This window comes from Delphinus delphis, chromosome 8 (assembly GCF_949987515.2).
Source record: "Delphinus delphis chromosome 8, mDelDel1.2, whole genome shotgun sequence".
Lineage (NCBI taxonomy): Eukaryota > Metazoa > Chordata > Mammalia > Artiodactyla > Delphinidae > Delphinus > Delphinus delphis.
In genome coordinates, this window is record NC_082690.1 from 64641496 (window position 1) to 64713584 (window position 72089).

At 38.9% G+C, this 72089-nt stretch overlaps 1 protein-coding gene and 1 pseudogene across 2 annotated transcripts; one reads left to right on the top strand and one right to left on the bottom strand.

Annotated features, from left to right (window-relative positions):
* Positions 1 to 13727: 13727 nt before the first annotated feature.
* Positions 13728 to 44283, bottom strand: TMEM41B (transmembrane protein 41B). 2 transcript variants are annotated; one of them, XM_060018468.1, is made up of 7 exons: positions 43989 to 44283; positions 30628 to 30745; positions 28337 to 28465; positions 19599 to 19692; positions 18848 to 18952; positions 17576 to 17714; positions 13730 to 16131 (listed from the first exon to the last, which is right to left on the bottom strand). In XM_060018468.1, exons 1-7 carry the CDS (start codon positions 44107 to 44109, stop codon positions 15962 to 15964), a joined length of 876 nt encoding a protein of 291 aa, XP_059874451.1. In that variant the 5' UTR covers positions 44110 to 44283; the 3' UTR covers positions 13730 to 15961. The 2 variants fall into 2 exon arrangements, with proteins under 2 accessions (XP_059874452.1, XP_059874451.1); XM_060018469.1 differs by lacking the exon at positions 18848 to 18952 and having other exon boundaries at positions 13728 to 16131.
* A 10433-nt stretch (positions 44284 to 54716) lies between these two features.
* On the top strand, positions 54717 to 57038 carry LOC132430275 (large ribosomal subunit protein uL23 pseudogene; annotated as a pseudogene).
* Positions 57039 to 72089: the final 15051 nt, after the last annotated feature.

Sequence of the window (72089 nt, forward strand, 5' to 3'; positions counted from 1 at the left end):
CTAAAAATGGTGACATAGAAGAAAGGGGAAAAACAGGGCAACCCATAGTTCCTTTTCCTTTCAGGCCTTTTTCGTTCATCAGTAAGTCCAAGAATGCTGGTAGAATGAGTGCTTATCACGAAGTGAAACAAAAACGGTTGAGTTACTTTTTGCAGTATTTCCAATGTTCGTGTAAGAATAAAGTGAATGTGCATGTATGAGCGTCACAGCAGAACTGTATAATTTCGGTGATTCTATATTCAGTTAAATGTTCTTATATTTGCATTTAAAACTGCCACTGCACAATATAAAGATAAATATAAAATTCAAGCTAATAATTTACAATTTTAATTTTTCTTTGCCTAGACTAACAGTAAACACAAACACCAGGACAAATCAAGAAGACCCTGGAAACAAAGAAAAATGTTTACATTCAGGACTTTTTTTTTTTTTTTGGCTGCACTGGATCTTTGTTGCTGCGCTCAGGCTTTCTCTAGTTGCAACAAGCAGTGGCTACTCTTGGTTGCACTGCACGGGCTTCTCATTGAGGTGGCTTCTCTTGTTGTGGAGCATGGGCTCTAGGCACGTGGGAATCCTCATTGACAGGCGCATTCTTAACCACTGCGCCACCAGGGAAGTCCCACATTTAAGTATTTTTAATGGCACTAATTTTTTTTCTGCTTTTTGAACAAAGGGCTATGCATTTTCGTTGACTGTGTTCCCCATGCTATACATTTCCTCCGGGTGCGTGACTCATTTATTTTGTAACAGGAAGTTTATGTCTCCATTCTTGAAGTAATACCAGTTGGTCGGGACTGCATCAACCTTCCCTCTCATCAGCAGAGGTCCTGTACTCAAAGAGCTCATGGTTAGTTAAGAGCAAATAGATCTAACTACATTGAGAACACTTAGTCCTTTAACAGCTGTACAAAAATTCCTCATGGAGGAGATTGCCTTGTAGTTTACGGCTGAGATTCCAAAAGATTATCTTTTTTTTTTGCGGTATGCGGGCCTCTCACTATTGTGTCCTCTCCCGCTGCGGAGCACAGGCTCCAGACGCGCAGGCTCAGCGGCCATGGCTCACAGACCCAGCCGCTCCGCGGAATGTGGGATCTTCCCAGACCGGGGCACGAACCCATGTCCCCTGCATCGGCGGGCGGACTCAACCACTGCACCACCAGGGAAGTCCCAAAAGATTATCTTTTAAGATGGTAGATCCTATTAACCGGTATGCCATTTATTTGTGTCCGGCAACCGGGCTAACGCCTTGTTTTAGTTTCAATTTGTTTGTTTATTCTGCTGTTTTAAGTAGATGATTGTAGCAATTTCAAATAATGACAGTTATATCTTTTCCCTCCAATGTTTACGCCTAATATTTCTTTGTCTTTCTTTACAGCATTTGGCCAAGACCTTCAGTGTCATGTCAAACTGTAGCAATCACAGTGGGAATCTTTATTTGGTTCCCAAGCTTAAAGAGATTGCATCTAAAATTTTCCATTAAGAATGACATTTGGGGCTTCCCTGGTGGCGCAGTGGTTGAGAGTCCGCCTGCCGACGCAGGGGACGCGGGTTCGTGCCCCGGTCCGGGAAGATCCCACATGCCGCGGAGCAGCTGGGCCCGTGAGCCATGGCCGCTGAGCCTGTGTTCCGCAACGGGAGAGGCCCACAACAGTGAGAGACCCGCGTACTGCAAAAAAAAAAACAAAAAAAACAAAAAATATTTGGGGGACTTCCCTGGTGGTGCAGTGGTTAAGAATCCGCCTGCCGGGCAGGGGACATGGGTTCCAGCCCTGGTCCGGGAAGATCCCACATGCCGCGGAACAACTGGGCCTGTGCAACACAACTACTGAGCCTCCGCTCTAGAGCCCGTGAGCCACAACTACTGAACCTGTGCCACAACTACTGAAGCCCGTGCGCCTAGAGCCCGTGCTCCGCAACAAGAGAAGCCACCATAGTGAGAAGCTTGTGCACCACAACGAAGAGTAGCCCCTGCTCGCCGCAACTAGAGAAAGCCCACGCACAGCAATGAAGACCCAATGCAGCCATAAATAAATAAATAAATTTATATATTAAAAAAAAGAATGACATTTGCTATAGGTTTGGTAAACAATTTATCAGATTAAAGAAATAACCTTTTATTACTGACTTGTAATAATTACAATTTTTACTATATATTATATAGATATTGAACTTTATCAGAAATTTTCCTGCATCTACCAAGATAATGTATTTTTTTCTCCTCTTCATGTGGCAAATTACACTGATAAATTTTTCTTATGTTGAACTATCACTATGGTCTGGGAATAAATTTTACTTATTCTTGATGTATTTTTTAAATGTAAGAGTTGGATTTAGATATACAATATTTAGAATTTTTGCATCAGTGTTCATAAAAGAAATGAGTCTAATTTTTTTTACTGAATTATTCTCACCAGGTTTTGGAATCAAAATTATACCACTATACTTGCACTTTGAACTGGAAGGCTTTCTGTCTTTTTCTACTCTCTGGAAAAGCTTGTATAAGACAGGAATAAACTGTTCCTTGAAAGTTTGTTAGAACTTACCTGAGAAACACCTGGATTTTGAAAGTGATGTGCCTGATTACCTTTGCAATTTCTTTTAATACATTTTGGTCTGTATAAGTTTTCTGTTTTTTCTTCTGCCAATTGTGGCATTGTATTTTTTGTAATGTTTTTCTAAGAATTTATCTATTTCATCTAGATTTTCCAATATATATTTATTTCAGAAATATAAAAAATTTTCTATTGTGCATATAGCCATTTCCTCTTCTTCTGTTTGTATTTTATTTATTTGCACATTTTCCCTTTTTGCCTTGATCAGACTTGTCAAACATGACTGACAATCTTTTCAAAGCACTAACTTTTATTTTGCTAATCTTCTCTATTGGCTTTTTGTTCTTTAGTTCATTAATTTCTACGGTTATCTTATTCTTTCTTGTTTTTTTTTGTTTTGGGGCTTTGATTTTTTGCTCTATTTCCAACACATTTATGTAATTTGTTTCTTCTTCTTCTTCTTTTTTTTTTTTTTTTTTTGGCCACACTGAGCGACTTGTGGGTTCTTAGTTCCCAGAACAGGGACTGAATCCATGCTCTTGGCAGTGAAAGCGTGGAGTCCTAACCACTGGACACCAGGGAAGTCCCATCATTTCATTTGTTTTTAAATTACTCTTTTTATTTTGAGATAATTGTAGATTTATATGTTGCCTTGAGAAATAACATGGAAAGATCTCATTTACTTTTTACCCAATTTCCTCCAAAGGCAATATCTGGGAAAGCTATAGTCCAATACCACAACCAGGATATTGACATTGTTACTGTCAAGATACAGAACACTTCTATTACTACAACGATCCCTAAAGTGGTCCTTTTATAGCCACACCCATTTCTGTCCTACACCCACCCTTTCCTTAGTCTCTGGCAACCTCTAATATCTACTCCATGTCTATAATTTTGTCACTTCTAGAATGTTATAGAAATGAATCATATATAACATATTATGACTGGCTTTTCTCACTTAGTATAATTCTCTGGAGATTCATTCAAGTTGTTGTATGAATAAATAATTCATTCTTTTTTATTGCTGAGCCGTATTCCCTGGTATGAAGGTGCCACAGTTTAATGGTTCACCCATTGAAGGACATCTGTATTGTTTCCAGTTTGGGGCTATTATGAATGAAACTGTTATAAACATTCATATGCAGGTTTCTATGTGAACAGTCTTCATCTCTCTGGGATAAATGCCCAGTAGCGCAATTGCTGGGTCATATGATAGCTGCATGTTTACTTTTTTTAAAGAAACTGCAAAATTGTTTTCCAGATTAGCTATACTATTTAACATTTCCACCAGCAATGTATGAATGAATGGTCTAGTTTCTCCACATCCTTATCAACATTTGGTACTGTCTCTATTTTTTATTTAGCCACTCAGGTGTGTAGGAATATCTTGTTGTTTTAATTTGCAGTTGTCTAATGATTAATGATGTTGAACATCTTTTCATGTGCTTGTTTGTCATCTGTATATTGTTTCTGGTGAAATATTTGTTCATACCTTTCACCCATTTTCTAATTGCATTGTTGGGTTTTTTTACTGTTGAATTTTGAGAGCTCTTCATCCATTCTAGATACCAGGCCTGTATTGAATATGTGGTGTGCAAATATTTTCTCGCATTCCGTAGCTTGTCTTGTCATCCTCTTAACAAGATCTTTTGTAAACATTTTAAAATCTGAAGTACAATTATCAATTTTTCATTTTATGAATCATGCTTCTGATGACAAGTCTAAGAACCCTACCTAGCTCTAGATAACAAAGACTTTCTCTTATATTTCTTTCTAAAAGTTTTAGTTTTATATTTTACATTTGAGTTTTATTATTAATTTTGAGTTAATTGATATATGTTTTGAGGTTTTTGTAGAGGTTAATTTTTTTTTCCCATGAATGTCCAAATTGCTCCAGCACTATTTGTTAAAAAGGCTATATTTTTTCCATTGAACTGATTTTGCACCTTTGTCAAAAATCAATTGGGCATATTTGTGTGGTTCTCTTTCTGTGTTCTCTGTTCTGTTCCATTGATCTATATATCTGTCCCTCTGCCAGTACCACACTGTCTTGATTACTGTAGCTATATAATAAGTCTTGAAATGGGGAAGAGTGGTTCCTCCTACTTTATTCTACTTTTTACCTATTCTAGTGTTATCTATTCTGGTTCCTTTGCCTTTCCATATAAATTTTAAAATAATCTTATCTATATCTATAAAATATCTTGCTGAGATATTGATTAAACCTATAGATCAATTTGGGGAGACCTGACATCTTTACAATGTTGAGTCTCCCAGTCCATGAAGATGGTAGGTCTCTTCTCTCTCTCTTTTTTTTTAAAATAAATTTATTTATTTAATTTATTTATTTTTGGCTGCGTTGGGTCTTCGTTGCTGCACGCGGGCTTTCTCTACTTGCAGTGAGCAAGGGGTACTCTTTGTTGCAGTGCGTGGGGCTACTCTTCGTTGCAGTGCGCAGGTTTCTCATTGTGGTGACTTCTCTTGTTGTGGAGCACAGGCTCTAGGCACGCGGGCTTCAGTAGTTGTGGCACGCAGGCTCAGTAGTTGTGGTGCACGGGCTTAGTTGCTCTGCAGCATGTGGGATCTTCCTGGACCAGGGCTTGAACCCTTGTCCCCCTGCATTGGCAGGCGGATTCTTAACCAATGAGCCACCAGGGAAGTCCAGTATGTCTCTTCTTTCTCATCTAGTTTTAAGCATACAAGTCCTGTATACACTTTGTTAGATTTATACTTAAGTATTTCATTTTGTTTTGAGTGGCTATAAATGGTATTATATTTTTAATTTCAATTTCTATGTGTTCATTGTTGTATATAGAAATTCAACCTTGCTGAACTCACTTATTAGTTCTAGGCATGTTTTTGGTCAATTCCCTGGTATTTTCTATGGAAATTATCATGTCATATGCAAATAGGGACAATTTTATTTCTTCCTTTCTAATCTGTATGCTTCTTTTCATATAAATTTATTTATTTATTTTTGGCTATGTTGGGTCTCTGTTGCTGTGCGCGGGCTTTCTCTAGTTGTGACCAGCGGTGGCTGCTCTTTGCTGCAGTGCACGGGTTTCTCATTGCTGTGGCTTCTCTTGTTGTGGAACACAGACTCTAGGCACACAGGCTTAGTAGTTGTGGTTCATGGGCTTAGTTGCTCCACGGCATGTGGGATCTTCCAGGACCAGGGCCCGAACCTGTGTACCCTGCATTGGCAGGCAGATTCTTAACCACTGTGCCACTAGGTAAGTTCCTATATGCTTTTTATCCCTTTTTCTGCCTCATTTTACTAGCTAAAACTTGCAACACTGTGTTATATAAATTGGTGAGAGTGGATATCCTTGCCTTGTTCCTGATCTAAGGGAAAACATTCAATCTTTCACCATTAAGTGTAATAATAACTATTTCTTCTTTAGTTAGCTGTTGTTTTCTATCAAGTTAAAGAAGTTCCTCTCTATTCCTTTTTCTGAACGTTTTTATCATGAGTGGCTGTTGAATTTTGCCAAATGCTTTTTCTGCATCTATTGAAATGATAAATGAACTTTCTTCTTCAGTGTGTTAATATAGTGGATTACATCGATTGATTTTCAAATTTTAATGTTTTTTGTTTTTTGATGTAATTAAAATATTTAAGTGTGTTTAGTCCATCTCACTTTAACTACTGTGCTAGTTGTATCCCATAAAATTTAACATATAAGATATTCATTATCATTGAATTTCAAATATTTCATAATATCCTTTATGTTTTCCTTTACTACACAAATTGGAATTTTTTTATTATTTATTTTTATTTTTTTGCCTGCATCAGGTCTTAGTTGTGGTATGTGGGATCTTCGTTGAGGCATGCTGGATCTTCCACTGTGGCACGGGCTCTTTGTTGTGGCACACAGGCTTCTCTCTAGTTGTGGCGGGCAGGTTTTCTCTCTCCAGTTGTGGCATGCAGTCTCCAGAGCACGTGGGCTCTGTAGTTTGCAGCACTCAGGATCTAGTTGAGGTGCGCGAGCTCAGTTGCCCACCGCGGTATGTGGGATCTTAGTTATCTGACCAGAGTTCGAACCCGCATCCCCTACTTTGTAAGGCAGATTCTTTACCACTGGAACACCAGGGAAGTCCCACAAATTGGATTTTTAAGCTACCTTTTTGTTATTAATTTCTAACTTCACTGCAGTATAAAGATTGTCTAGGGGCTTCCCTGGTGTGGGAATTCTTAACCACTTCCCTTCGCAGTGGTTAAGAATCCACCTGCCAATGCAGGGGACACAGGTTCGATCCCTGGTCTGGGAAGATCCCATATGCCATGGAGCAGCTAAGTCCATGGGCCACAACTACTGAGCCTGTGCTCTAGAGCCCGTGAGCCACAACTACTGAGCCCACGTGCCACAACTACTAAAGCCCATGCGCCTGGAGCTGTGCTCCACAACAAGAGAAGCCACTGCAATGAGAAGCCCATGCACTGCAACGAAGAGTAGCCTTAGCTTGGCGCAACTAGAGGAAGCCTGAATGCAGCAACGAAGACTCAATGGAGCCACAAATAAATAAATAAAATAAATTTTTTTAAAAAAATTGTCTGATATCAATCTTTTGCAATTTATTGAGGCTTTCTCTGTGATCTGTTTTTGTAAAGATTTTGCATGTGTTCAGAGGAATATGTATTCTTTTTTGGGTACATAATTCTACATATATATCATACATATATATGCTTTAATTAATTTAGTTTTCATATATTCAGTATTTGCTCATTTTTGTCTGCTTCTCAGTTTCTGAGAGGGATGTGTTAAAATCTCCAACTGCAATCAATTTATCCATTTTCCCCACAGTTCTATAGGTTGTTGCTTTTTACGTTTTGAAGCTATGTTTTTAATGCATTTATACTTATAATCATTGTATCTTCCACTCTATACTTTTTTCTCAGTATATGTTTATCACCTATGATATTTTTGTCTTTAAGTCTATTTTGTCAAGTGCTCCAGCTTTCTTTTGATTTAGAATTACCTGGTATACCTTTCAATCCTCTCACTTAAAATTTTTGTTTAAATATTCATCTATTATATTCTTTATTTCAATGATTATACATATCATATTTAATATTTTACCTAGTTCTTTATGATTTCTTGTTCTCATAGCATATTAATATCTTTATTATTTTGAATATATTTATTGTTTAACATTTATCTCATCCAATAATTCTGCTTTAAGTATTATACGTTGTTCAATTTGCTGTCTTTCTTTCATAGTGATTGTTCTTCTTAGGTGTCTAGTTGTCTTGGTTAATGATCGTATGTTCTCCTGGTATTAGTTACTCTTTCTGTTAATATCTATCAAGCAGAGACTGAAGGCCAAGTCTCAGTGTCTCTCCCAGTGAATTTAAAGAGATAGGATGGAGTAAGTTCCAGGGCAGAAAGCCTCAGATACTAGGTTCCTTTGACTGCCACTTTATTAGGCCACTCCTCAGGTCAGGGATTTACCTATAAACTCTTGGAAAGAAACCCCAATGTAGGAGGTAGTCTCTTTAGTTTATGATTCCTAAGTCCTGGATTGGGGTGGGGTCGGGGGCAGGGGTGGAGAGAAGTGAACGTTGAGGGCTGCTAGGCCCCGTGTTCATCAGTTCTTCACCCCAGCAGCACTTTCGCACTATCCTGTTGTTATCCCGGTGATACAGGGAGTCTGGGCTATTATTTAACGCAGGAAGAGAAAAAAATGTAACTTCGAAACATTCAACCCATACTTTCATTTGTCTCCAGTCCTCCCCCATGGCTCTAGCTACTAGCAGTAGTGAGCATACATGTGCAAACACACACAGAGAGTCTCTAAAGCTTTCATTCTCCCCAGAGGTTTCTCATGATGTTTGTGCTTCTCTCTTGCTTCCCTTGTTCCTCTAGGGCTGATTTTGGACACGAAGCCAGCAGGCTATGGTAGTTCACAATCTTGATAGGTAACTTAAGTTTTTAAGAGATCATGTTGGCTGCTGTGTAGAAAATGGAATTTAGAGGAGCAAGCCTGGCAAAAGGCAGACAAATTAGGTTATTGAAGTACTCCAGGTCAAAGGTAAATGGACTTGGACAAACTACAATGCTAGCAATAAAGATGGAAGAAGTAGTTGGATTCAAGAGTTCTGGAAGTACGGCTTCCCTGGTGACGCAGTTGTTAAGAGTCCACCTGCCAATGCAGGGGACACGGGTTTGAGCCCTGGTCCAGGAAGAACCCACATGCCGCAGAGCAACTAAGCCCAGGCTCCACAACTACTGAGCCTGCGCCCTAGGGCCCACAAGCCACAACTACTGAGCCTGCGAGCCACAACTACTGAAGCCTAGAGCCCGTGCTCTGCAACAAGAGAAGCCACTGCAATGAGGAACCAGTGCACCACAACCAAGAGTAGCCCCCGCTCACCGCAACCAGAGAAAGCCCACGCACAGCAATGAAGGCCCAATGCAACCATAAATAAATAAATTTATATTTTTTTAAAGTGCTGGAGGCATAATTAATAAGTTGTGCTGATGAATCGAATTCAGGGTGAAGAATAAAGACTGGCTACTAAGTGTTTGGCATAAAAAACTAGATGTATGAATGGAGCCTTTTTTTTTTTTTTTTTAATGGAGCCATTTTTAGGAGGAAGACTGACAGAAGAGCAAAACTGGGAGCTCTCAATTTTAGACATTTAGCACATTCTTATTGGATAAAACAGCATAAACCCCCAAACTAGGCGAGTTCCCAGGCAGGATCTTCTGCTACTCTCCGCACCCTCAGAATCGGGTTTCTTTTGTCTCTGTCCCATGCCCTGAGAATGTACATCATCAGATGGGCTTCCTGACTACTTCAGTGTCTCATTTCAGGGTCTCTATCACTGTTAAGGGAGAGGATGTGTATGTATGACCTTCAAGCTTTCTGCTCACAGGGATCAATCATTCCAGCTCCTCTCATTTCCCGTTTTCCATTTGTGGCTTTTTGGTTAACTTAAATTCATTTCCCCTTCCTATCAGCATTCCAATTCCTTTAGTCTGGTGGCTGAGTGGAATGGTTACCATTCCAGTGGTAACCCCTGGAATGTGAATGCTGAGCAAATGCCTACAAGATGCAGACAGTTGTACTTTATTCATTTCATTGGCAGTAGCCCGACCTCTATCCTGTTATGAGGCCATTCCAGTGCTTCTGGTTCCTAGCCTCCAAAGGTACCAATGAATATCCTTTTGCTCAAGCCAGAGTTGAGTTTTGTTGTTTGCCATCAATGAACCCTGATTAATAATTAATAACTAATAATCAGGACATGAGTGCAGTCTTCCCCAAATGCCCAGCTTCTACAACAGTAACAAATAGGTTAGTGTTTCAGCCCCACCCACTCTCCTCCTCCACTCCCCGAATCAAGCAGCCCTTTGTTTTCTCAGAACCTCTCCCAAATATTCCAAAACCTGCTAGGCTTGTTTTGTTTGTAACCAAGCCTTTCCACACATTCACAGCTGAAGCAAATTGATGTCTAGGGCTTGCTTTAGGCAGCACTTCGATCAAAAGGTAAGGAATGTATTTCTTTCCATTGCCCAGAACTTTACTCATTGGGCCTCTGAACTCAGTTCCAGCTCGTTTGAACTGATGCCTCTCTTCCCAACAAGGCCGGCTAGAATTGTTATCTAAAGATAACCAGTGTGTCATCCTGCTTCTCCACCCAAATTTGAGACCTAAGAAAGATGATTCAAGAGTCTCTCAGGCCTTAGGTGGAATCTTAGTTTCTACACTTAAACATCACTAAAAATTGCTTCTATAATGTTTGACTCCAGCTAGACCTGATGTTCCAAAATGTATTTGATAGCACCCTTATCGCATGACTTGAGAAATCTCCCAAGTCTTCATATAGGTAGGGATTATTTTATTTTTCCTATTTTTTGTGTAGCCATAAATTCTGACAATTATCCACATTACCAAATACCTTATATAAGGACTCATGCTTACCACTACACTGACATGGACATCTGCACCTTTGAGACCACGTATAATTCTTGATGATGACGTATAATTCTAATTTTTTTGTATCAATCACTATCCCTTCATCATTTCCAGACTTCACCAGGAATTCCAATTTTCCTCTGCAATATCTATCACTATTTCCTTTCAATATTTCTCTAGTTAATAGTAGCCTATGACCTTAGGGCTCTCCAGAGTAAGAGAGTCAATAGGAAACGTTGATATATATATTATATATTTATATAAAGAGATTTCTTATTAAGGTATCAGCTCATGTGATTACAGAGACTGAGAAATCCCACAGTCTACTGGCAAGCTGGAGACCCAGGAGAGTCGGTGGTACAGTTCGAAGGCCTGAGAGCCAATGATGTTGATTCTAGTCCAGGTCAGAAGGCCTGAGAACTAGGACTACCATGGGCAGATCAATGTTCCAGTTCAACCATCAGGCAGAGTGAATTCAACTTTCCTCTACCTTTTTGTTCCATTCAGGCCCTCAACAGATTGGATGATGCCCACCCACATACGGGAGGGCAATCTGCTTTACTCAGACCACCAATTCAAATGCTAATCTCTTCTGGAAACACCCTCAAAGACACACTCAGAAATAATGTTTAACCAGCTATTGGGGCATCTCATGGCCCAGTGAAGTTGACACATTAGATTATCCATCACAAACCTTGACTGGTGTTCTAACATGAATTCCAAAGCAAGCCCCAGTGTGCTGATCTAGTCACCAGGAAACCGTCTCAAAGGTTAAAGTAGGTAGGGGTCTTGACTCAGCACACTATGTCTACCTTGGGCCTGTTAGCTTTCCAGGAAAGAATCCATTTTCTTAAGGAAGTGTAGGTGACGCTGCACAAAAGACCCATCTTCCAGACTATAATTTCAGGATGAAGATTCTTATAGATTCACTCTACAGGGTTAAGACAATGCTAAAATGTGACTAGTTTTTCATTTAAAATACACAGACCTGAACAGCGTAATTCCATCTCTCAGCTTTCATAGTTTTATGATTTCAGAGTGGTTTTCAAAAGTCCCCTTAGACTTTCAAGTGGTACTCCAGAACTATCAGTGGCTAACACTGGGTCAATTTCTACTCCCTATCACTCCTTTTTTTTTTTTGAGCATGCCCACGCAGCATGCAGGATCTTAATTTCCCAACCAGGGATTGAACCTGCACCTCCTGCAGTGGAAGCGTGGAGTCTTAACCACTGGACCGCCACCAGGAAAGTCCTTCCTGGCAGTCTTTATCTAACAGTTCAGTCATCATGACAAGAGTACCCACTTGGCACAGCTCCAGATGTTACATGATAGTAAACATTAGATTAAGGAGCCCAGGCAGGCCCCCAAAATATAATATAGGAGTTAGTGAGTTCCCCCACCTTCTATTCTCAAAGTACCATCCCATATAACTCGAAGTGGTCATCAGACTTGATATTATGACTTCTGTTTTTCATACCAAGTATTTCTAGGATGAAGTCTCTTCAGAAGAGTCCTTTTAGCCCCCTAAACAATTTCCATTTTACCCTACCTCATATTACTAGCAAAGTAACCAAATGGGAATAGCCCTTGTTCTGTTTTCTCAAGTCTTTCATTGCAAATAAAATGGTTAATTTATTTAAATGAGATAGTGTATGTGAAATCTACATCTGGCACTGTAAGCTATAAAACAAGCTAGACAGGACTTTCCTGGTGGCACAGTGGTTAAGAATCTGCCCACCAATGCAGGTGACATGGGTTCGAGCCCTAGTCCAGGAAGATCCCACATGCCGCGGAGCAACTGGGCCCGTGCACCGCAACTACTGAGCCTGCACTCTAGAGCCCGCGAGCCACAACTACTGAGCCTGCGCATCTAGAGCCCGTGCTCCACAAGAGAAGTCACTGCAATGAGAAGCCCGCACACTGCAATGAAGAGTAGCCCCCACTCACCACAACTAGAGAAAGCCCTCACACAGCAACGAAGACCCAACGCAGCCAAAAATAATAAATTTTTAAAACAAAAAAACAAGCTAGACAAAGCAAAGGCTGCTTAATTTAATATTTTTAGTTAGAAGGGTCTATTAATGTATCTCATTAATTTCAGAGAATCCTATCATGTCTGAGCTGTAAGGAACCTGGACCTTAGAGCTCACTTAGTCCAGATGAGAAAAATGAGGCCTAGAGCTTAAACAACATCCTCCGAAGTCACCCAGCTTAGCAAGTTTTCCCCATGTAAGGAAGAAAAAAGGGAAAGAGCAATAATCAGTAGAGTATTGAAACTGCAATAAGATCCACCTTAAAACATCTAAACAGGGCTTCCCTGGTGGTACAGTGGTTGAGAGTCCGCCTGCCGATGCAGGGGACACGGGTTCGTGCCCCGGTCCGGGAAGATCCCACATGCCGCCGAGCGGCTAGGCCCGTGAGCCATGGCCGCTGGGCCTGCGCGTCCGGAGCCTGTGCTCCGCAACGGGAGAGGCCACAGCAGTGAGAGGCCCGCTGTACCGCAAAAAAAAAAAAAAAAAAGTTGCACATGCATGTTGGGGAGAGTCCTAGGACCAGTCAGGTGTGAAAAAAGAAACAAGATAATTGGCTAAATGTAAACAAAGACCCGGAAGGGCTGTCCTATATGTGATTGAAATCACCTCTTTATTGCGCTCCTCATTCAGGAAGCCCACACTCCTTTCCAGGCGTCTATTTCTGCCTGGCTTCTAACTTACTGTGCTCCTCCTCATTAGAGAGGATGCCCATACCCTTTCTCTCTGGGTGTGTATTTCTGCCTTACTTCTGTCTTAAACAAACTGCTTCTCTGTGTGCTGTCCCATACGTTGTGCTGTCTTTAATAATAAACCTTGTACCTGTTTTTACAGTTTTTGCCTCCTTGAACAAGACATTCTTCCTTTCAAACGGGAAAGAGCTAGGGCCACTTTGCTTCTAGCTTCTAGCCCCTGGTGGTCTGGTGGCTACCATTCCTGGTTTTCATCCAGGCTACCTAGGTCCAATTCCTGGGCAGGGAACTAAAATTCTCTCTTCAGGACTGCTCACTGCTCTCTCTGAGATCAATTCCTTTATAGAGAAATTATATATACAGATACTTAAATAAATGTTTACCTGTACTTACTTACCTCTACAATTTAAATTTTAAATGCCTTAAGATTCTCAAAAGCCAACTATAAAAATTAAAGGTTTAAAAAACAATTTCTTTGTTCTTAGAGGTGAAAATGTGCACAGAATTTCAAAAGAATATTTTTATTCAATGAAAGTTTTTTTAAATACAAATACTTCCATGAAATAAATCCCAAGTGCTACACTTAAGTTTTTCAGTACAATTTATTCTTCTTACATTTTAATTTACATTTATTAAGTGTTTTAGAAATATTACACTCAAAGTAATAGAGCTCCAGAGAGAGGCCATTAACTAAGAGGTGAACAGTTTCAGTGTGTCAACTTCCTAGTTAGCCTGCTCGCCTCCCCACTACACATACTTGCCCTCTGGTGGTTATTACTATGTAGCTGTCTTCAAGATGTGGCTGAAGCGTGAATCTACATCTGGCATCAGGCCAAGTCTGTGAATCCATGAATATAGGCCACCAAATGCATTTAGAGTTCAGCCTGCTGAAGGTTCTTTCTTGACAGACAATGATGATGAATGTGGAAAGACTGGCTATTCTCTTGGGAGAAGAAAATATACCTCACCTTAAGTGACAACTACAGTTTTCTAACAGAAAAAATAATCAGCAAAGGGACAGGATCAATGATAAGGATAGGGAAAATACTCTGAGAATAGAGTAAGTACAATATATACATAATGGAATAGTGAGGCTGCTCCTGAGTCCAAACTCTTATTTTTAAAAGTCTGATAAAAATTTACTCAATTACATTTTATACAGTAATATTTAGTGAGCTTTGTCCAAAAAGGCTATGTTTTGTTTGTAAAAATAACAAAAGCTTTATCACTCAGTCTCTGGTCAATAAGAAAGGAAGAAAACCTTGCTAGAAATAACAATAAATAATTTCACACAAAAGTCCAGGTGACATAAGAATAGTATATTAATTAATATATTTTTTTGTATTTACAATAAATCCATTTGTTAATACTGCGATAGAAAAAATAATCAGTCCACATTATGTAGTAGAAACTGGCTTTGAGGCTGATCATACCTCTCACAATAAAAACATACAAGGATTTCTTCCACAGCTAAAGTACTTTTCAACATGACAGTCTTGGGTGAAGGTAAAACTGACAGAGTACTTTACTCTATGTCCTAGAATCAAGCGATCGAGGCTATTACCATTAAGCAAGCAGCAAAAAGCTGTTTAGTTTTTCCAGGACTATTTAAATAGTAGTTACCATATGAGAATTTAATTTTACTTTGATATAAAAAGTAAAAACCCTAAATAGGGAAACTGCATTAATCAAAAGCAGCCCCAAACAAAAAAGCCATCACTAGAAATGAAACAAGGCATTCTTATGTATCATGCATAAAAAAGGATAATTACATAATACATACTTTAATGACCAGACTAATAAATAAATGAGGTAAATTTTACAGTCATTGGAACAAATAAACTATATTCAACTACTTGAGTGCTGTACTGACACTGCTTTTGTTTCAAAATATAAAGTAACATAATTAATCTAACATCTAAAAACTGCATACTTTGAATGTTTGCTTTTTTGATACCCTTTTGAGATAGTAAAGGGGAACTGTGTAACAAAATATTATCTGAATATAAATTATCAACACCAATATGATACAATTATCATGTCATTGCCATTTTGTATATGCACAGTGGAAATATTTTGAAAGCTAGGAAACATGAAAACAGACTGGTCAAAATTTTAAATTTCAGACCAATCCATGATAATCTAGAACAGAAGACAAAAATAAAATTCACTAAACAGATATAACTTGATATCTTTTCCAAATTCAGTAGTCCACTAAGATGCAACTTCAAAACAAGTCTACTACCTCAAAGGTAAAAAGAAAATGTAAATTTCTTTTGAGCTTCAGTTTTCAAGTTTATGCTCTGAAAGAAGGCTGACATTAGTCAAAACAGCAATATTGTATCTTTGCTTTTGAATTTTGTATTTGCTTTTCCTATTTTAGTTATAGTATGGAATAGAGAGAAAAATATTAAATTATTAAGTCAAGGGTAAGTATTTATGGCCAGTTCATGAAATATATTGAGTTAATCTGTTGGGTCAAGAATTTCGTACTATGCTGCTACATTTATTATCTATAGCCTTGGAATAGTAATTTAGGAGATGTTTATCGTAACTACTGACAGCACTTTTCATGGTATACCAATTTCCATTTTTATTTCTTCTCTCCTTTGCCACTTAAATACATTATTTTAACCACCAGATAGGAAATTTTATTTTACAAATTCCTGTTTCATTTACTGAAGAGGTGATTTTAACACATAAACCTGCCAATCCTGAGAGATGATGATGATGATGATAGGAAAACTAAAACCCAGAGGATTATTCACTCAAATTTCTGCTTTAGTTTTTTTTGGAAGATGGCTGGCAGAATAGAAAGAAGAGCCAAAATCATTAGAACAAATACTGAGTTCCAGGAAACAGCTTCCCCTGCTGTTGTAAGCTGGTACAATGTTGTTCCTGCCTTAATTGCTACAAAAGAGGGAGGTGCAACACCTAAAATAGAAAGTAAAAACATATGGTAAAAAACAATCAATTATTTTTAAAAATTAAAATACTGTGTGTATACAATTTCTTCTAAGAATATAGTGATTTACAATTGGAAAATTTTAATTTAATTTAAAGCCCCTCAAGTTTATTTCCATATAAAGAATTCAGTCTTTCATAATCACCGCTTAAGGATAATGAATTTAAAAACCCAAGGAAAGTCTCCAGAAAATAATTTTACAAAATTTATCAACAGCCTTAAAAAATGAATGTGCTATGATCCACCAATTTCAACTTTAGGAAATATTAATGTATATGAACAAAGATCTAGTCTCAAGGATGCTCATCAAAGAATTATAATAATAAAACTCTGGAAAAAATCTAAGTCTTCAAAAATAAGATTGAGTAAACTGTCATTCACCCTTGATAGAGTATAGTTAAAAATGAGTTTAAAAAAAAAAAATGAGTGGTAGGAGATACTCAGAAATGGAAAGATACTCAAAATATATGAGTAAAAAGAGCAGTTTATACAAAAGCATGGTGGAACAGCCACATTTTATTAAAAGCCAGAACAAATTGGAAAAATTACTTTAGCCAAAGCTGAAGTTAACTTTATCTCTAGGTATTTCATCTGTAAAATAAGGAGACAGTACAAAAATTCTCTCTTCTGATTCTATAAGTGTAGTATTATTTTACAAAATCCAAAATTACCCCTGCTAAGATTTTTTTCCCACTTTTATAGAGAACCTGCTAAGATTTTTAAGTTTGTCTATAAATTTTCTAAAAATAGCAATAAAAAATTAAGTATTATCGTAAAGCTTTAACAGACAGTCAATACTTGAGGAATCTGCTCATTTTGTTGGTATCTAAACAATTCACCTTAAATTTGGAAGAAAAGCAGAATACTCTTACTAAAGAACTATCAGAATTCACAAATATATAAATGAATCTTTACACCCACTGATTAATTTCAAAATTAAGTGTTAGCTCCTTGAAAGCAAGAAACTTCTTGTTCATCCTTGCTTTCCCTCAGACTTTCAGTAATGCCCATAATAAGTTCTATGTTAATAAAAAGATAGGATCAATTTTCTATTGAAAATTAAAGTTCAGTATTTCAGTACCTGATTAGAAGACAAAGGAGAAAGTACTCAAAAAAGGCATCTTCAAATTTTTTTTTTCTCTCCACTGAGGGAGAGAATGGAGTTAAAAAGTCCTGCTTAATTCTACATGATTAAAAAAATATCCAGCAGAGAGTGCTCTTGTTTAAAAAAAAAATTTAAATCAACACAATCCTACAAACATTTCCGAGCATCTATTTATATGGGCCAGGCTCTGTGCCCACCAGTTATATATGGTGCTGGCATGCCTGCAAAGAGCACAAAATCTAGCCCAGCTGGACACTGCTAGACATGTACACAATGAGTTCTAACACAGCATGAACCAGAGGGCTTACCTAGAAAAGTGCCAATAAAAAAAACTTTCAATGGCACGTTTATCACAGGAGATGTAATATTAATAAACCAGTTAGGCAGAAATGGTGTTATTCTCAAAAATATAATGTAGTTAATGAGATGTTCTCTATGACGTTCAACCTGTCACAAGAAAGAAACAAGTTAGGATCAAGATAAAGCCAAGCCTGAAAATAAACTGATTATAAAATACCTTATTTCAAATTCTTATCCCTGATAGCTCAGCATTTACCCAACAGAAATGATCAAATGAGCTTGAAAATGACAATGAACTGCTTATCAAATGTTCATTACCAGAGCTAAATAACATCAGATGAAAATTTTTAAGATTGTGCTTATAGTGTAATGTTATACTACTAAAGATGGCTCTACATCAGCCTAGATAATATGGCTCAACAACATTTTAAACCTAAAAAGGCAAAATTAAATTTATAACTATATATAAGATAGATATCAAATGACCAACTTTTTAATGCCTTTAACGTCCTGTAATATAAAGGGCTAGTACAGTACATCAATAAACCTGGCCTCCAATTTAAAATTCAGATAATCTTTATGTTAATGTACTTCACATGAGTGAATTCATTCATCATTGATAAATGAGGTTAAACAAGCATATAGAAACATTTAGCTGACTAAATAAAAGCACTGATTACAGTTTATACTTCCTAGATCTTGCTACACAAATAGTGATTTTGATTTTGGACAAAATGCTTAATTTCTCTTAATTTCCTAACCTGTAAAACAAAGGGGTAACTTTCTAAAATTCCTCTGATTTAATAGTCTGCTTCTTCTGATTCTTTATAAGAATAAGATTCTTAGCAATACTATGCTAGACTTTCCTGGGCAGTAGACCTTCTATTTATCACTGCTAGTCTTTGCAGAGACCCTAACGGAAGATAAGTTCTTCCCACTGATGAAATGCATTAAAACGGTTGGCTGATACAAGTTTTTCAGAGACCCACTGACAGCATCCTGCATCAACACAAAACAGGTGAGGTGTCTAAATATATGGATGCCTTTACATTGACACTTTGACTTTTGTGCTCTGACTGAAGTTATTAGGAATAAAGAATTAAGATTACTGTTACAAAAACATCATACTTGAAATTATTAACATTATTTGCCTACCACTTAATTTTCAAAAGATCATTTTTATCAAAGCTCTGAGTCTGAGTTAATTTATGTAGATATTATACACTGACCCCCCAAGTAGCCAAAGAATTACATCAAATAATTTAAAAATACATGTTTACCTGCTGTGACCATTTTACTGCTTTCTCAGTTAGGTATTTATAGACAACTGGCCTCCCAACTAAATAGGAGAGCATATAGCAGAATGAGGCACCGAGTCCAGAACACTACAAAATAACAAGAACTCATAAGCACTTTGTACTTTTCCATCTTATTCACATGGATATATATTCACCTAAGGCAAACCTCAACTAGTTTCTTTCTTTTGGGGTATGGGGTGGATACTCTGTGTAACATCTCTTGAGCAGAGCAGAAGAATCCATCTGATCTAGTCCTTTCTCTGACCAAATTATAACTAAAATGAGACCAGCTAAAACAAACTGGCACTTGTGATTAAACTTAGTGACAATATCCAAATAGTTAATGTTAGCCATTAGCCTATGAATAAAACTTCAAGAGCAATATTTTTTCAAATCCTATGCTTGAAAACACCACCTCCTGCCATGGGACTTAACTCCTTGGGCCCACCAACATTCTTGGACTATTTGAATTACAAAACAGTATAGAAAGCAAAGGCTAGAACAGAGCCTATAAATGCAATTAAGTCTATGATAACCCTGTTCTAGAAAAAAGCCAAACTATAACATCTCCTTATGGAGGGACTTAACAGATATTACTGTAACATTAACCCCCTTTTAAAACTAATAAGTCTATGCTTCCAGAGACTAGTGGGACTAGGATGCCATCTGCATTCCCATCATTCTATTTAAAGTTATTTCTTTCTAGTCTCCCGATTTCATTTTATATACTTACCAAACAAACAAGAAATAAGGCTAGTGGAAAGGGATAAAGAAACCCTGAGAGTATACTGAGAAATATAGAGCCTGGAATAGCAAATGTTTGCAAGCTGTTAACTTCTAAGTTAAGGATTAAAACATAATTAAATGAATTTTTAAACCACAAATCCAACAATCCAGAAAAAAAGTATCAATACAGAAATTCGATGTTAATAAGATTATATCCATATTTCAGTATTAAAAAAAGTAAAATTATACCCAAAGTTTAAAAAATACATGATTCTACAGCTGCAATACCTTTATAACCATTTACTAACATTATCGTAAATCAATGCTAATTAGAGTGTGTTACTAAGAGAAAACAAAGACAAATACTGAATGTGTACCAGATAGAGAGGAACTGGGCACTTCAGGGGAAGCGGGGGGGACACGGGGCAGAAAAAAAGAAAGAGAACAGAAGTCTTCAGTAATCTTGTAAATGACATGCTTCTCTAATGCACTGGTTTTTTTTTTTTTAAAAAGGGCTCTTTTTTAAAAAAATTTATTTTTGACTGCATTGGGTCTTCATTGCTGGGCGCAGGCTTTCTCTAGTTGTGGGGAGCGGGGGCCACTCTTTGTTGCAGTGTGCGGGCTTCTCATTGCGGTGGCTTCTCTTGTTGTGGAGCACGGGCTCTAGGCGCACGGGCTTCAGTAGTTCTGGCACGTGGGCTCAGTAGTTGTGGCTCGCAGGCTCTATAGTGCAGGCTCAGTAGTTGTGGCGCACGGGCTTAGTTGCTCTGTGGCATAGGGGATCTTCCCAGACCAGGGCTTGAACCCGGGTCCCCTGCATTAGCAGGCGGATTCTTAACCACTGCGCCACCAGGGAAGCCCCTAATGCATTGGATTTTTACTCTCAAATATTTTTAGGAAACATGATTTCTATGGAAATACAGGTACAATATAATGTATAATAATTACTATTTCTAATTTAACTTTTGGACATTTACTTCAACTTACTACTCATTTAAAAAAGAATAAGGGTTACAAAATATAGTAAAAGTCACAAATCTTATTTTTAAAACAGAATTATGTTTTTTTCCTGCGTCTCTCTAGTTCCTAGTTTTGGCCTGGACCTCTGCATCACCCATAACGTGATTTACTTGTAAGTCAGACAGACTGAGTGAATTCCTTCAACATCTCTCCCTTCTACTTTAAAATTTCTATCTTTACCCATCCTTCCTTTTTTCCTCTAGTTCCCACTTTACTCTTGTTTTCATTTCAATCTCCTTCTTCCTGAGTCCTTTTATCTTTAACTTCTTGCTCTTGCACAGATCCTTTCTGTATAAAACCACTCAGATGCCTACACACTAAAGAAAACCTAGGCTTTTCCTTGAGCAAGGTGTCCTATCCAGTTACTGCCTCTCATCTTCACTGCCTCCCTTGCAACCTGGCTTAACCATCCCTCACTCTACTGAAACCCCCTCCTGGACAAAAGTAATGACTTTTTCTCAGTAAGAATTTTCTATTGACCCTTGCATAGGATTAAACATCCTTCAGTGTAAAACTCACCTCCAGTGAACTGTATTTTTCTTCTGTGTTACAGATCATTACTTCTCTAGTTTTTCTCTTCTCCTCACCCTCAAACCTGAGATTTCTCTAACATTCTGTTAGCTAATCTCTCACTTTTCTTTGATAAATTCAGTCATTTCCATGTATATGGATGTACATATGGTGACAGATAGCATATGGTGACAGATAGATAGCTAGATAGATAGATAACTTTGAATTCTCTATCTCTGATTCAACTTTTCTAATCAAATACCAGTCTCAAATTTCCCAGCAGTCTACTGGATGCCTCCATTAAAAATTTAAACTTAGTTATTTCAGGGCTCTTTAGAATCTTTTAATGGAAAGTCTCAAACACATATGAAAGTAGAGAAACTAGTATTATGATGCCCTATATTCCCATATACAGCTTCAACAATTAACATACAACCAATCTGGTTTTCTCTATATCCTTTACCTTTGATTATATTGAAGCAAATCCAAGACATATCATTACATGCACTACTACATTAATACCTTTAAAAGATAAGGATTTCTTTTCTTTTTAACACAACTATAATACCATTGTCAGAGATTAATTAACCAAAATTCCTAACTATCATAAGTAGCTATTGAGTGTGCTCACAATTCCCAAGAGTCTTAATTTTTTTTTTTTTTGGACAGCTGGTTTGTTCAAATCAGGACAAAAAAGGTCCACACATGGTATTTGCTCTCCACAGCACTTAACTACAGGTTTGGTTCTTTTTTTTGGTCTTGTTGAAGAAACTGGGTCATTTGCAGGATTTAACAATTTTTGAACTTTGCCTATTGTATCCCTTAGGGTGGTTTAATATGTTCTTTTGTCATTTTTTTAAAATTAATTTTTATTGGCGTACAGTTGATTCACAATGTTGTGTTAGTTTCTGCTATACAGCAAAGTGAATCAGTTATACTTATACCTGTATCATTCCACTGTCATTTACCTTATAGTGTTAACAAAGCCATTCTCTCTGCATGGGGATATAATTTGACCTTAACTTTCCAGCTTTGTATAGATTTTTATTTCTTTTCTCTAACACTGAAAAATCTTGGTTCTTAATGTCATAAACATAATTAGCTATTTCCTTTACATACTATTAAGTATATATATATACACATATATATATATACACATGTGTGTATATATATATATATATATACTAGATACATTAATATCACATATTTTAAAATTTCAGAACAATATAGCAACTGAAAATAGTTTAAGATTTCTTTCAAATCTTTTGTCCTTAAGATTTATCCCAGAAGGGACACACAGCCAAATTACTTTTTTCAAGGAAACAATTTGAAATAATTCTTCTAGATAGTCAAATCCCCATCAACTCAATATATTGTTAAATTTGTTTCATTTTGCTTTAGATTGTTTAATTTTTTTAAATTTTGTTAAAATATACATAACATAAAATTTACCATCTTAACCATTTTTAAGTGTATGGTTCAATAACATTAAGTACTTTCACACTGTTGTGCAAGCAATCTCCAGAACTCTTCTCATCCTGCAAAACTGAAACTCTATACCCCTTAAATAACATTCCCCCCTCCCCCCTCCCCCAACTCCCTGACAACCATCCTTTTACTCTCAGTCTCTATGAATTGGGCTACTCTAGGTACTTCATGTAAGTGGAATCATATAGCATATCTTTGTGATAGGCTTAGTTTGCTTAGCATAATGTCCTTAAAGTTCATCCATGTTGTAATATGTTTCAAAATTTCCTTCCTTTTTAAGGCTGAATAATATTCCATTGTATGTATATACCACACTTAGTTTCATTCATCCATTAAAGGACACTTGAGTTGTTTCCGCCTTTTGGCTACTGTGAATAATGCTGCTATAAACATGGGTGTGCAAGTATCTCTTGAGACCCTGCTTGCAATTCTTTCAGGTATACACCCAGAAATGGGACTGCTGAATCTTATTTTTAGTTTTTTGAGGAAATGCCATATTGTTTTTCACAGCAGCCAAACCATTTTATGCTCCCATCAACAGTGCACAGGGATTTCAATTTCTTCATATCCTCACCAACACTTGTTACTTTCTGGTTTTTTTTTTCTTTTTGATTAGTAGCCATCCTACTAACGGGTGTGAGGTTACTTTAGATTTTTAACATTTCTGTTTCTTTTTTCAATTTGATTTAATTGGTTTTATAATTACGTGAAATATTTACTTGGTTCTAAAGTCAAATCTATACAATAAAATACACTTAGAGAAGTTTCACTTCCATCCCTGTTTCATCTCTCTCCATAGGTAAACATTTTTATTCGTTTTTAAAAATATCCTTTCTTTTGTCATCCACAGCTCAAAAGTCCTCAACGACTATCCAATACCAAATCAATATTCTATATTCCTTAGCCTGAACTCAAACTTCTCTACAATCTGAGTGCAATGTCTAGCCTACCTTCCTAAACTTATTTCTCAAATCCTCCCCTTCTCACATCCTATACACCAACAAAACTGGACTACTGATCACTTCCTAACCATGCCCTGTGCTTATAAGCTCTGATCTAGACTTGCTTTGTCTAGAATGACTATACCGTATCTCTACCCATAATTCCCATTATTCCAGATGGAAACAGTTGTTTTGGGTTTGAATGCTTAAAACACTAGATTGTACTTAGCATATAATTAGTACTTTCTGGTTAAATGGATGAAAGCTAAAGTTAAAATAAGTAATTATAATGTAAAAAGTAATTAACATACAAGAGTTTGAAATAGGTATTACCAGTGAAAGTACTAGTACTGCACTGCTGAATACAATGGCTACTAGCTACATGTGGCTGTGGGGAAGAGACACTAAAATGTGCCAGGTCTGAACTGAGATGTGCTATGAGTGTGAAATATACACATTTTAAAGAGTTGGTACAAAAAAAAGAATGTGAAATAGTAATAATTTTTATGTGGTTTCATCTTGAAATGATATCTTTGACATTTCAGTTCAAGTAAAATATATTAAAATTAATTAAAATTAATTTATTCTTACTTTCCTTAATGCGCTAACTAGAAAATTTTTAAGCTGCATGTAGCTCACATTATACTTCTATTAATGAGCGCTGTACTTACTATACGCCCAAAGATAAGTCTTCTCTTTTGTTCACTGAGTTTAAAAAGTACCTTTTTAACACTCAGAGCTTAAGATTCCAGAGTGTAAAATAAACAGAAAATTATAAGAAAATATATAGACTTAACAAATTATCCTATAAAAAATCTAAAACAGGGGCTTCCCTGGTAGTGCAGTGGTTAAGAATCCACCTGCCAATGCAGGTGACACAGGTTCGATCCCTAGTCCGGGAAGATCCCACATGCCATGGAGCAACTAAGCCGGTGCGCCACAACTACTGAGCCTGCACTCTAGAGCCCACAAGCCACAACTACTGAGCCCACGTGCCACAATTACTGAAGCCCACATGCCTAAAGCCCAAGCTCCACAACAAGAGAAGCCACAGCAATGAAGAGTAGCCCCCGCTTGCCGCAACTAGAGAAAGACGTGCAAAGCAACAAAGACCCAATGCAGCCAAAAATAAATAATAAATTAATTTTTTAAAAATCTAAAACAATGCAGAATCACTACAATACCTTAATTATTAAGCAAATAGTAACCATATGCAATAAAACCTGCTGAATTGACAATATTAACCAATGATTCATTTAAAATTGAAAAATTTAAACCAAATGTATTTTATAATAATAAACCTATTCCTATCCTTTTTTAAAAAAAAAATTTATTTAATTAATTTATTTGGTTGTGCTGGGTCTTAGTTGTTGCATGCATGTGGGAGCCAGTCCCCCGACCAGGAATCAATCCCGGGCCTCCTGCACTGGGAGCGTGGAGTCTTAACCACTGCACCACCAGGGAAGTCCCTATTCCTATACTTTTAATTCACTTTCTACAAGTGACTTTCTTTTTTTCTACTAATTTACATATGGATATTAAGACAACTAGGCTACAACATTTATTCTGCCATAGATGGTCTAGATTCACTTATGCTAACTGGCTCTCTGGCCCTGTGGATGGGTATCCCCTTTATTCCTCAGCTATGAATCCTTCCAAAGCTAGGGGGCAAAATGGGGCAGAAAAAGATGACTTTCCAAAGTAAATAGAAACTATATGCCTCATTCACAAAATGTTCACAAAAACCTTACAAAAGACAAATGAAAGGGCTGAACCAAATGTTTCTTATTTGGGGAAAATTTTTTTTTTTTATGGTACGCAGGCCTCTCACTGCTGCGACCCCTCCCACTGCGGAGCACAGGCTCCGGACGCACAGGCTCTGGACGCACAGGCTCAGCGGCCATGGCTCACGGGCCCAGCCGCTCTGCGGCATGTGGGATCCTCCCGGACCGGGGCACGAACCCTTGTCCCCTGCATCGGCAGGCGGACTCCCAACCACTGCGCCACCAGGGAAGCCCTGGGGAAAATATTTTTTATGGTTAAAGTTTATAAATGCAAAATAACCTACAAGCCTAACACTTTGGTTTTTACAGATAAGTGATGAAATGGGAAGTAGGAAAAGGCAGCAGGTGGGAATTTCTTAGAACAGTCAGTATATAATTAAATTACTTTACAAATAACTGTTCCAAAGAACTGTGGAAAGACAGGTGCATAATAATCATTCTTCAAATTACCCCCAAATTTGAATTTTTCTAATAAATAGGGAGGATAATGACAAAGTGCCCACACATAGCACACTACCTAAATATAAATGTTATCTTCACCAGTTGGGTAAAGGAGTAATGTTTGTATTAGCAGCAAAAGCTATTATAACCGTACTTGTCACTAAGTTGTTTATGCCAGGAATAACTGGTCCAATGTGTTTTAAGTATACACTCAAAACATCTGCATAAGGAGGTAAATACAGGAATATCTATATGTTAAATACATAATATCTAATCCAATAAAAATCCAAGAAAATAAAATGCTATTGAATTTTATGAGAAAAAAATTTTAGCTGAAAAGTCCAACAAACCAAAAGAAATTCAGGAAATAAGAGAGGAAGCAAGAACAGAAATATTTTGAGAGAATTAACAAAATAATTAATATGCCTTTTAGAAAGCTGATTTGGAAAAGGAAAATGATTACCTTTACAACATCAAGAGTTAATGTCAACATTTCTCCAAAGAAGATATACAGATTGCCAACAAACACATGAAAGGATGTTCAACATCACTAATTATTAGAGAGAGGCAAATCAAAACTACAATGAGGTATAACCTCACACCAGTTAGAATGGCCATCATCAAAAAATCTACAAACAATAAATGCTGGAGAGGGTGTAGAGAAAAGGGAACCCTCTTGCACTGTTGGTGGGAATGTAAATTGATACAACCACTATGGAGAACAGAAGAGAGGTTCCTTAAAAAACTAAAAATAGAACTACCATACGACCCAGCAATCCCACTACTGGGCATATACCCTGAGAAAACCATAATTCAAGAAGAGTCATGTACCACAATGTTCACTGCAGCACTATTTACAATAGTCAGGACATGGAAGCAACCTAAGAGTTCATCAACAGATGAATGGATAAAGAAGATGTGGCACATATATACAATGGAATATTACTCAGCCATAAAAAGAAATGAAATTGAGTTATTTGTAGTGAGGTGGATGGACCTAGAGTTTATCATACAGAGTGAAGTAAGTCAGAAAGAGAAAAACAAATACCGTATGCAAACACATATATATATATGGAATCTTAAAAAAAAGAATGTTCTGATGAACCTAGGGGCAGGACAGAAATAAAGATGCAGATGCAGAGACTTCCCTGGTGGTGCAGTGGTTAAGAATCCGCCTGCCAATGCAGGCGACACTGGTTTAAGCCCTGGTCTGGGAAGATCCCACATGCTGTGGGGCAACTAAGCCCGTGCACCACAACTACTGAGCCTGCGCTCTACAGCCCGCGAGCTACAACTACTGAGCCCACATGCCACAACTACTGAAGCCCGCATACCTAGAGCCCGTGCTCCACAAGAGAAGCCACTGCAATAAGAAACCTGCACACCACAAGGAAAAGCAGCCCCCACTCGCCATAACTAGAAAAAGCCTGTGCATAGCAATGAAGACCCAACACAGCCATAAATAAATTAATTAATTAAATAAATTAAAAAGATGCAGACGTAGAGAATGGACTTGAGGACACAGGGAAGGGGAAGGTTAAGCTGGGACGAAGTGAGAGAGTGGCATTGACATATATACACTACCAAATGTAAAACAGATAGCTAGTGGGAAGCAGCTGCATAGCACAGGGAGATCAGCTCCATGCTTTGTGACCACCTAGAGGGGTGGGATAGGGAGGGTGAGAAGGAGACACAAGAGGGAGGATATGGGGATATCTGTATACATATAGCTGATTCACTTTGTTATACAGCAGAAACTAACACAACATTGTAAAGCAATTATACTCCAATAAAGATGTTTAAAAAAAAAAAGAGTTAATGTCTTTCATTAACCGAGAAGATTTGGAAAATACGTTGGATTAGAATAAAAGATACAAAAATTAGAAATTAACATCCACAAATTGGAAGGCTAATCACCAGTTGCATAGGCAGTTTGAAAATATGTAGAAAGAATAAAGCAATTTTCCTGCCTAGTTAAAATACAACATATATTTCTATATAAAACAAAGAAATACATACTAAGAACTGTAAAAAGAAAAATTCATATCCTTTACATGACTAGTTACTCTCATAGGATTTTTTACCAAGAAAACCATCAAATGAAAGAAAAAAATCATGAGCAAATGATTCATAACACAACATCTAGAAAAGCAAAAATTAAATACAAATTATATCTTCAAACCTAAGGGAATTTTTTAAAATTTATGGTATGGTGATTATTAATTCAAAATTATTATTTAAATTAAGACAATCAATTAACTAATAAAATAATCCTAAATAAAATGATTATCTTGAATAATACAAAGGAAAGAAAAAAAGTTTATAATTGAAATAAGCAGAAAATAGAAAAACTGGTAATAAATATTCAGAAATGACAACTGACTTGAAGAGAAAGGATTAAAGTGAGAATTTTTTCATTCTCATTTTTCAATATTTTATTTAAGGTTATACTGCATTAAAAATTTTTAAAAGGAAAAATAGTTACGTATAACTGAGCAGCAGATCTTTTAAAACCTTTTTCTTAAACAAAACTAGAAAACATTTTTCAGTTAAAAGGATACAAAATATATGTAGCAAAATAAGCTACAAGTACTTGAACATAAAAGGTGTCCTTATATTTGGATAAAACTTTTCCTAGAGCCTTGGCATCATCCATATCTCTGGGAACCTTCATATTCATTCTTTCTTCTCTAAAGAAATAAAGTGAAAAAAAATTTTAAATAGAAATTTGCCAAGATAATTCATATCAAAGTCAAGTTCAAAACATGAAGTTCTATCCAAAATGCTTTGATGCCTTGATCTGTAATATGCTAAGCATAAATTCACAAAATTTAAGTTCAAAGTCTATAAATTATTTGTTTTTTAATGTTTTAATATAATTTCATGAGATATGTAATCCATTTGAAAATTCAGGATGACCCAAACTAAAGGTTAAAAAAGCATTTGCTCAAACACTGGAGTAAATTTTGAATTAAGAAATGAACCACTGATGTTAGCATATTTAAAACATACTGAACATCATTTTGGGTAATCCTCATGATAAACTGAAGTCAATAATCAATTATAACTGAAATTAAGTAAAAACTTCAATGAATTTATAGTTCACATCTTTTCTTGAATATCCCAGCTGAAAGTTCAGATAAAAACTTAAAACAAAAAAAAAAAAACTTAAAACACTTGTCACTTTCTATTAATTTTACTTTATATTTGGTGCCTTGTTTGGAACTGAATGTTCTGTTTATAAAAGCCCCAAATAATCATCTTTGTGTTTAATGTATATTGTACCCATTTATTGTACCCATTTGTTTACATGATGAAATTTAACTAACCTTGCAAATCAATGATAGAATGTTGTTTAAGTGCTATAAAAATAGCAGGTAAACTAAAATGGGTTTTCTCATTTATAAATTTAAAAGCTTAAAAAAGCTCTTTATAGGCGTGTGCATGCATCTCACACACATACACACACCGAAAGAAATAGGCAGAATATAGAAGATTTATAACAGCATATTATTATACGAAAGTGTTATATTTCTTAGAGCAGACTGGGATCCAAAACAACCTTAATCTACACTCTATATTCTTTCCCTCTTTCAGTCAGCTCTTTATTTCCTACTCCTTTGATTAAAAAGAGAAAAGATCTAAAATTCAATGATACTAATATTAACATAACAATATAACATGCTATCCTCCCAAAGGCATTTACATTCACGTAAGAAATCAAAGTATTAAAATAAAGATAAGTTTAACTATAAAATTTCAAGCATAAGAAAGTGTTAATGAAAGAAATTTAGAGGAAACAGGAACTTCCTTATACCCTGAAATCACATTTCACAGTTATCCATCACCACACCAAGCTGGCCCTGGTTGAAAGTCTAACTACATTTTAGTAGTCTCTGATGTAATCTATGATTACCCAAGGGTGTTGTTATTGTGGTTGAATAACCCAGGGATATTTAATCCTCATAAACTATGTTTCAGGTCTATAATCTTTTCCCTAAAATTCAAAAAGCTCTGAAAACCAAAAGTTCTTTGTTATCTGTCAGCAAAAATTGACCCACACTTATATACAGTTTTTCATAGTCTTCTATAATACAGGTTTCACTGTAAAAATATTAATGTATTTGATTATGGGGTGCTACCCCAGATCCTGCTGGAGATACTACATAATATACAGTATTTATTCCATGTTATCTTTCCAAAATAGAAAAGTTCTAAATTCTGAAATACGTTTCACTCCCAAGGTTTTTGTTATGGAATTGTGGCTGTATACTAGATAGACAAGTTTTTCTACAAAGTGCATTTGACAGTGAAAAGTACCTATTCAAACCATGTCATTTCTATAAAACAGGGAAGAGAAAAAGAGCTAGGAGATAGAGATGTGGTGCGGAAGTAAATGGATGAATAGAGGCAGACAAAAAATGGTGACACGGAAAAGTAGGAAGGGAGAAAACAGGGATGGAAAAAGGGATAAAGCAGAGAAAAAGAGCATCAGTATTTCTCAAACTGCAGGTCAATATCTATTATGGACTGCAATATAAATTTACTTGGTCACTACTAACACTAAAAAATAATATGCAATAAATTTATTAATGTGGCTATGTTTTTCAACATAGCCATTAGAAAGATGCCTTAATTAGAGGAGCAGCACTAGGAGAACCTTGCATAGAAAATCAAGAGACATATTTGGAAAGAAGTATTTAAATTACAGTGTCAATATGAACTTGCTACAAGCCATGAGAGCTGACATACAATTATTATGCCAGTTCTGTTCCTTAAATTAGTTGAACTTTCAATGCACGTTCATCTCTATAAATGTCTAGACATTTTCCACTTCTTTCAGTATACTTACTCACTAAGCTGAGGAAAATTTTTATATACCAAAAACATAACAAAAGCTGCAGATAAGAAAATGGACACCAATATAAGAAGCGACATTCTTGCTGACCCAGCTTCTGCACAGGCTTTCTCTGAAAAAAAAAAAAAAATTATAATTAAGATAAATATAGAGGAAGACAGTATTCCAAGCCAGTAAATAATTTCCTGAAAGGTTTTCCTCCCAAGAAACTGTTCACACTTTTGCCCAAAACACTGTAACATTAAATTTTAAATACTACCATATTTGATGTTTATTAACTGGCCATAGTTCTTTGCAGGGATATATGCATTTTAGAAGCACAGAAAAACAGAACACCAGAATTTGTAGCACTGATTTGTTGATAAGCCAAAGGGGAAAAAAGGGCATTGCTCTAAATGCTATCACTGACTTTCAATTTTATAAATCTATATTGGGAGATAACAGCATAGGCAGAATGGCCTCTTAAGAAAAATGAGGTAATCTGGCAATTACTTCAAACTGTCATGAGAAAGAACCCACAGATTCACTAATGCAACTGATGAATGTTACACTTTCTCTTTACACCAAGGGCTTCAGGATATAGTTGAACCTCAAATGTTTTGGGTGGCTCTGTCTGTGACTCCAAGAATGGGAGAATATGTTTGCATTCTCCAACAAGGTAATCTTAGTGTTATCTTAAAAATCATATGCAAGTGGGCGGCGTCAAGATGGTGGAGTAGGAGAACACTGAGTTTGCATCTCCTCACAACTAGGGCACCTACCAGGTGATGGTGGGGGACTTTGGACACCTAAGGGAACAGGAGGAACCTGCGAGCGACTGCGTAGGACATTGGAGGGAGCGAGGGGGGAGGAGAAGTGGAGGCAGGGGGGACTGGCACCCCTGAGGGGCGCCTGGGGGAGAGGAAGGGTTCCCACGCCCGTAGGGGCCCACTCACAGGGAGGGGATCAATGGGGATGGGGAGAGACCGTCAGGGGATCAGAGGATTGGAAAGGAACGTGGCCAGCGTTTCCCCCACCCACTCAGGCCCCAGGGAGCCTGCTGAGGTCCCAGGGCTGATCCTCCACCCTCCGAGGCCCCCTCCATCTGCGAGGCCCCCTCCATCTGCGTGGGTCCTGGGGGTGTGAGAGGGAGGGGGAGAGGAAAAGTAGAGGCGAGATGGGACCAGTGCCCCAAGGGGTGGCTGGGGGAGGGGAGGGGTTCCCACGCTCGGGAGGTGGGCACTGAGGAGGGGCACACAGAGGGCACACTGTGATCCCCTACCCACAGGAAGGGGATCAGTGGGGACAGGGAGGAAACCTCGGAGTATCAGAGGGAACTTGGCCAGTACTGCCCCTGCCCACTTGGGTCCCAGCAAGCCTGCTGGGGCCCCAGGCCTGAGCCTCCACTGTGAGGGCCCCTCCAGCTGTGCTGAGCCTAACCCCTGCCCCCCACCCCCCAGGGCTTTTCCAGTCCTGAGCCTAGGCCCTGCCCCTGCCTAAGTCTGCCCCTCCCCCACAGCCAAGGCCTTTTCCTGCTTTTATTCTTTTTCTTTTTTTCTTTTTGCTATTATGGTTCTGTTTTACTGTGTTGCTATTTCATTTTTATTTGTATTTTATCTAGTATATTTCTTATCTTTCTAACTTTATTTATTTTTTATTCTTTGTTATTGTTCTGCTCCTTTATTCTTTTTTTTTTTTTTTGGCCACACACCAGGTGGCTTGCAGGATCTTGGTTCACAGGCTGGGGGTTGGGCCTGAGCTCTTGTGGTGGGAGCACCGAGTCCAAACCACTGGCCTAACAGAGAACCTCAGACCCCAGGAATGTTAATCAGAGTGAGGTCTCGCAGAGGTCCTCATCCCCGCACCAAGAGCCAGCTCTACCCAGCTGCCTGCAAACTCCAGTGCTGGAAATCTCAGGTCAAACAACCAGTAAGACAGGAACACAGCCCCAACCATCAAAAATAATGAGACGACAAAAAAATATGTTACAAACGAAGGAACAAGGCAAAAACCTACAAGACCAAATAAATGAAGAGGAAACATGAAACCTACCTGAAAAAGAATTCAGAGTAATGATAGTAAAGATGATCCAAAATCTCGGAAATAGAATGGAGGCACGGACCGAGAAAATACAAGAAATGTTTAACAAAGACCTAGAAGAACTAAACAATAAATAAGCAGTGATGAACAACACAGTTACTAAATGAAAAATACACTAGAAAGAATCAATACCAGAATAACTGAGGCAGAAGAACAGATAAGTGACCTGGAAGATAGACTGGTGGAAATAATTGCTGAAGAACAGAATAAAGAAAAAAGAATGAAAAGAATTGAGGACAGTCTCAGAGACCTCTGGGACAACATTAAACGCACAAACACTGGCATTACTGGGGTCCCAGAAGATGAAGAAAAAGAGAAAGGGTATGAGAAAATATTTGAAGAGATCATAGTTGAAAACTTCCCTAACATGGGAAAGGAAATAGCCACCCAAGTCCAGGAAACGCAGAGAGTCCCATACAGGATAAACCCTAGGAGAAACACACCAAGACACATATTAATCAAATTGACAAAAATTAAATTCAAAGAAAAAATATTAAAAGCAGCAAGGGAAAACCAACAAATAACATACAAGGGAATCCCCATAAGGTTATCAGCAGATTTTTCAGCAGAAACTCTGCAGGCCAGAAGGAAGAGGCAGGATATATTTAAAATGTTGAAAGGGGAAAACCTACAACTAAGATTACTGTACCCAGCAAGGATCTCATTCAGATTTAACGGAGAAATCAAAGGCTTCACAGACAAGTAAACGTTAAGAGAATTCAGCACCACCAAACCATCTCTACAACAAATGCTAAAGGAACGTCTCTAGGCGGAAACACAAGGAAAGAAAAAGACCCACAGAAACAAACCCAAAACAGTTACAAAATTGTAACAGGAACATGCATATTGGTAACTACCTTGAATGTAAATGGATTAAATGCTCCAACCAAAAGACACAGACTAGCTGAATGGATACAAAAACAAGGCCCATATATATGCTGTCTACAAGAGACCCACTTCAGACCTAGGGAAACATACAGACTGAAAGTGAGGGAATGGAAAAAGATATTCCATGCAAACTGAAATCAAAAGAAAGCTGGAGTAGCATTACTCATATCAGATAAAATAGATTTTAAAATAAAGACTGTTACAAGGGATAAGAAAGGACACTACATAAGGATCAAGGGATCAATCCAAGAAGAAGATATAACAATTATAAATATTTATGCACCCAACATAGGAGCACCTCAATACACAAGGCAAATGCTAACAGCCATAAAAGGGGGAATCGACAGTAACACAATAATAGTGGGGGACTTTAACACCTCACTTACACCAATGGACAGATCATCCAGACAGAAAATAAGTAAGGAAACACAAGCTTTAAATGACACAACAGACCAGATAGATTTAATTGATATTTATAGGATATTCCACCTGAAGGCAGTTGAAAACACTTTCTTCTCAAGTGCACATGGAACATTCTCCAGGATAGATCACATCTTGGGTCACAAATCAAGCCTCGGAAAATTGAAGAAAATTGAAATCATATCAAACATCTTTTCTGACTACAACGCTATGAGATTAGAAATCAATTACAGGGAAAAAAACTGTAAAAAACACAAATACATGGAGGCTAAACAGTGCGCTGCTAAATAACCAAGAGATCACTGAAGAAAGCAAAGAGGAAATTAAAAAACACACAGAAACGAATGACAACAAAAACATAACAACCCAAACCTATGGGATGCAGCAAAAGCAGTCTAAGAGGGTAGTTTATAGCAATTCAATCTCACCTCAAGAAACAAGAAAAATCTCAAACAATCTAACCTCACACCTAAAGCAACTAGAAAAAGAAGAACAAAGAAAACCCAAAGTTAGTAGAAGGAAAGAAATCATAAAGATCAGAGCAGAAATAAATGAAATAGAAATGAAGAAAACATTAGCAATGATGAATAAAACTAAGTTAGTTCTTTGAGAAGGTGAACAAAATTGATAAACCTTTAGCCAGACTTACCAAGAAAAAAGAGAGGGGACTCAAATCAATAAAATTGAAATGAGGGACTTCCCTGGTGGTGCAGTTGTTAAGAATCTGCCTTCCAATGCAGGGTTCGATCCCTGGTCAAGGAACTAAGATCCCACATGCTGAGGGGCAACTAAGCCCACGTGCTGCAACTACTGAGTCCGCACACCACAACTAGAGACCCCACGTGCTGCGAAAAGAGAGAAGCCCATGTGCCGCACCTAGAGAAGCCCACACGCCACAACAAAGAGCCTGCAGGCTGCAACAAAAGATCCTGCATGCTGCAACAAAGATCCTGTACGCCACAACTAAGACCTGACATAAATAAATAAATAAATTTTTTTTTTTTTTTTTTTTGGTACGCTGGCCTCTCACCGCTGTAGCCTCTCCCGTCGCGGAGCACAGGCTCCGGACACGCCGGCTCAGCGGCCATGGCTCACGGGCCCAGCCGCTCTGCGGCATGTGGGATCTTCCCGGACCGGGGCACGAACCCATGTCCCCTGCATCGCCAGGCCGACTCTCTACCACTGCGCCACCAGGGAAGCCCAATAAATAATTTTTTAAAAAATAAAAATTAAAAAAATTAGAAATGAAAAAGGAGAAATTACAATTGACACCGCAGAAATACAAAGGATCATAAGAGACTACTACAAGCAACTCTATGCCAATAAAATGGACAACCTGGAAGAAATGGACAAATTCTTGGAAAGGTACAACTTTCCAAGACTGAACCAGGAAGAATTAGAAAATATAAACAGACCTATCACAAGTAATGAAATTGAAACTGTAATTACAAATCTTCCAACAAACAAAAGTCCAGGACCACATGACTCCACAGGCGAATTCTATCAAACATTTAGAGAAGAGCTAACACCTATCCTTCTCAAACTCTTCCAAAAAATTGCAGAGGAAGGAACATTCCCAAACTCATTCAACAAGGCCACCATCACCCTGGTACCAAAAGCAGGCAAAGATATCACAAAAAAAGAAAAGTACAGGCCAATATCACTGATGAAAATAGACGCAAAAATGCTCAACAAAATACTAGCAAACAGAATCCAACAACACATTAAAAAGATCATACACCATGATTAAGTGGGATTTATCCCAGGGATGCAAGGATTCTTCAATATATGCAAATCAATGTGATACACCATATTAACAAATTAAAGAATAAAAACCATATGATCATCTCAATAGATGCAGGAAAAACTTCTGACAAAATTCAACACCCATTTATGATAAAAACTCTCCAGAAAGTGGGCATACAGGGAACCTACCTCAACATAATAAAGGCCATATACAACAAACCCACAGCAAACATCATTCTCAATGGTGAAAAACTGAAAGTATTTCCTCTAAGATCAGGAACAAGACAAGGATGTCCACTCTCACCACTACTACTCAACATAGTATTGGAAGTCCTAGCTAGAACAATCAGAGGAGGAAAAAGAAATAAAAGGAATACAAGTTGGAAAAGAAGAAGTAAAACCATCACTGTTTGCAGATGACATGGTACTATACATAGAAAATCCTAAAGATGCCACCAGAAAACTACTAGAACTAATCAATTAATTTGGTAAGGTTGCAGGATACAAAATTAACACACAGAAATCTCTGGCACTCCTATACACTAACAACGAAAGATCAGAATGAGAAATTAAGGAAACAATCCCATTCACCACTGCAACAAAAACAATAAAATACCTAGGAATAAACCTACCTAAGGAAGCAAAAGACCTGTACTCAGAAAACTATAAAACACTGATGAAAAAAATCAAAGATGACACAAACAGATGGAGAGATATACCATGCTCCTGGATTGTTAGAATCAATACTTTGAAAATGAATATACTACCCAAAGCAGGCTATAGGTTCAATGCAATCCCTATCAAAGGCATTTTTCACTGAATTAGAACAAAAAATTTTACAATTTGTATGGAAACACAAAAGACCCCAAATAGCCAACGCAATCTTGAGAAAGAAAAATGGAGCTGGAAGAATCAGGCTCCTCAACTTCAGACTCTACTACAAAGCTTCAGTAATCAAGAAAGTATGGTACTGGCACAAAAAAACAGAAATGTAGATCAATGGAACAGGATAGAAAGCCCAGAGATAAATCCACGCACATATGATCACCTTATCTTTGATAAAGGAGGCAACAATATAAACTGGAGAAAAGGCAGCCTCTTCAATAAGTGGTGCGGGGAAAACTGGACAACTACATGTAAAAGAATGAAATTAGAACACTACCTAACACCATACACAAAAGTAAACTCAAAATGGATGAAAGACCTAAATGTAGGACTGTACATTATAAAACTCTTAGAGGAAAACCACTCTTCGACATAAATCACAGCAAGATCTTCTATGATCCACCTCCTAGAGTAGTGAAAATAAAAGCAAAAATAAGCAAGTGGGACCTAATTAAAGTTAAAAGCGTTTGCACAGCAAAGGAAACCATAAGCAAGATGAAAAGACAACCCTCAGAATAGGAGAAAATATTTGCAAATGAATCAACAAAGGATTAATCCCAAAATATACAAACAGCTCATGCAGCTCAATATCAAAAAAACAAACAACCCAATCCAAAAATGGGCAAAAAACCTAAATAGACATTTCACCAAAGACATACAGATGGCCAAGAGGCAACATGAAAAGGTGCTCAACATCACTAATTATTAGAGAAATGCAAATCAAACTACAATGAGGTTATCGCCTCACACCAGTCAGAATGGCTATCATCAAAAAATCTACAAACAGTAAATGGTGGAGAGGTGTGGAGAAAAGGGAACCCTCCTACACTGTTAGTGGGAATGTAAATTGATACAGCCACTATGGAAAACAGTACGGAGGTTCCTTAAAAAACTAAAAATAGAACTACCATATGACCCAGCAATCCCATTACTGGGCATATACCCTGAGAAAACCATAATTCAAGAAGTTACATGCACCCCAATGTTCACTGCAGCACTATTTACAATAGCCAGGACATGGAAACAACCTAAATGTCCATCAACAGATGAATGGATAAAGAAGATGTGGTACATATATATAATGGAATATTACTCAGCCATAAAAAGAAATGAAATTGGGTCTTTGTAGAGATGTGGATGGACCTAGAGTCTGTCATACAGAGTGAAGTAAGTCAGAAAGAGAAAAACAAATATCGTATATTAACGCATATATGTGGAATCTAGAAAAACGGTACAGATGAACCTATTTGCAGGATGGGAATAGAAATGCAGACATAGAGAACAGACGTGTGGACACAGGCAGGGAAGGGGAGGGTGGGATGAACTGGGAGATTAGGTCTGACATAAATACACTACCATCTGTAAAATAGATAGCTAGTGGGAACCTGCTATAAAGCACAGGGAGCTCAGCGAGGTGCTCTGTGATGACCTAGATGGGTGGGAAGTGGGGGGGTCCAAGAGGGAGGGGATATATGTATACATATAGCTGATTCACTTCATTGTACAGCAGAAACTAACACAACATTGTAAGGCAATAATACTCCAATAAAAAAAAATTTTAAATAAAGACTTCAGTAGGTAACAGTCCTCTTAAATTAAAAATTAAACAAGACATTTTGCATGGCAACTCTAAAATTTAACTACAATATTTTTCTTCCCATCATTAATTCACAAGTCCTAAGTAAGGAGTCCGAGGAGAGAAAGGTGTGGACTTAACTGGACTACAGAACACCACCCTAAGCCTTCCTTGAGTACACATCTCTCTGATTGCTACTTGTTGCCTTACAGTTGGATGATGAAATATATAGACATTTGTTGAACAAAATTAACCTCCAAGTTTAACTCGATACCTATTTTTTTCATTCTCTGAAAGGAAAACTTTTTCAAGCATTGTACTCAGCATAATGTAAACACAAGAAAACAGCTAATAATGCAATAAAACTAAGTGAGTCAATTTTGAAGCTCTCCATTCTTTCACACAAACTTGGAAATAGGGAGTGTTCCCTATTATGATTCCACAATTCTTTTTTAGTATAGTTCTAATAAATCTAGAGGCTAGCACGTAATTCATTTAGTTCTGAACAGAGATAAAAGTTATAAACTTGGGAATTCCCTGGCTGTCCAGTGGTTAGGACTCCACACTTCCATTGCTGGGGGCCCAGGTTCGATCCCTGGTCAGGGAACTAAGATCCCGCAAGTCCAAGGTGCAGCCAAAAAAAAAAGAAAGGTTATAAACCTTGCTTTAATGATTCAACATCTGAATGTGTAACATACACATTTATAATGTGCATCCTCCTTCTGGCTGCATTAGACACAAGTTATTTAGCATTTAGAGCCACCCACAACAGTGCTTTATACATTCATTAACCTCCAAATCTTCCATCATACTAATTCCCATTCTCAATTATCCCACTATCTGTTTTCCAACCTCCTCCCAGGCCAAAGGTACAGCTAGAGAAAGATCATTGTGCTCTCCTGGCTTACAAGTTCATATGCTTCCTGCTTTTCTATCGTCAATTAAGGTTATCACTGGCAAACTATAATCCTTTTACAGTACCTTCCAAAAGGGCTATTTCAAGTCTTCAAGCCTTTAATTCTACTTCCCCCTATTCTCAACCAATGAGGCTGTCTCCATACTTTAGAGAGCTTCCCAATCTCTACCTCAAGATCTGTTTATGAAATTATCTCCACTTCCCTCTTTCCCCTTATCTTTGCATCAAATGCCAACACACTTCCTTGCAGATCTTGCTCTCAGAATTATCTCATCTCCATTCACTGAATATCTCCAATTCTTCCCACTAACAAGCAACTCTTCTCTAACTTCTAATATGCATATATCTACCCTGAAAAATCAAAACTTAACCTTAATGCCCCTGTAGTAGCTCTCTATTTCTTATAACTTTCATATCAATATCTTTTGAAAAGCAAAATCTTTATATCTACAAGATTTTAGGAATCACTCTTACTGGTCATCTAGTCCACTAGTTCTAGACCTACAGAATCCTACCATTCTAATAGGTAGGAGGAAGCAAAAGACCCATCTCCCCTGAGGACACAGTTTACTGGAACTCTAACAAGGATTTCAGAGTTCTTTTTTTTTAAAATTTATTTGGCTGCATGGGGTCTTAGTTGTGGCACACAGGCTCTTTGTTGCAGCACGTGGGATCTTGTGTGGCACGCGAGCTTCTCTAGTTGCAGCAAGTGGGCTTCTCTCTAGTTGTAGCGTGCGGGCTCCAGAGCACATGGGCTCAGTAGTTGCACTGCGCCCGCTCCAGGGTGCCCGGGCTCAGTAGTTGCAGCACACGGGCTTAGTTGCCCCACGGCACGTGGGATCTTATTTCCCTGACCAGGGATTGAACCCACGTCCCTTGCACTGGAAGGCAGATTTTTAACCACTGGACCACCAGGGAATTCCCTCTAACAAGTTTTTTATGGTTACAAGAATCTATTGTAACATTTTTGGAAGTAAATTTTATTTCAAGAGCTTAAAATTTTTTAAATTATGTATTAATAATCAAAAATGGTAGTATCATCAAGTATAAATTTAAACAGTTAAAATAACTTTTTTATAAAATATAAAGAATTAACCATTAAAAAAACACACAGAGAGAAAGCATGTTTGCAGGCAGCAGAAGAAAGAGCACTACCTATCTTGTATAAAAGCTCATTCTCTGATATTTATGCCCTGCATCTCTGCTACCATTCAACCCACACAGCCTCACTATCATCAACCACTTTCAGGCACTTCCCCTATTCAGCGAAGACTAAGCCAAGCTTCAAGCAAACTTTTCATAATCCTAAAAGATACATCTATTTAGATGATTCACCCAGCCTCAAAGTTCTTATACTTTCATTTCTATTCAACTTTAGCCACCCACTTCCAGTGGTACACTAAGTTCTTACACCACCTGAGACTGCTCTATCTTGGATATTTTAAATTCCAACTTGCCATTCCTTGATCATCTTTATTCTTTCATGAGCTTAACACCTCCATTTTCTCCCTCTGTTGGGCTCCTCACTTCTCTTCCTTATATGCCCAGCCTGGACTCCATGGTGTATGCAGCAGCACCTCTGATTAGAATCCTCACTCTTTCCTTATAGCTAATCTAACCCAAAATCAGTGTTTCAAGCTCACTTTCTTCATTCCTATACCAAGATGGTTGAGCACAAGTAGAGAAAAATCATGAGTGACCCATCACAGAAATCCACGTCTATGGGAAAACTGACTTAGCCTCATTTCTACTCCCTTTTTTTAGGTGTTGAACATGAATCAGTCTGAGCCAATTAGGTTATTCTTACCCTCTGACAACAGTGATTGGTTCAGGGATAAGCTTTTGATCTGAGGCAATCTAATCAGAGTTAATATCTAGATTTGTATTGCTAATACTTAGAAAAAGATTCTCAAAATTATCAAGGAAGCATTTAGCTTACCTGGACCTTCAAGAGGAATCAACTTTAAGGTAAAGCTAATATCAGGTAAGCAAAACAAGATATGAAAGAAATCTGATCCTGATGATATCACTGAGCCACTGGTCCCAGACTGAAGCTAGTGAATCCCACTTAATCTCTCAACTTTCTGGTTATATGAACCAATAAACCTCCTTTTAGCAAAGCTTTCGATTGTGTTTTCTACTGATTACAAGCAAAAGAATCCTGATATGTAATATCTGGGTTGAGACTGACATCAACACATCATATTAATACCTTGGTTGATGTCCAAATGCCAATTTTAGTCTTAGTTCCCAGTTATCAGTAATCAGAGCTTTCTTCTTCTTCCTCTAAGCCAGTACCTAGCTTAGAAGAACTCTGCTATTTTCTCTTCCATTTTTTTAAATGGCTCATGATTACCCATCAAATTCATTTCACACCGCTCACAACGGTATGACCTATATATTGGAAAACGTGGTCCTAGGAGTTCTCTTAAATCAAAATGGGGAACTTCTATGATTTGCGAGTAAAAAGATCAGCCAGGGCAAACAACAAAAGAAAATAAAACACCTGGTCCAGGTACCCTTGCACACAGAGTAGGTCAAGAGCCTCTCAAGTAGTAATACCTCTTGTCTCTCACCCTTTCTAATCATGCAAGAATTAGACTTTCAGTGTTATTGCCTTGCTCAAATCATCACAGCGGTCCTCAGTAAGACTCAGACGTCGGACTAGAGTCAAGGCAAGGAATCCACTAAATGTACCAAACGCTGCAATGTGAGGTGTAAAATATTTCAAGCATACACACAATGACAACTATTTGTCAAAATTATGTAGATGTATCAGTTAATAAAAATACAAATTTATTTAAAAATACAAATACATGGAATTTATAGAAACACTCTATTACCATGTATTTCTCAAGAGTTAATAAAAATTTTTTTCTCTAAAACCTTTCCTTTTCTGAATAAATAAAAATTAAAAAAAAAAGAAATCCTCTACTACTGACAAGTTTATCTCTTTATAGACACACACAAAAGGTTCACACTAACTAACCTTCAAGCCTAATGTTTCCCCCACCCAGAATCCTTTTCTGTTCTCTCTACTAACCCAAACCCTACTTCTCTATGAAGGCGTGCCTTCACATCTCTTCCCTCTGTCTTCCTATAGATCTGTAGTCCACAGAAGTCATTTGACAGCATCACAAAAATAACTTTGTTGAATGTGTTGTTCAAATGTTAAAATACAAGAAACAATTGTAAAAGCACTTTGGCAGTTTCAAGGTCTTATTTTCTGAACAGCTTAAGGTTAAAATAATAATAATAATAATAATAAAATAACTGACTGCTATCCCAAACCGAATGACAATCTTTAGGGATGTCCTATCTGGACACCATGGAAAATACTTCCTAAGTATTTTCCTATCTGGAAAATACTTTTTCAGGAAGCCCTTAGATTACTGTCATTCTCAGTTGCAGCATCATCAAAACAAGGTTACTATCATTTAGAGTGGATTTATACTTTGACAACACTTCATTTCTGGTTTTTGAAGTTATTTGGCTCTATTGTCTATAAGGTGTAAAAATATCCAAATATATAAAGCTGAAAGACCCAAATTAGACTGGAGACATTTTAAATTATTTGAAAATAAAATACCATTTTCTGCAAGACGTTTTCTAAATTTTTCATGTTTTAAATTTGATTCAAAAAATTTCAGCTGATGGGAATTCCCTGGCGGTACGGTGGTTAAGGACTCGGCACTTTCACTACCAGGACCCGGGTTCGATCCCTGGTCAGGGAACTAAGAGCCACACTGCATGGCCAAAAAAAAAAAAAAAAAAATTTCAGCTGAATGTTAAACATATTATATCCATATATAAATATATTTTTAAAGTGTATAATACTTTACTGATGACTATAGTTACAATGTCGCTAGACACTCTTAAAAGACCCTCTCTTTACCCATCACTGGTGGTGGAACACATCAGTGTGAGTAAGATGCAGACAACTTAATGGGCATTTGTTAGGATTTCTCCAAGTTTATGGGCTTTGAAAGCATTTAGGAGCTTAAATCACTTCAACTGCTGAAAAGCAATGAAAACTCTACGCCCAGATGAAATCAAAGTATTTAGTTTCTGGGTACACTTTTTTCTTAAAATAATATTTGAGGCCTTGAGAAATGCCAGGATGGCGTAGTGGGAAAAAAGCTTGAGAATAAGAGATCTTAGCTATAATAGTAATTGCTAACATTTATTCAGCCTTCACTTCACATAAGCCAAACATTACACTAAATCCTTTATGTGAATTATTTTGTTTAATCCACGCATCAATCTTAAATAGATATTACTATTATTAATATTATCACCATCCCCAATGTACAGTTCAGATACTGAGCTTTTGAAGGGTAACAAGTCCAAAGTCGTAAGTGGTAGAGCAGGGACGCAAACCCAAGTGTTCTTGCTACCTCGAAGCGGCACCTGGATGTAGTTAAATCCTTGCTTTTAGCCAATACTTCACTAATCTGGCTTTCTGACTTTGTGCAAGTTATATATCCACTCTGGACCTCAGTTTTCTCATCTGTAAAAATAAATCAACGAATGCTAATGTTCCTTCCAGTTCTGCCTAACTTCAATATTATCAATCTTACAATCTCCCTGAGCGTCAACCAGCCAGTGTCATTCCTTCTTCTAATTGAACTCAACTGAAAAAGCATTTACGAACCCACTAGGTGTCCGGCCTTGTGGTAGGCCGTTGCCTAGGTCCCCGACTCTGCTCCCGCCACTAGATGCCAACAGGCCCCCTTTCCACCCGCAAATCCCCTGAACCCGCTGGGGTCCTTTCTCCTCCGAAGCCCCTCCCGGCACACTCCCGCCGCTGGGCCAGCCGCAGCTCTGGCTCCCAGAAGAGCTCACCCTTCAGGTGGTTTCCGCTGCCTGGCGCCGAGGGACCCCGCGGCCCCGCTGCCTTGTCCCCCGGAGGGGTCGCATGGAGTGACCCCGTCTGCGACCTTTCGACAACTCTGCCTTTCGTCATGGCTGCTGCAGGGAAGGTGGAGGAAGCGGGGTGATGCCGCGGCCCCTTAACAACAACTACGCGGCAGGCTCTTTACAACACCCAGGGGCCACAGCCACAGCCACTTCCGGGACGACGACCTCACCTGAGACGACCTCAGGCCCGCAAGCACAGTAACACTAAGCCCGGACCCGCAGCGCCTACTCGGACTAGGCTCCGCCCCGCACCGCCCCCGAGGATAGCGCGCTCGCGCCCGCCCAGTAACCGCGAGACTAGTCAAGGTCCCCTTCCGCCCCACTTGCTGCCCCGCCCCGCTCCATGACTGCGCGGAGCATGCGCAGTCACGGTACCGGAGTCAGCGGGTGTGACTCAGAGACGCAGGCATCCAACGCGCAGCTCTAATTATCCGGAAGTGCGATCTCAGAGACTGTAATGCCTTTGTCCTGGCGACCGGAAGTGCCCGGGAATGATTAGTTGGAGTTTCGTGGTGGATGCTGAGTCAGCTGACTCCCTTCTCTACCAATTCGAGAATCTGTCTCGAATCTGGAGGGGCTAGACAATGCTTGCTCTGAAGATGTTGGAAAACATAAAGCCTGAGCCGAATCCACCGAGATTCAGGAAACTAAGGCTCAAGGAGCCCGTAATCTGTGAAGGTCACAGGGTGGCAGAAATCGGTTTAGAATCCAGTTTTCTTGTTCCCAAGCCAATGCTTTCCCACGTCATCGCCCTGCCACCCCTCATTTGTAAATCCAGGTCAGCATATTTATCTTTTCCTTTCTCAGATCCCAAACGTACCTTTTTTGGCGTTTACTTTTTCCACTCCTACCTCTCAGAGCGGTATTCAGCTTACTCACTGGTGAATGTATTGGAATTCCCTCTTAAGTAACTTGGTAATGTGTATAAAAATACTGATTGTTCCTATCCAGTAATTAAATTTCTAAGAAGCTATTCTGTGGGAATAAACATGCAGAGGGAGTTATTCCTAATGGGATTATTTCTTAGTATAATAGTAAATGGGGAAGCAATCTAAAAACCCAACACCAAAGAATGGTTAGGTAAATGATGGGAGAACCATTCAGTGGAACTGTTTTATGTACACATCCTCTGCCTACTTATATTAACACCTTCAGTGACCACTCTAAGAGGTAGCTTCCCATTTAATTCCTTCATGGTCGTTATTAAAAGCAATAATTATTTGGATTATTTTACTTGTTTATTGTCTGCCTCCACCTCTAGAATGTAAGCTCCATTAAGGTAAGGGGCCTTGTCTTTTTGTCCACCATTGTATCCCCCAGGAGATGACAGTGCCAACACCTAAGAGGGCATTCAATAAATATGTTGAATAGATTTTCAACCGTAAAAAATGACGAAGAGGGGCTTCCGTGGTGGCGCAGTGGTTAAGAGTCTGCCTGCCAAGGCAGGGGACATGGGTTCAAGCCCTGGTCTGGGAAGATCCCACATGCCACGGAGCAGCTAAGCCTGTGAGCCACAACTACTGAGCCCATGTGCCACAACTACTAAAGCCCACACGCCTAGAGCCTGTGCTCCGCAACAAAAGAAGCCACTGCAATGACAAGCCCATGCACCACAATGAAGAGTAGCCCCCGCTCGCTGCAACTAGAGAAAGCCCGCATGCAGCAACGAAGACCCAATGTAGCCAAAAAAAAAAAAAAAATACCCAGAGACTAATAATGTGGATGATGCTTATTCAGAAACAAATTCCAAGAGATAACTATAAAAAACAAAACAAAAATATTAGAAGGAATACATAAGCAAGTAAATTTATATCTTTGGAATAGAGGTCTTCTTGAGCAAGATGCAAAACTATTAACTTAAACCCTTGATATATTTTACTAAAAAAAACCTTTTAAGCACCAAAAAATAAACTCTAGGAACAGACTGAGAAAAAATATTTGTCACGTAAATAAGAATTACTACAAATCAATAAGAAAAGCACAACTCAACAGAAAAGTGGACAAGATATGAATAATAAATTCATAGAAGAAAAATTAAATAGCCAACAAATTAGGAAAAGATGAACAAGTTCATTAATACAGTGTGATGACACTGAGAGGTGTATAGATTGCAATAGCAGAAGAGAGGAGTGTCTAAATTAGAATGGAGCTGCAGTGAAGGTCTCCTAAGGAGAATGATTATTAAACAGATTTAAAGGATGAGAGGGAATTAACAAAGGAAAGGAGGAGAAAACAGCTTTTGTGAACAGCTTTGTTTTTTTATTATTATTATTATTTATTTATTTATTTTTGGCTGCATGGGGTCTTCGTTGCTGCACGCTACTCGTTGCAACGCACGGGCTTCTCATTGCAGTGGCTTCTCTTGTTTCGGAGCACGGGCTGTAGGTGTGTGGGCTTCAGTAGTTGTGGCACACAGGCTCAGTAGTTGTGGCTCGTGGGCTCCAGAGTGCAGGCTCAGTAGTTGTGGTGCAGGGACTTAGTTGCTCTGCGGCATGTGGGATCTTCCCAGACCAGGGATGGAACCTGTGTCCCCTGCATTGGCAGGCGGATTCTTAACCACTGCTTATCTTTGAAAAGGAGCTTTAAGCAAAGAATAGGAGAATGGAAAAAAGTGAGATAAGACAAGGGCATTATCACAAAGTGCTAGAAGTTTGAACTTAATCCTGAAAGATATCTGAAACCATTGAAGAACTTTTTTAACTGGAGAGAGATGTATTAAGATTTGTATTTTACAAAGCTTATCCTTACTGCCCAGTGACAGAATTAGAGGAGTGCCACACTAGCAGCAGAAAGAGAAGCTAAGAAGTTATTGTAATAATCCCAGCTAGACCCAGGGTAGTGGACTGGAAACAAAGATGATGTCAGATATGAGATAATGTGAGAAAAATTATTTTAAAACTTTTATTTAATTACATGAGTAAATACATACTAGTTATTCCAGGAAAAAAACTGAAAAAACAAACAAAAATATAAAAATCATCTCTAATAACACCATCCATAGATAATCATGATATTTGGGATTTATCCTTCTGGAATATTAGAAATGTTAACTAAGGAAGTTGAATCTAGGGGAGTAATGCCCTAATTAGACAAGGATATTAAATGAGAGTGAAGGGATTAGGTGTTCAAGGAATTTCTGGTTTAGGAGGCTGAGTGGAATATTTGTGCCTAAGATAACAGGAAGAGGAGTCACACTGGAGGGAAAGATGCTGAATTTTGTTCTGGATACTGTCTATCTATACTTCCTTGCTTCCTGACTTCTATCATCTTTTCTCACCTGAAACTCCTCTCCTTATAGTCACCAGTGAGCTTCTTTTCATTGGATTCAGTTTTTAGTCATTTGCTACCTCTCTCCATTGCTTAATACATTAACTGCTCCCTCCTTCATGGTTTCCATGACAATTCTCTGACCACTTAGTAAACTCTTTTGGGGGAAACTTCTTTTTTCCTTTCCCTTAAAAGCTGGCATCTCCCCTAGATATCCACTCTCTTCTCAGTCTACAAACTTTTTCTAGGCAATCTTGGCCATGACTTCAATAACCACTTATACATACATAGATAACAAATTTTTATTTCAAACACCAGAACTATACACATAACACTTATTAGACATTTATACCAGGGTGTACCACAAGCACCTCAAACTCAGAATATCCAACTCTGAAATCAACTTTATCCTTCCAAACTTTAAACACTTCCTGTATTCACAGTCTTGGGAGATGGCACCATCAGTTCCCCTTATGCTTGAGCCAGAAACCTAAGAACTCTCATTTAACATTCATTAAATTCAACTTGTTGAATGAATGATGAATGAATGAATTCCTCTTGTCTTTCACACCACATCCAAACACTGGGTCTAGTCAGATCTCCATCTCCTCTTCCTTACCTTCCTCATTCAGATCTCATGACCTCTCTTCTCACTCACCTCTAAGCAATTTTCCATATTACCACTAGAGTGGTCTCTGAGAGACAATCTTGAAGCCCTTCATGGTCTGACACAAGCTCAAATGGTCTAGCTGACTCTGAATCTAACACGAATAAACAAATAAATGAATAAAAGAAACCATTCCGGACCACATATAGTACCCTGAACACACCATACTCATTTGTGCTACTGTGCCTTTGCAATAGTTGTCCCTCTGCTTTGAATGTCTTCCCCGCAGTGTTTCTCTATGATCAATTACTGCTTATCTTAGAAGAGTTGTCCTAAAGGTACCTACCAATCATGACAGGCACTTCCTCCCCTGGATTGACTCTATTTTAGTAATTATCTAATTATATTTAATTGTTTACTTTGTTGGGGGGGAGGGGCACACCACATGGCGTGTGGGATCTTAGTTCCCTGACTAAGGATTGTACCTATGCCCCCTGCATTGGAAGCGTGGAGTCTTAACCACTGGACCGCCAGGGAAGTCCCCTAATTGTCTACTTATTATCTGCAACCAGACTATAAGCCCCTTTCGTGATTCAGCATGGTGCCTTTCTCAATATGTTTTTGTACAGTGAATGCCTTTGAGATACATGAAAGCTCTCCAAACGCATATGATCACTAGACAGTTAAATGCACAAATGAAAAAAGAAGGCTGAGAGGAGTAGACCTGTATCAGGAGATATAAAAAATATTATAAAGTAATTAAAACAGGGGTGTACTGGGTCAGGAAAAATGTAGGTAAACAAATGAGATCAAGTAGACCCATATAATCATAGGGATTAGTATATGATAAAGGAGGCATTTTTTTTTAATTTAAAAAATTTTTAATTTGTTGCAAAGTTAAACCCAAGACACATTGACTTCATAGGAAATCCACTGAGAAATGTTTTTCTAGGCTGAACACCTGTTTCTCTTTACTCTCCCCCCAACAGAGCATACACATGTTAATTACTTTCATTTTATAATCACTGCTGTCCCACCACTATACCAAGAATACCTAAACTGTGTGTGTGATATTCTGAATGTTCTTAGTTATAGCCTAATTTCACTAACTGCAAAAAATTTTCTGGGATAACCTGTCGCTTGAATTCTTTGGCTACTTTTGAAGATGAAGTCCAAAGAACTCTTAAATGATTCTCCTTTGTGTGTGGGGGGGTTATTTTATAGGCATTAGCAACTAGCACCTGGGGCTGTGCTGATCCCATCTGGCATCACTGGGAGACAACCTGTAAAACCAAAGAATCATTTGATGCAACAGGCAACTAAGTGACTCAAAACTGAAGGTTAAATTTAAAGAAAAAACTAATTTAGAGGAAAAAAGGGCTATCCTAGAGGAACTCATTCTAAAAAATCAATCATTATGCCTCTGCGTGTGTGTGTGTGTGTGTGTGTGTGTGTGTGTGTGTGTGTGTATAAGGCACAACCAGATCAATTCAGTGCATGCTGGTGGGTCCCACATGACTCAAAGGAGGCATTTTAAACCAGAAGAAAAAAGGATAGATTATTTAATAAATGGTACTAGGATAATTGTCTAACCAATTTTTAAAATCAGATATCTATCATATACTATATACAAAATTAATTATCAGATGATATTAAAGCTTTAAATTTAATAATAAGAACTATGAAAGTATAGAAAGATAAAATAGAAAAAACATTTTTATTATCTTGAGCAGAAAGACCTTTCTTAGTATAACCTATAAGAAAGCCTCTGATTTTATCCCTGTGCAAATTTAAAACAGAATTTAGCACCCATCACACACCCAAAGGAAAATCTACTCCACAAAACAATAATGAATAATGTAGAGATTATTGAATTGTTTGAAGAGAAACAGAGAGACAGTTAATAAATTCTTCTAGACATTTTTGTTCTTCCCTCTTATTGTCAGCACCTCACTTTTTCTCCCCCCTCCTAATCTCTAGAGCAAACACAGTGCTTTTCTGCTTTCAGTCTTGACTTGATGGCCCTGGAAGTCTAGCCTTTGTGCAAGCATAGCAAATATTTATCTAATAAAAGTTGAAAAGCTTTTTTAAGGATCTAAAATTAATATTGGAATAAGGAAGACATTAAAATATATTTTACATAAAGAAATATGGACATAATTTAAGTTTGCAGCTTGCTGAATATTCACAGACTCAAGAGGGGCATCTCCAAGTCAAGAGACAGAAGAGTACCAACACCCAGAATACCGAATACTTCCTTCCAAGTCACTATTCACCCTCCCCAAGAGAAACCACTGGAAAAGCCTCTTAAAATATAATGCAAAACCTAAAGCCAATTTGAGATTTCCCTATCTAGCCATGACAAAGTAATTGGTACCAGACCAGCCTTCCCACTACAAAGAACTAGAAAACTAGGCAAAATATCTGAAACAACTGTTTTTAGATGCTGAACAATAGTCAGTCAAGGACTATGATCCTTGAGAGAAGAGAAACAAATGAGTCTCATGATTACATGGTCTTCTGCCTAAAGGCACTTTCTGAACCACAGCACAAGAAGGGGTAGCCCAAAGAGGGCACAGTGGTATTACTAGGCCAAAGAGAACAGGATGGGAGTTCAAGGCTACCATTAAGGCTGGAATTTGCAGGGCAGGACCAGAGAGGAACAAAGAAGAAGCTCCAGATAGCTGCATAGGAATCTCCTTGGGTTTTTGGTTGAAAACCTGCACAAGCCAGCGTAAGACCACATGAGGTGGAGCAAAGAAAAATGCTCGCGAAATAATGGATACTGGAAAGCTGTGAGCTGTGTGGAGATTCCAGAGCTTACATGGGACTGGAAGACATTAAAGTTCCACTAAACCAGAGTGAAAAAAGCTCGTGACCAAGTTTGGCATTCAGAAAAGACACCAGAAAGGCAAAGCCTTAGTATTAGGGCTAATCTAACCCTAGAGAAAAGGCTGCTTTAGACATACACTAATACAGATTAAAAACAAGATTCAAAGGATTGATTTGATGCACAAGTAAATTAACCGTCTACAGAACAAAATTCAATTATTTTCACTGAGGTAAAATTGATATATAACATTATATAAATTTTAGGTGTACAACATTATAAATTGATATTTGTATATACTGCAAAGTGATCACCACTAGTTACCATCTAGTTACCATCCATTACCACACAGTTGATCCCCTTCACCCATCTCATCCTCTCCACACTTCCCTTCCTCTCTGGTAACCACCAATATTTTCTCCGTATCTATGAGTTTGTTTTTGTTTTGTTTGTTCATTTGTTTTTTAGATTCCGCACATAAGTAAAATCATATGGTATCTGTCTTTCTCCCCCTGAGTTATTTCACTCAGCATAGTACCCTTAAGGTCTATCCATGTTGTCGCAAGTGGCAAGATTTCATTCTTTTTATGGCTGTATAGTATTGCACTGTAATCTGTATATCTTTAACCATTCATCCAATCATAGACACTTAGGTTGTTTACATATCTTGGCTATTGTAAATAATGCCACAATGAACACAGGGGTGTATTTATCTTTTTAAATTAGTGTTTTTGTATTCTTTAGATAAATACCCAGAAGTGGAATAGTTGAATCTCATGTCAGTTCTCTTTTTAATTTTTTGAGGAACTTCCATACTGTTTTCCATAGCAGCTGCACCAATTTACATCCCCACCAACAGGGCTCCCTTTTCTCCACATCCTCTCTGATACTTATTATTTCTTGTCTTTTTTTTTTTTTGCGGTACACGGGCCTCTCACTGTTGTGGCCTCTCCCATTGCGGAGCACAGGCTCCGGACGCGCAGGCTTAGTGGCCATGGCTTACAGGCCCAGCCGCTGTGCGGCATGTGTGATCTTCCCGGACTGAGGCATGAACCCGCGTCCCGTGCATCAGCAGGCGGACTCTCAACCACTGCGCCACTAGGGAAGCCCTCCTATCTTTTTGATAGTAGTCATTCTCTGATAATAGTCATTCTCTTTGTGGTTTTGATTTGCATTTCTCTGATAATTAGTGATGTTGAGCATCTTTTCATGTGCCTGTTGGCCATCTGTATGTCTTCTTTGGAAAAATGTCTATTCAGATCTTCTGCACATTTTTCAATTGAATTGTTTGTTTTTGTTGTTGTTGAGTTGTGTGAGTTCTTTATATATTTAGGATATTAACTCCATATCAGATACATGATTTGCAAATATCTTCTCCCATTCAGTAGGTTGCATTTTCATTCTGTTGATGATTTCCTTTGCTGTGCCGCAGCTTAATTTTTTTTAAAAAGAAAATAAAATCAAGTTTTATAGCATGGGATCCACAATGTTCAGCATGCAATCTAAAATTACTAGGCACTCAAAGATTCAGGAAAAGGTGACCTATAATCAGAAGAAAAATCAGTCAATAGAGACCCAGAAATGACTTTTTTTTTAAAGCTATTATGAATATGTTTAAGGATTTAAAGGAAACCATGAACATAATAAGGGGACAAACAAGAAATACCACTAAAGAAATGTAACCTGTAAAGCAGAACAAAACAGAAATTCTGGAACTAAAACATACGATACCTGAAGTGAAAAATTAACTAGATGGGTTTAACATCAAGTTAGACACTACAAAAAAAAGGCCAGTGAACTTAAAGACAGGGCAAAATAAATCTTCCAAATTGTAGCACAGAGAGAAAAAGGCAGAGTCCAACATATTATATGTCTAATTAGAACTTCAGAAAGAAAGAAGAGAAAAATTAGGATATTTGAAGTACTTTTTAAAATAATGGTCAATTTTTTTTTACAGATTTGTTGAAAACAGTAAGCCCGAAGATCAAAAAGTTAATTGAACCCCAAGCAGGATAAATATAAAGAAAAACACACTTAGACCTGTCATGATGATACTGACAGCCAGAGATGAACAGAAAATCTTTGGAACAGCCAGAGGGGTTTTAGAGAAAAAACACATTTCGTTCAGGGGAACAGAAAAAGAATGAATGCAAACTTCTTATAGAAAAATAATGCAAATAAGAAGAAAATGGAACAACTTCCTTAAAGTGCTTAAAGAAAATAAAATCAAAACTGTGGACTGAGAATTTTAAATCCAGCAGAAATAGCTTCAAATACAAAGGTGAAAGAAGGATATTTCAGTTAAACAAAAACTGAGAAATTTGTCATCAGCAGACTTAAAATACAAGAAATGTTGAAGGAAAATTATGGCAGAAGGAAATGCAGACCTACAGAGGAATGAAGAGTGCCAAAAATAGATGGGTAACTATAAAAGACTTTTTTCTTCATTATATAGTTTTTACAGAATAATTGGTAATCATATATCACTGGTGGGAGTATTAAATTGTACAACCACTTTGGGAAAAGTTTTGGCAGTTTCTTATAAAGCTAAACAAACACCTATTTTATGACCCAGCAGTGTCACTCTTAAGTATAGTTTAAAATGCATGTCCATGTCCAGAAAAAGACTTATACACAAATATTCACAGCAGTTTTAGTCACGATAGCTAAAAACTGGAAACAGGTAGTGTGAGGACATTGTCCCTGAAATGGGGTGGGCTAGTGTAGGATGTCAGAGCCTGGACAGAACGAGGAGACTCGGTCAGCATAGGGGTTTAAAACCCAAGCAGAGTGGGGAGGGTGTCCTTATAGAGAAGCAGCCCAGTGTGGAGTTTCAGAGCCCAAGCCAGGTGTGTCAGAGGTCCCAAGACCACCCCCAAGTTCAATGATTAACTAGCAGGACTTAGCACACAGTCATACTCATGGCTATGATTTATTACAGCAAAATGATGCAAACCAAAATCAGCAAAGAGAAAGGCATATGGGGCAAAGTTCAAAGGAAACCAGGCACAAACTTCTAAGAGTTCTCTCTCAGTGGAATCACAGGGAACATGCTTAGTTCCTCCAGCAACAAACAGTGACAACATGTGTGAAATGTTATCTATCAGGAAGCTCATAAGATTCAGAACCCAAGGTTTTTATCAAAAGTTGGTCACAAAGGTACTCCATGCCTGTATGTACAAAAATTCCAGATTCCCACAAGGAAAGCAAGTTGTTCAGGATAAACCACATTATTTATACAAAAAGTTTGGGCACAGTGAACCATTCTTATCAGTATGGGGAAGGTGGGAACCCTCTTGAAATCCAAGGTACCAGGTGCCAGCCAAGGACCAAACTTGTACACAATCCCTTCTAGCAATAGCAGTCTCAGGCCTTCTATATTAACTCTTCTGCACATCAGGTGACAAGGGTATCCTTGAGGAGGGGCAGCTCAAAGCAGGTTTTCAAAGCCAAAGAATGTTGAGGAGAGTGTCCATGCAGGGGGCTGTGATGGTACTAGCCTGGTACTGGGAGTCAGAGTCAAAACTGGGTGAAAAATGCATCCATCTAGGGCAACCTGGTTCAAGGTGTTGGAGTCAAATGGGATAAGGTGGGCATCTACACAGGAGAGAGAAGGGTGCAGCAATAAGAGATTGGTTACAAACTGGTACATTGATAAAAAATAAGTAACAATATTACGATAATAGTGGCCTGGATTTTCTTACCATCATTAGAGTTAAAAACATGTGAAGGGAGAAAAGTAGACTGAAACTTGTGATGTTGGGGATATTGAAATTGGAGGTATCAGTCTGAACTCATGGTTTTCAATAGATAGATGGAAGTAAGAATGAATATAAATGTAATTGAGTGTGTCTACCAAATGGGCCTGGAGCAGTGACACCTCAAGGACAATGAATATACTTAGTGTTAAGATCTTGGTTCTAAGTAATATTTTTCAGTTGTTGGAGAAATGGCTAATTACAGGGTTAGTTACAGGCAAGGAAAAATACAAGATGAGTCTGGAGCATCTTGTACAAGAAACAAGGAAGTGCTCAAAGAATGACAGGGACATATCAAAAGGACAAGAGCCAGCTTGAAGAGGCTCCAGTGGCCAAATTGGGTATAGCTTGAGTTGCAAAATAAATAATGATATATTTTTAAAAATATTTATTCATTTATTTATTTTGGTTGCGCTGGGTCTTAGTTGCAGCAGGTGGTCTCCTTAGTTGCGGCACTCAGGCTCTTTAGTGTGGCATGCGAACTCTTAGTTGTGGTATGCATGTGGGATCTATTTCCCTGACCAGGGATGGAACCCGGGCCCCTTGCATTGGGAGCGTGGAGTCTTAACCACTGTGCCACCAGGGCGGTCCCAAAATAAATAATGATATTAACAGACTATAACTCATTGGATAAAATATGAAATCATGAATTTATGTTGATAAAAAAATCAATGAATAAATTTAAAGTTTGATGAAAATAGAATATTTACATAGTTTTGAAATATCTATCATAAAATATTGATTAATTACAAAATGAAAAAGAGTAACTTTATATCCCACTCAAATGATTCAAGAAAAAAATTCTTTGTACTACTGGCAACAATTCTGAAAGAAATAAATACACAAGTCACAGTTATAGTCGGAGATTTTACCACTTATCTTAGTAATTAACAGAACAAGTAGTTGTTCTGTATTCTGATTGTGATATTGGTTATGCACATGTGTATATTTGCTAATATTCATAGAACAATACTGTAAAGAATCAGTTATACTGTATAATAATTTTTATTTTTTAATTAATTTTTATTGGAATATAGTTGCTTTACAACGTTGTGTTAGTGTACGATAATTTTTAAATAAAATAGTAAATAATAATATCTACATATATAGTTGGTGAGGAAAAATCTTAAATTTTCTATGGCTGGACAATCAAACTAAGACAGAAAGGAAAAAAAAAAAATGACATGACCCCTTTATGGTAGGCCTTTCCCAATGTGCACTGTGCATCTACATTATACATTACCCAGACCTTCTCAAAGCAGGAGGATGAAATCAAACTTTGAGAAAAAGCTGGTCCCTTTCTTCAGACGCCAGCATTGTAATTCTATGATTAATATTTCTTTTTCATCTCATACAAAGGGTCACATTGACCAAGGGCTTGTTCTGTACGTGCATAACTGACTAAAAACAAAAAAACTGATGAACTGTGTGCACAATGCTAACCTTTCAATATGGTACATTAATTCTTTATCTCAAAAATGTATAAAACTGTATCTCTAACTCCTGATCAATGGAGCAGTTCTCAGAGTTTCTGAGAATCTGTTTCCCGGGTTATAATCCTCAGTTTGTCTTGAATAATATTCTCTTTTCTTTCTTCTTAGCTTGATTGTTATTTGATTTTTCATTGACATAATAGAGAGAGTGGCAAAGTAAATCAATAAAGTAACTTTACACCTTAAGGAGCTTGAAAAAGGAGCAAACTAAAACAATAGCTAGCAGTAGGAAGGGAGTAATAAAGAACGGAATGGAGACAGATACAATATAGAATGGAAAAACAATAGAGAAAATCAATAAAACCAAGAGCTTTTTCTTAAAAAAAAATTGACAAATATTTAGCTAGATTGACTAAGATACAAAGCAAGAAAAATTAAAGTATTAAAATCAGAAAAGAAATTGTTACCAAAGTTCGTGTGCCCGATGCACAGTGAGGCCAAATAAACTGAAACATCAGAGTTTGAAGCAGAGAAAGGTTTATTGAAGTAGGACATTTCTACAGATTTTACAGAAATGAAAAGGATTATAAGAGAATACTGTGACTTTTCACAAAGACGGTGCTGAAAGCGAAGAAGGAAGCCCCTGCCCCTCCCAAAGCTGAGCCAAAGCAAAGGCTTTGAAGGCCAAGAACACAGTGCTGAAAGGCATCCACAGCCACGAAAAAAGATACGGACATCACTCACCTTCCAACTGCCCAAAACACTGTGGCTCAGAAGGCAGCCCAAATGTCCTTAGAAGAGTGCCCCTAGGAGAAACAAACTTGACCACTATGGCATCACCAAGTTCCCCCTCACCACCAAGTCAGCCATGAAGAAAACAGAAGACAACAACATACTGGTGTTCATTGTGGATATCAAGGCCAACAAGCACCAGATCAGACAGGCTGTGAAGAAGCTCTATGACATTGACGTGGCCAAGGTGAGCACCCTGATAGGGCCTGATGGAGAGAAGAAGCGTATGTTCAACTGGCTCCTGATTACGATGCTTTGGAAGTTGCCAACAAAACTGGGGTTATCTAAACTGAGTCCAGTTGGTAATTTTAAATATAAAAGTTTTCACTAAAGAAAAAGAGGATACTGTGATGAACAGTTCGCTTCAGGGAGAGGAACTGGGTGGCAGGGAAACAGTGAGATTTTACTTTTGAAATTTTGTCCCAAATGCATGAATAATATATTTAACCAATAACAGCAATAAACATATGAGCACAAGAATAGATAAAAATGAAAATAATTTATTAAAGTATAAATTATTTTTACCGTATTTTCTAAAGTTTTTGCAACAGGCTTGTGTTACCTTCATGATTGGAATAAAAACAAAGAAGATTTTTTAAATGTTCGTAATGTTAGTATGCATACAATTTTTATTGTGTTTCTTTAATATCATATCAAGTCTTACCTCTTCTTTGACTAGAGGAATTTAGTGAAAACAGCATCTTCTCCTTGGCTATGAGCAGGAACTGGAACCCCTAAGTTTTACACTTCCAGGTGAGGAGACCTCAGCCTGAACTAGGAATGGAAACAGTTTAGAAACAGAAAAAGAAGAGTAGTTTCTCAGGGAGCCAAAGAAAGAAGATGTTGTCCTAGAAATAGGTTGGAATGTGGTGGCTGGACTCAGGCATTTAGAACTAATTTTTAAGTCCCAATGTTCAGGCAGCTGTCAGACAAGGCAGGCCAGAAGCCAATGGAAACCAGCTGGTAAAGCTGGAAAGAAGAAGCAGGCTATGTATGTGGGGTAGGCAGGGTTGGCACCTTCATATACTGGCACAGCAGTGAGTTCTGGCCCCAAACTGAGTGAGAAAAGGGCTGGGCTCCAGTCAAGAACAACCAGCCAGGTCAAATTCTCTGGATTGACATCACTCTTGTGCCAAAAGAACGCAGGCATCTCAAACTGCCTTTTCATTTGTGCTGGATGGAGAGAGTGTTGGCAAGAGTCCGAATGGTTCAAGGCTTTGAGGCTTGGCCCTCTGGCCCGTTTCTCTCAGTGCTGCTATTTGCCCAGGCCAGTAAAGAATCCTGGTCTCTAAAGTCAAGATTATCTGAACAAGTCAGAATAGAATAACTTTTAAAAATGAACACTTTTAGTTTTAAAAATTATTTTTTCCATGGGCCATGTCGTCACTTATTATATTATAATAGCACATTTGTGTAGGTTTTTTGTTTTGTATTACTCCCCAATTGGGATGTAAGCTCCTTGAGGACAGGGGACTTTTTCTGCTTCATTCACTGCTGTCTTCTCAAAGCTCAGAAGGGTGCCTGGCACAAACAGAAGATTTTAGTTGAGTTACAAAAAATAATCACTGCCAAAAAAATGTTACAAAAAGTTCAAATAGTAAAGTTCAAAATGTAAAATTTGAGTCTTTGTCCATATCTCCATCTAATTCTACTCTCCCAAGATAACCATTATAACATTTTTGTGTATATAATATTAATCCTAGAACAATCTTTTTATTTCTGTTTATCTTAAGCAGACCACAATGCCTGGCATAGAAGAAAGTACTTGATACAACTACTTGAAAATTCATTGAATGAGTTGTAAGCAGTCTTGGAGTTGGGGTGGAGTGGCTAAAAAAAGAGTTGGCTGCTATAGGCTATTTCCCTGAACAAGTTAGGGTGAGTTCCTTGAGTTAAGCATCTGTATATCACACGTATCGAGGAGAGTGCCTGAACAGGAACCAATTATTTATTAAGCACTTATCTATGACCCAACCATATAATGAGGAGAAAGGTTTGATTCTCCAGCCTGCTGCACTACTTCTGGCTTTCTTGAATAAGACTCCTTGCCCTGTTAAACTGGCTCAGTGCCATTCTACCTGAGCATGCTGGCCCCAGGGCAGAACTCCCATCCCAAAGGGCTCTCCATGCCTTTTGGCTGCTGGCAAGACAGAATGAGAAGACTGTCCCATAGGCCAACAGACACAGACACCCACGCTCATGCCCAGCATGTCTGCATGGAATGTTGCCCAGTTAGAACCTCTGAGAGACAGACATCTGTCAGCATCTCTTTGTGAGGGTGTCTCAGGGGATTTGTCTGAGTGCCAGCTTCTCTATAGAAAAGGCAGTCAAAGCCGGAAAAAGCCAGCCATTCAGTCACACTGAAAATACAATATTGAAGCATTAAGCTGGAATGTGACGATTTACAGCTGTCACACCACACTCTCTAAGTGAAATCACATTTTGTGCCAGACTTCCAAAGACATAATCACATGAAAACTATTTATATTGCCTTGATGCATGGTTAAAAATAGTTTACCACAAATGTAAGAAAATCTACTATGGGATCTCTGTTGAGAAGCATAAATACAGGGAACAAAGTGGCTGTTTTCTATTTTACTTCAGGAAACATTTAGTTATAAATAGAGTGATGCACTAAGCATAGAAGAAGAGTGACTTAGGGTGGATTCCTTGCTAGTCAGTAACTTTATTGAATCAACAAAACTAAATCAACAAAACTAAATTTCCTAGAATCCACCTTAATGATAGAAAAATCTTAGTAGGCCTTTCAGGTTCCAATTCATCTTCATTTTCTTCTTGACTTCTGCTTATTTCCTTACCAGATCTTTCACCGTCCAGAAGTTAAGTAAAATATTCCAATCTCTCACTGTACTTACTGCTGGGTTCTTATCAGTGTGTGTGTGGTGGGGAGCTGGGGCAGGGGCGGGGAGTTCATTGTAGAGAGGGCCTGCATTCTCAGTACCCAAAACTTTAAAAGTTGCCACACATTTCCTCAGGCCTCTGCACCGGCTGGTTCCTTGGTTTGAGAGGCTCTTTTCCAAATCTTTGAGCAGCTGCCTCCTCATCATTCAGGTTTCAGTCAAATGTCAGTCCTTCCTGACTATCCTATTTAATATTGCCCTCCTCCCATGACTCTGTCTCATGACATTTAGTCTTATTTTCCTCACAATACAGCATCTGAAATTTTACTTACTGGATTATTGTCTGTCTCCCTAGATAAGACCTAAGCACCATGAAAGCAAATGCCCTGTCTGCCTTGGTTACCACAGTACTCCAGCACCTTGAATAGTTCCTGGTATACAACAGGCTTTTTGTACATATTTATAATTGAATAGGTGGTGGCTGATAGATGGTAGTGGTTAAACGTAAAACTTCGGAGGAGTGATTTGTTTAAGGATTTAAAAAGAGAATTTTAAATTTCCAGCCAATTACTGTCTTGCCAAAAAGAAAAATGAATTGGGATTATCACATCCATTGTCAACTTCTAATTATGCCCTTAGCACTGGTTTCTGTACCAGGTGTGAGTCTATCACACACAGTGCATTTTACCACTTGGATCGGAGATCAAAGGAAATCAAAAGTCATTAGCAAATCATAGATTAACCATTACACATATTTTCCTCAATAGCTCTTGGAAGAGTCACCCTAAAACACGCTGTTATTCAATGAAATATGTAAATTAGTAATGAAAAAGTTCGTTCAATTAAGGTGAAGAGATACACATGAATACAGAAGACACATTTTAAAAGGATAGAAAAAGTCCCCGTTGAACTTAACAACAATAAGGTCATTCTTTTGTTTAGTTCTCTGTAGTGAAAAAAACTGTAAGGATGGCAAAAACGGACATTTTTTTTTAATTGACATTTTATGGCTCTTGTGAATTGACACAAAGTAAAGGCATATATTTGCATCAGAAAAAAATTAACATTAGCAATCAGAGCTATCTCCTAAATGTCCGAAATATGACTTTTGTTTATATTGCCTCTCTGAAATCTTAACTAGATTTTTTTTTTGACTATAGAAATTAAGTAAGAAACAGGGCCCTCAAAATAATGGCAATTGATTTAATTCCTCTTACCTTCACTATCCTCGTCTGTAAAATGGAGCTAATAATCCTTATCACATAGAATGGATAATGTATACTAAGTGCCTAGCTTTAGTAGATATCCAATAAATATTATTTTGGGTTGTTGCTATTTTTTTTTAAATAAATTTATTTATGTTATTTATTTATTATTTTTGGCTGCGTTGGGTCTTAGTTGCTGCGCACGGGCCCTCTCCAGCTGCGGCGAGTGGGGGCCGCTCTTCGTTGCGGTGCGCGGGCTTCTCATTGCGGTGGCTTCTCTTGTTGTGGAGCATGGGCTCTAGGCACACGGGCTTCAGTAGTTGTGGCTAGTGGGCTTCAGTAGTTGTGGCTCGTGGGCTCTAGGGCGCAGGCTCAGTAGTTGTGGCGCATGGGCTTAGTTGCTCCGCGGCATGTGGGATCTTCTCGGACCAGGGATCGAACCTGTGTCCCCTGCATTGGCAGGCAGATTGTTAACCACTGTGCCACCAGAGAAGCCCCTTGCTCTTTTTAAAGTACTTGAAATCCAGAAGCCCTTTGGGCAGCATCTGGCCTTGTGGTCTCTGATCTGCTTCAGCCACTCTTAGCTCTATAACACATCCTTCCTGGGAGGTTACTCAGCAGGCACTGTGGGAAATAAGAGTTTGTTCTGATTGTGAACTGTCCCTGCTTGTCAGAACAATAACAACAACAACAAAATCAAACATCATTTCCAGTCTCCTCTCCAGCACCAATTGTGCTTCAGTAATCTATCACTAAAGAGGTATCTGGGGTAAAACTGAACATGTGCATAAAGAGATTGTGAACCCATTTGGGTCGAGACTACCACTCCATCAGAGGCCACAGCAGTAGCAGGACAAAACTGAACCAGAGCAGTAATTTCAGGGATGCCTCTCCAACAAGAGGCAACTAGCTACATGAGAAGACCTCTGAGTGCCTCATCCTTCTCTCTGACCCCTTCCTGAGAACAGGGAAGGGGACAAGGTGTCCCAGGGTATGACTCAGCCTCCACCTGCCCTCTAGCGCACTAGAGTGGGAGGAGGATTTAAAAAAGTCCACTGATCTCCTCTGCCGTAAGTCTAGCTTATACTGGGGCAGGTGGAGAGCTTCGAACCAATCATGAGATTGACAGTTTAGGTTTTGTTGTTTCTTTCTTTTTTTTTTTTCTTTTTTTTTTTTGCAGTTCGCGGGCCTCTCACTGTTGTGGCCTCTCCCGTTGCGGAGCACAGGCTCCGGACGCGCAGGCTCAGCAGCCATGGCTCACGGGCCCAGCCGCTCTGCGGCATGTGGGATCTTCCCGGACCGGGGCACGAACCCGTGTCCCCTGCATCGGCAGGTGGACTCTCAACCACTGCACCACCAGGGAAGCCCCCGAGACTGACATTTTAAACCAGACTGAACTGAGTTTTAGTTGTCAAGTCATAGAATCTGCCCAGGATGTCATTAAGATACAGGTGAGGGGGATTTGCCACATCATACTTGAAAGTGGTAATCAAAAATAATAATACCGGGCTTCCCTGGTGGCGCCATGGTTGGGAATCTGCCTGCCAATGTAGGGGACATGGGTTCGAGCCCTGATCCGGGAAGATCCCACATGCCGCAGAGCAACTAAGCCCGTGTGCCACAACTACTGAGCCTGCGCTCTAGAGCCCGTGAGCCACAACTACGGAGCCCGTGTGCCACAACTACTGAAGCCCTTGTGCCTGGAGCCCGTGCTCTGCAACGGGATAGGACACCACGGTGAGAGGCCCACGCACCGCGATGAAGAGTGGCCCCCACTCGCTGCAGCTGGAGAGGGCCCACGCGCAGCAATGAAGACCCAGTGCAGCCAAAAATAAACAAATAAAAATAAATAAGTTTATTTAAAATAATAATAATACCTCACAATTACCGAGTGCTTACTATGTGCTTAGCCTGTTCAAGAACTTTACATATATTGGGCTTCCCTGGTGGCGCAGTGGTTGAGAGTCCGCCTGCTGATGCAGGGGACACGGGTTTGTGCCCCGGTCTGGGAATATCCCACATGCCGCGGAGTGGCTGGGTCTGTGGGCCATGGCCGCTGGGCCTGCGCGTCCGGAGCCTGTGCTCCGCAACGGGAGAGGCCACAGCAGTGAGAGGCCCGCATACCGAAAAAAAAAACAAAAAAAGAATTTTACATATATTATCTTGTCTAATCCTCATAATAAGCTTGTGAAGTAGATCCATTACAATCTCCACTGGACACAAGAGGCAACTGAAGCACAGAGAAGTTAATTTGCCTAATTCAGACCCCAGCAGTCCCACTCCAGAGCCAAGCCCCTGACCAACATGCTTTACTGCTTCTTATGCCGTGATAGGTTGAGATTTCTTCATAAACCAGTTACTCACATATGTGGGCCCCATCACATATCAAGACCATATAATGTGTCAGTGCAGAGTTCTCTCTTTTGCTTACTTAAAGAACAAAACCTCTCAAGATACAAATTTCAAGAAATCTTCACTATTCCAAGCAGACTTTGTTGTTGTTTTATTTGTCTGTTTTGGCCACTCCACGCGGCTTGCAGGATTTAGTTCCCCGACCAAGGATTGAACCCGGGCCACAGCAGTGAAAGTGCTGAGTCCTCACCACTGGACAGCCAGGGAATTCCCCAGGCAGACATTTTTAAAGGCAAGACCCACCTGGGTTGTAGGATAAAGGCCAAATTCAATCACCTACCAAGAGGAGTTAAGAGGGCATCTGCCCTAATCAACTTTTGCCCCATCTCTCACTCTACGTTTTTTTTTTTTTTGTTTTGTTTTTTGCGGTACGCGGGCCTCTCACCGCTGTGGCCCCTCCTGTCGCGGAGCACAGGCTCCGGACGCGCAGGCCCAGCGGCCATGGCCCACGGGCCCAGCCGCTCCGCGGCATGCGGGATCCTCCCGGACCGGGGCACGAACCCGCGTCCCCTGCATCGGCAGGCGGACTCTCAGCAATTGCGCCACCAGGGAAGCCCTATTTTTTTCAAGTTTTAAAGGCTACTTTATTGGCCTTCTCTGGTCATTCTTTGTTTGTTTTTTTTTAGTTATTTTTTATATATATATTAGTGTATATATGTCAATCCCGATCTCCCAATTCATCCCACCACCAGCTCCGGGACAAGGCAAGATTTAGACAAGAAAGTGAGAATGGGAGCAACACTGTGGTAGGAAGGGAGTACCGAAAAGGAGCCTAGGGGAGAAGAGAAGAGGTATCCGGAAAGGAAGTCTACAAAGCTGGGCTGGAGACTAGAAGACAGTGTGGCTTGCAAGAGAAGTTCAGTATGGAAGAGACTGGTGGCTAGAAAAGCAATTTGAGACCAGGTTAAGGAAAGGAGAAGTTCAGTTTGGGACATTTTTGCAGTGTTTGCACATTATCTAGGTGGGGATATTCACCAGGAGAGTAAAAATTGGGACCTAAAGCTCAGCAAACTTTAAGGCTATGAATAATAAATGAAGAAGTCATCAGCCTATGAGTGCAAGAGAAAATCGTTGGAGTAGATAAACGTATTTAGCAAAGAGGGCAGAGCAAGATGAGAAGGCAGCCAAGAACAGAATCTTAGAGATCACCTATATAGGGCAAGTGGAAAAAAGAAAACAGTGAAGGATACTGAAAAAGCACTGTCAGAGAAGTAAAAGGAGAATCCATTGAGGGGGGATCACAAAGGCCAAGAGAGGAGAGATTCCAGAAGGCAAAGACAGTCACCATGGCAAAGAAGAATGAAAAGTGAGTAGAAGTCATTGGGTTTTGCACTTAGAAATTGGTGACCTTTGAGAGGGAAGTTTCAGTATAAGAAAGATGCTTCTCTACATCTTGCAGAAAGTATACAGCAAAAGCCATCACTAATTTTCATAGTAGTTGTCTCAGTCATTGTCCTAGTCAGCTCAGGTTGCTATAACAAAATACCATAGACTAGGTGGCTTAAGCAACAGACATTTATTTCTCACAGTTTTGAAGGCTGGGAAGTCCAAGGTGTCTGCTGATTCAACTCCTGGTGAAGACTCTTCCTGGTTTGCAGATCGCTATTTTCTTGCTGACTACTCACATGGCAGAGAAAGAGAGCTCTGGTGTTTCTTCCTTTTCTTAGAAGGGCACTAATCCCACCATGGAGGCCCCACACTCATCACCTCATTTAAATCTAGTCACCTTTCAAAGGCCCCACCTCCAAATAGTGTCACAGTAGGGGCTGGGGGGAACATAAACATTCAGATCATAATAGTCATAATTCTTTGGGTTGCAAGAAAGAGAAATTCACTTTAAACTAGTGCAAGGAGAAGGCATTTTAGCAAAGCCCCAAGGTAGCCAGTATAAAAAGGGAAAAGAAAGAGAATCTGGAAAACCATCAAGAACTGTGATCCTGTTAGTTCTCTCACTATTTCTCATCTCTGTTTCTCTCTGCACAGCTGTTTTGGTATCCCCTGTCTTTGAAGCCTAGCTTTCAGTGTTTTGACATGCATATGGCTAAACATAGCCATTCCACAGCTTCTGAGAATGCACCTTCTCCACTCAAGCAACATGCAGATACTGAAATAGAATTTCTCAAATCCAATCATAGGTCCTGATGGAACTTGTATCCCTGAAGCCAATTCTACCTTTGTCAGGCTTTAGAGGAATGAGACAATAACCTTATCTTTTTCACCTTGTTTGAATTGGGTTTCTATCATACGCATTTGAAGAGTTCAGAATTTCTGACGGTAAAAGTTATTAAGCCCCAGAATGCATTCCAAGAAAGGCTCTCTTTCTAAAGAAACTCTCCAAGAATTGTCTAGAAAGGACAGTTCTTTCCTTTAAAGGGCCCTTAAGTCTAGATTTTTCCCTCTGATTTCAAAAGCAAGTAACAAAGAAGAAATCAATCATCTCATCATCTCCCTGGGGAGGCAGACAGATGTTATTATCCCATTCTGACAGGTACAAATGGGCACAAAAATACTGAATTATTTTCTTTTGCTATCCACCATGTCAAGAGGCCTGCTAGGAATGGGAAACCCTTTTTAGCCTCAAGACAGCACTTTTCCTTTTAAAAAGAAAACTGCAGGGACTTCCCTAGTGGTCCAGTGGTTAAAAATCCGCCTTCCAATGCAGGGGACACAGGTTCGGTCCCTGGGAACTAAGATCCCACATGCCATGGGGCAACTAAGCCCATGTGCTCTAGAGCCCATGCGCCACACCTAGAGAAGCCTGTACACTGCAATGAACATCCCGCGTGCTGCAACTAAGACCCAATGCAGCCAAATAAATAAATATTTTAAATAATAAAAAAAAAGAAAACTGCAACGTATGGGAAAAGAATCTAAGAAAGAGTGGATGTATGTATAACTGATTCACTTTACTGTACACCTGAAACTAACACAACATTGTAAATCAACTATACTCTAATAAAATTTTTTTAAAAAGAAAAAAAAACGGCAACATATGAATACTTAACCAAGAACGAAGGTTAACTTCTAGAGCTCATTTATTCCACCGCAGTAAACTCTAGCCACCCCTTAGTCAAGCATCCTGGATAGCTTCAGGCAAATGAACCCCTGAGCAGAAAATATGATTGGGAATTAGATCCTTTAGCTTTTAATCTTTTTCACCCATTTATTTCTGTATACCTTTTCTGCTCTGAATAATCTTTCATCATTTATTCTTCAGGGAATTCAAGCATTGCGTTGCCTTTTTTTTTTATTTTTTGCATTGCCTTTTGAGATCTGGTTGTGAGGCATGTCAAGTCCTTTGGTAAGAGCAAGATTTCCAACTGTGAGAAAGGTATTTTACTAGTAACAGCTGTTACCTCTGGGGGATGGGATTGTGTAGAAGTTTTACTTCCTAAATTAAATATTTCTGAAATGTTTGAAATTTTTCAGTAATTATGGGTTGCTTTTGTAATCAGAAAAAAAATGTAAACACATATTTCTTTAAAATGTTCAATGCCAAAGAAAAAGAAAAATGCAACCCAACAAAAAAGAAAGATATTTTACCTATGGAGCTCTCCAAGGGTATAGTATTTCTCTATCATCTAGTGCATTTTGTCCTTTTTATCTTCTAATGATTAAATCCTATGTTTTTCTAAAAATTGTAATGTCTTAACCAAATTTTAATAAGCTCAGGTCTCTGGCTCCAGTCGTCCTTTTCAAATCATTCCCCACACTGTTACCAGAGGGATCTTTCTTAAACAGATCTGAGCAAGTCACATCCCTGCTGCAAATTATCTGAGGCTCCTCCTCCCCTGCAGACTCCAGGGACTCCATGAACCAAGCCCTACCTACCTGCTTCTCTAGGCCCATTGCCCTTTACTAGTCACCTTGCTCTTAAAGCTTCTACGATACCAGACTAAGTTTTAGGAACAGCATTTCAAGGCCCAGACTGAACCATCTCCATCTCTGCCTAGATCAGAATGCACAAAGACCTCTCTAAAAAGCTTGACTTTGCTGGGGCTGGGCTCAGGGGTGCTCCTGTCAGTAGGACTGAGGTCATAGAGACTGAGACACAAGAGTTGGCACTAAGGTGGGTGGAGTGTCTTGCAACAACATGGACAGACACAGAGGGTATCATGCTTAGTGAAGTAAGTCAGACAGAGAAAGACAAATACTCTATGTTATCACTTATTTGTGGAATCTAAAAAAATAACACAAACGAATGTATATAACGAAACAGACTCACAGACATGGAGAATAAACTAGTGGTTGCCAGTGGGGAGAGGGAAAAGAGGAGGGAGAGGCAAGATAGGGATATTGGATTAAGGGATACAAACTACTATGTATAAAATAGATAAGCTACAAGGATATATTGTACAGCACAGGGAAATGTAGGCACTATTTCATAATAATTTTAAATGGAATATACTCTATCCAAATATGGAATCACTATGCCGTACACCTGAAATAATAAAACGTTGTAAATCAACTATACTTCAATTTTAATAAAAGGTGGCTGGACTGCCATCACCTTGCTGATCCTCTGTGACCACCTCCTCACTCCTGTCTTTTTTTTTAAAAATTTTATTTGTTTATTTATTTATTTTTAGCTGCTTTGGGTCTTTGTTGCTGTGCGCGGGCTTTCTCTAGTTGTGGTGAGCAGGGGCTACTCTCCATTGCAGTGTGCAGGCTTCTCATTGTGGTGGCTTCTCTTGTTGCGGAGCACAGGCTCTAGGCTCGCAGGCTTCAGTAGTTGTGGCACGTGGGCTTCAGTAGTTGTGGCTTGTGGCTTCTAGAGCACAGGCTTAGTAGTTGTGGTGCACAGGCTTAGTTGCTCAGACATGTGGGATCTTCCCAGACCAGGGCTCGAACCCATGTCCCCTGCATTGACAGGTGGATTCTTAACCACTGTGCCACCAAGGAAGTCCCCTCACTCCTGTCTTAACAACAGCAGAATCACTAGCACATCTCTATATCCCTTGATATTGGTTTTCTCTGTGATTTTAGGGGCTTGACATAACTCTCTGGTGGCTGCTGTGATATCTGCTACACGGATCACCTGGTATTTCTAGCCCAGAAGTAAACTCAAAGTGAGTGTCATGTAGATCAGAGGCTGTGTTAGCTTAGCTCTACCGGACCTCTTGAGTTCCTGTTGTTGCTGGAGGATCAGGAAGTGAGGGTGGGGAGGGGGGAAGGAGACTTAAGGAGGAAGAGAGGCCACACCAGAGTAGTTCTGTGCCCCAAAAGACTGTCTTATCAAAGGCCACCTTGTTCCTTGCCTGCTCTTATTATGCAATAATTGGAAGCACGCAAGCTTTTACTCCTCTTGGTCATGCATAGTGTATTGAACCGGGGGCTCTGTAAGAACACAAAAAGTATGTGCTAGTGATTGCAACTGGGGCAAATATGCAGATAGGTGGTCAAGATCTGGAAAGGAATTAGCCAAAAGATAATTAGTAATGTGTCAGGTTAGTGGTATTATGAGTTACTTTTTCTTTTAAAAAATTTAAAATAATTTATCTTTTAAGTACTTGTTAAGAGAAGATGGGGCAGGGGAAAAAGAGAATGCTGCACCTTTGAGACCTGAATGTCTAGGGCGTAGTGTAATGGGATGTATATATATGCACCATCATAACCCATCCCACTCCACAAGTCACCATGGAGTTCAGCCTAATACTCCCATAGAATTGGAAAATCATGGAAGGTCCCTTCGGGGTACTTTAGAGACAGTTTAATGCGATTCTTCCTTTTATAGAAGAGAAAACTGAGATCCAGAGAGATCAAGCGGTTTTCTAGGGTAGCACAGTTAATTTGTGGTAGAGCTGAAAGGAGAGCTCAGGTTTCTTACCTTTTAACCAATGGAAGGAATAATTTTATTCTTTCTTATTACTGCCTTTCAAACTCATTCTGTCAATTCTCCCTTCCCAGCCCCTTAACCTACCATCTTTGGTCCTCCAGCCAGCCTCTCACCTAGCTTTCAGGTGAGAAAAGGTATCAGTCTCTCTACACCACAACTCAGGGGACTCAGGTCAGATTGTCCCAAGAACTCTCTCACCATACTCTGCTCCAGGTCCCAGCCACCTCAGGGCATGTCTTCCATTCAGCACACATCCACCTGCAATGTCAGTCTCCCTTCTTGGCAGGTCCCTATTCTTTACTTTCCCTTGACCAAAGATAGAGGAAAACCACAGCGCTCTGTTAGTTCTCTTCAAAACAATCCTCACTTCTTAAACGTCTCCTCTTTTTTTTTTTTAACATCTTTATTGGAGTATAACTGCTTTACAATGTTGTGTTAGTTTCTGCTGTATAACAAAGTGAATCAGCTATATGTATACATGTATCCCCATATCCCCTCCCTCTTGCGTCTCCCTCCCACCCTCCCTATCCCACCCCTCTAGGTGGTCACAAAGCACCGAGCTGATCTCCCTGTGCTATGCAGTTGCTTCCCACTAGCTATCTGTTTTACATTTGGTAGTATATATAAGTCCATGCGACGCTCTCACTTCGTCCCAGCTTACCCTTGCCCCCCAACTGTGTCCTCAAGTCCATTCTCTACATCTGCGTCTTTATTCCTGTCCTGCCCCTAGGTTCATCAGAACATTTTTTTTTAGATTCCATATGTATGTGTTAGCATACAGTCTTTGTTCTTCTCTTTCTGACTTACTTCACTCTGTATGACAGACTCTAGGTCCATCCACCTCACTACAAATAACTCAGTTTCGTTTCTTTTTATGGCTGAGTAATATGCCATTGTATATATGTGCCCCATCTTCTTTATCCATTCATCTGTCGACGGACACTTAGATCGCTTCCATGTCCTGGCTATTGTAAATAGTGCTGTAGTGAACACTGTGGTACATGACTCTTTTTGAATTATGGTTTTCTCAGGGTATATGCCCAGTAGTGGGATTGCTGGGTTATATGGTAGTTCTGTTTTTAGTTTTTTAAGGAACCTCCATACTGTTCTCCTTAGTGACTGTATCAATTTACATTCCCACCAACAGTGCAAGAGGGTTCCCTTTTCTCCACACCCTCTCCAGCATTTATTGTTTGTAGATTTTTTGATGATGGCCATTCTGACAGATGTGAGGTGATACCTCATTGTTAAACCTCTCCTCTTGATCATCTTTTCTCAGACCAAAAGTGGGAGTGGCAGGCTACAGATCTCAGAACCAATCTGGGGGCCACCCCCTGAGCAAGTCATGCAAACACCATCTGACATGTCTTCTTATAATATGAGGGTACTTGCCATCTATTATTCTAAGCTGTGAAAAGAAGAAAAGAGGGAAATCTCAGTTAACATCTTGTTACAATTGTATCTATTTCTTTCCAGGTGGCTTTGTTTCTTAATACATTCCAGCTGTAAGTTTTTCAATTTGATTTTTTATTAGGTTATGCATTCCAATGAGAACACGTCTCAATTTTTTTTACTTGGTTAGACCCTGTTGTGGGCCAACTTCTGTCTCCCTCCTTCCCCTCAGCTGAGAGACTATTCAGTGGCATCTGCAGGCCCAGATTTAATCTAGTCACTGGACAGAATTCTCAGCAGAGGCAAGAGGAATTTATGGCACTTCCATCCCTCACTCTACGGGTTCTTACCAAGGCTGTTGCTGATCTGCACTTACGTCCCGGTCCTATCTGTTAACTGACCTTCAGTCTTATTCTTGAGACTCAGCCCTGCTGTGGACTCCAGACCTAGTCCATGGATTTCAGCCTAGTGCCTTAGATCCAATCCTTATACTCTGCCGAGTCCTGATCCCCCTGCAACTGGCACACGCGTGCCCCTTTCAATTCCTCACTCCTTGAGACTGGACTATCCCTGAAATTTAGTCCAGTGGCTGGAGTCCTGCTACCTGCTGACCAGACTTATCTGTTCATCTGAAGGCCTGAGTATCTCCTATCTCAGAATTTTTCTCTCTCCCATTAAGACCTGTCAGGTCCCGTTTGGCCCCAGGAACAAACTGCTTGCCCATGCTACTGCTCGTTGGTTGTTCCTGTGCCCTCCCAATGGCAGATTTGGCCTGCCCAGTACTATTGCAGATGACACTGTGTCCCCTGGTGGTATCAGATCGCAGTCTTTTCCTCTCAGTGGCCCTAGGCCATCATAGGACTCAAGCCAGGCATGAACCATTTCCCCTGAGTAGGATGTTTTATTATATAACTGCTCTGAAGAACGGTGCAACCCTTGGGACCAAATCAGAACAGCCTTGTGTAGTGAGTCATTTGAGGACAGATCATGGAGTCACTTGCAGTCTCTACTCAGGCACAGTCAACCTGGATCAGAGACTGCTGAGTACTAGTTAAGTGAATGTGTGTTTAATGGACATTTATTTTGCCTGCTCAGCATCCCTTCTGGTCTGGTACCATAATTTTTCCTTTCCTATTCTCAATCCAGCATTCTGGTAGGGTTAACCCAAACCCCAGCTTTACCCCCTGGCCAATCAGAGCAACATGACACTCCTTGGACTCAGTGATTACAGTGATGTGCATGTGACCTAAGCTGGGCCAATGACAGTCTTACCTGGAAATGTTACGCGCCCTATCAGAAAAGAAGTGCTTTCTGCTGGTGTTACTAAATTGATAGAATGTAACCTGGAGCTACTGTGTGCCATCTTGGACACCACATAGGAAGAGACTGCCTGGTAACTAAGTCAACTTAGAGGAAAACAAAACTGAAAGAGAAAGGAAAAATTGTTACAACATTGATCCAATCCTAATGCCAGCAATCCACCAATGGATTCCTTGGTTTATAAATCAAGAGATTTACTTTTATTGTGTAAGTCAGTATGAGTTGGTTTTCTATTACTTGAAACTAATACAGCTGGCAAAAAAAACTGACTGGTATTTCCTTTTGCTTTACCAGCTGGGTAAACCTCCAGGAA

Coding starts and splice junctions, on each gene's coding strand:
- TMEM41B (XM_060018468.1), bottom strand. CDS start 44,109: ATGACGAAAGGCAGAGTTGTCGAAAGGTCGCAGACGGGGTCACTCCAT. Junction 18,953..19,598: donor CCTTATTTCTTGTTTGTTTG/GTAAGTATATAA, acceptor GTTATTTTGTAG/TGTTCTGGACTCGGTGCCTC. Junction 17,715..18,847: donor CAGTAAAATGGTCACAGCAG/GTAAACATGTAT, acceptor TTCTTGTGACAG/GTTGAACGTCATAGAGAACA.